At 36.7% G+C, this 72089-nt stretch overlaps 2 protein-coding genes and 1 pseudogene across 2 annotated transcripts; all 3 read left to right on the top strand.

Annotated features, from left to right (window-relative positions):
• The first annotated feature begins 13337 nt into the window (after window positions 1-13337).
• Window positions 13338-42336, top strand: LOC149012459 (Endosomal targeting BRO1-like domain-containing protein). The gene is made up of 6 exons (XM_089158080.1): window positions 13338-13504; window positions 15042-15209; window positions 15319-15580; window positions 15674-15840; window positions 15955-16104; window positions 41659-42336. The coding sequence occupies exons 1-6, from the start codon at window positions 13460-13462 to the stop codon at window positions 42004-42006; spliced, it is 1140 nt and encodes a 379-aa protein (XP_089014206.1). The 5' UTR covers window positions 13338-13459; the 3' UTR covers window positions 42007-42336.
• Window positions 42337-50551: 8215 nt separating this feature from the next.
• Window positions 50552-51181, top strand: LOC149012458 (polygalacturonase-1 non-catalytic subunit beta pseudogene; annotated as a pseudogene).
• A 7671-nt stretch (window positions 51182-58852) lies between these two features.
• Window positions 58853-64764, top strand: LOC149012457 (Metallo-hydrolase/oxidoreductase superfamily protein). Its single transcript, XM_089159498.1, has 8 exons — window positions 58853-59139; window positions 59216-59309; window positions 59415-59540; window positions 59653-59811; window positions 63485-63603; window positions 63716-63907; window positions 64001-64091; window positions 64394-64764. The coding sequence occupies exons 1-8, from the start codon at window positions 58994-58996 to the stop codon at window positions 64505-64507; spliced, it is 1041 nt and encodes a 346-aa protein (XP_089015624.1). The 5' UTR covers window positions 58853-58993; the 3' UTR covers window positions 64508-64764.
• Window positions 64765-72089: the final 7325 nt, after the last annotated feature.

Raw genomic sequence — 72089 nt, 5'->3', positions numbered from 1 at the left:
TCTTCATGTAGTTGTGCATTGATTCTCTTAGCTTTTGACAGACCGCAACTAAATTTTTTTGTAGTTTTATTACTTTTCATGCTACTTTGAAATCTTGAAACAAATACTTCAGTCAACTCTTTAAAATTCTAGATTGAGTTTGGTTTCAGACTAAAGAGCCAAGTTGTTTCAAGTCCTTTCAATGATGACGGGAATGATCTACACTTCAAAGCTTCTAACTCTCTTGCTAGCATCATCACAAAATTGAATTGACTGAGATGCTCCAATGGATTTGAACATCCATCATACATGGTGAATGCTAGAAGTTTAAAGTTATGTGGAAGCAGCTTGAGAAAGGATGTTGACTCATCGATTCAAAAATGTTTTCATCCTCTTCCTTCTTTGCCAGCCTTCGAATTTGTTGCCAAGGATTCAAAATCTTTGTTGATTTCTAATTCGTGTCGAACACTAGACTGGACACAATTTGACTTTTCTCTTTTCTCCCTTTGTTATTCCTACTTCTGGGAGTTTTAGCTCTTTTACTCTTCCTTTGAAGGATCCTTCCGTCTTTTCCAACCAAAATTTGATCTTTTATATTTATAGGCGAAGAAACATAATGCTGACTTGGATCAGAACTTTGTCCATGACCTTCACGATTTAGATCTTATTCACCATGGTGTCGTCTTGACTCTTGCCTCCAAGGAATTTGATTCAGGACCACTTCAACTCGAGAAAGAGGAGTTTGACATTCAACTGGTACCACCTGTGCAGCCGCTCCTACAAGTGGTAGCACTCCAACTGGACGAATATATGTTCTTACCAAATCTTGTCTGGAGGATTTGATGTTGCATATTTTCCATATGAAACAAAATTTGTAGCAGATCAAATGTTGTTTCTGATGTTCCTACTAGCATTTCCAGTGAATAGCCTTCCTGTTGAGTTCAAAGCTCTAAGATTCAAGGATGTTGTCTTTCAAGAGTTTTTATTTTTATTTTTGATGAGTTAGCAGTCCAACACTCTTTGCAACATGGTGCAATTTAGAGTCAAGAGTTTAAAACAAAATAAGCACGAATTAAACGATACAATTTTAGCATTATGGTCAAAATAATCACCTAGCAAAGTAATAACCTAAAGTAACTTACTCATATATGTTAACTTTGCATAATCATCATGGGATTAGTTTTATACATGGTGATTTTTTTGGGTCTGATTTATAGGTGGTTAAATTCTAGTTCTTAACCATTTGGAAGTAATTTTAAGAGATAGAGAAGTAATGTTAACAACCCTAAGGGGTGACTCCATTGATAAAAATCAATATCTCCCAATAAAGGGTTAGAGTTTGAATCCGGTCAGAACTAGGGGTGAAGCCTCAGCTATTATGTAATACCCTTACCAATATATAAAATCACTTGATCCAAGAAAATATATATATCCCTTTGCACTTTCACCGAGTATGTGAAAATTTTTTGTATTTCTATCACTCACTTTGATCCACCTTGGCTTTGCCTTTTGACACCACATCACCTTCTACCCTTGACTGCTCTCAGGTACACTATCTTTGAGTCTACTTCCTGATCAAACAAGACATCAAACATTTCTGAACTTTCAATGAATTCCTGAATCTTTTCCGGAGCTCCCTTCAATTTACCAACCACCTCATTTAAATTTGGAAAGTTTAATCGTGCTCAACCCTTAAGGGATTTTTTTACACATTTCAACTTCTGTGCAAGAATCTTTTTAGGGTCACTTGAAACCTTAGTATTCCAAGCATCTTCAACCACCTTGATAAACTCCTGTCTCTCCATCCAAAACTTAACAAATTCAAAAGGAATATTTTTTTTTTTTGGAGGTTCACCTTGCTCTATTTGTAGTAGAACTATAGAATTGATGTATGATCTAATGCTACCTCCGTACACACCGTGTGGACAAAATTACCAAGCAGTTCTATCCACCCTTCTTCAGTGATGAATTAAGTTCTATCTAGTACTGTCAACACATGACCTCTCCTACAATTGTTGGATCATCTAAATTTTTTTCCCTGATATGGTTTTGGAATGAGATGACAACAGTAAACCGCAGCTTGAAATTCGGATATAGAGCCCACATGAAACCTGTAGAGAAATGAAATAAAATGATCTCTAATAATTTATTATTGAAGCATACACTTTATAGTGTTTACAAGGCAAGACATACATGTGTCTATATCCTACACATGTGGTAAAACTATATATGCTTAACATCCCCCCCCCTCAAACTTGGTCATCCTCTAAGACCAAGTTTGTAACAAAGCCCAAAAAATTCCTACTTAGCGAGGGGTTTTGTGAACAAATCTACAAGCTGATGGCTTGAAGAAACATGTTTTGTAATGATGTGTCCCGAGCCCACTTTCTCCCGAACAAAGTGATAGTCCAACTCAATGTGTTTTGTTCGTGCATGAAACACCGGATTAATAGACATATGAAGAGCTCCAATATTGCCTCAATATAAAGTAGTAGGGGTATGTTGAGGAATACCAACATCTCTAAGAAGGAAAGCAAGCCATGTCAACTCAGCTGTAGTAGAAGCTAAAGCACGATATTATGCTTCCGTGCTAGAACAAGAAACAGTGGGCTGTTTCTTAGCACACCATGAGATACAATTAGAGCCCAAAAAAGTACAATACCCAGTGGTTGAACAGCGTGTAAGAGGACAACCACCCCAATCAACATCATAAAAGGCATAAAGTTGTAAGGAACCCTAACGATGAATTTGTATACCATGCTCAAATGTGCCCTTTATATAGTGAAGAATGCGTTTAACCAATGCAAAATGACCCATAGAAGGAGCATGCATAAACTGGCAAACATGAAGAACAACGTAGGAAATATCTGGTCGAGTCATGGTCAAGTATTGAAATCCACCAACTAGACTTCTATACAATGTAATATCTGTAAAGGGCTTAGAAGAATCCAAGGGAAGCCGAGAGACCATCAGAGTCATGGGCCACTAAACGAGCCTATATTCATATCAGCTGACTTTGGAATAAGTGTCCATGTTTTATTAGAATGTAAAGCAGCCACTTCTTCCTTCATAGCTGCAAACCATCCCGGATGATTTAAGGCGCTTTTCACAATCCTAGGCTCAGTTGGTATATCATCAAACACCATAAGAGCATACCTGGGACTTGGACAATGCAAACCAGCTTTCAAATGTGTCACCATAGGATGATGTGAGGGAGGAGAGGAAGAGGAAATGGAATCATGAATGGGCGATTCAACAACTGATATGGACTGAGAATGTAGAGAGCCCAAATCAGCATTATTTGGATTTGGAACACTAGAAACAACAGTTGGGCCAGCAGAAATAATAGAGGATTGGACTTTATCAAGTAATGGGCCTATTGAAGTTGGACTTGAAGTAGTAGAAACTGATATGAGATTAGAGCCCAAAACAGTAGAAATATTTGTTCCATGAGGCTGATTGGCATAAACCAAAGATGGACAACCACCTACAGCAATCGGAGCAGAACAAGTTGGAACCAACGGTGCCTGAGAAGATACCTCTTCAGAAAATAAAGGTTGTACTCTAGAGACTTTTGTAGCTTTAGATGAGTCACAACCATTACTAAGGGTGTCAGACAAACCTCTTACCCAACCATCAAACGTGCACACATCATCAACCAAACTAGATGACTTTTCCATAGCAGACATAGAACTTTTAAATGGGAAAATTGTTTCATCAAACACCACATCACGCGAGACATATAACCTTCCAGCAGCTATATGCAAACAACAATACCCACAATGCCGGTCACTATACCCCAAAAACACACATGCCAAAGACCGTGGTTGAAACTTGTTTGAAGTAGTATAACGAAGACAGGGAAAACATAATAAACCAAAAATCCTCAAAACAGAGTATACAGGCTGCTATGCAAATAAAATATTTAGAGGATTATCCATTTTCACAACCTATGAAGGAAGTTTATTAATCAAATAAACTGCTGTATTAAAAGCCTCAACCCAATATCGAAAGGGAACAGCTGCATTATACATCATAGCTAATCCAAGTTCCACTACATGTTGATGCTTTTGTTCAGCAATATCATTCTGTGCAGGAGTATCAGGACAAGAAACATGATGCACAATTTCACAAGTACACAAATGTTCACGAAAAGCAGTCAAAGAAAACTCCCCTCCCCCATCTGACTGAAACACTTGAATTTTAGTTGCAAATTGTCTTTCTACCATAGATTGAAATTTCAGAAAGCAAGAGAAGAAATCAGACTTTCTCCTCAGAGGATACAACCAAGAATATCTAGAAAAATCATCAACAAAAATAGCATAGTACCGAAAATGTTGAATACTACCCACTGGTGCTTTACCCCAAAGGTCATAGTGAACCCTGGCAAGAGGACTATCAGTTCTTGAAAAAGAACTTACAAAGGGCAGATGAGAGCTCTTGCTAAGAGCACAACTATTACATAAATGGTTACTTTTACATGTAACAGTAATCAATCCATTAGAATTCAAAAAATTGGTTATCCTAGAAAAAGGATGACCTAAACGTTGATGCCAGACTTCTTCAGTAGCAGCACTCAATCTTGAAGAGAACAAAGCAACCTGTGAAGATCCAGTGTAAAAAACATAGAGACCTTGCTGTTTACTCCCCGAGGCCAGAATCTTCTGAGACAAAGCATCCTTAACATAAAAAGCATCTTTAGTAAATTCAAAAATGCAATTCAAATCATAAGTGAGCTAGCGACACTGATAAGAGATTGCACTTGATGTCAGGAACCACAAGAACATTCCGAAGTGGTAAAATAGAATTACCAGTATTCAACTCGCAAGACCCAATATGAGAAATTGATAATCGGTCACCATTACCAACCATTAAATGTGAAGAACCATCAACAGAAATAAGGCCAGAAAGATTACCTGAGCCATCTGTAACATGAGAGGTCACCCCAGAATCTGGAAACCATGAAGAGGCAGAGGTCAACTCAGACTGAATAGCAGCTAAAGCTTTAGGAACATTGTCGCTTTGATAACTGTGATCAAACCTCCCCCAATATTTCAAAGTTCCATGGCCCAACTTTTGACAAATCTGACAGCGAATAATATTCTTTGAAACACCACGGGATGTATTTGAATTAGTAACATAACGATTTTCTTTATCAGCAACAGTAGACTTAGAATTGGGCAAGAAACCCCAACCCTGTGAAGAAAATGGAGATGAACGACCACCACGATAGCCTGAACTGCGTCCACCACTACGACCACCCCTTCTTGAATTATAAGCACTGTAAAAGGCAAAATTGGAACTTGGCAAAGAAGGGGTATTGTGTTTCTGTCGCAACTCATGACTTTGAAGCAAAGGAATGAGCTCATCATATGTAGGGACTGGAGGTTTCAACATAGTGGTTGCAAAAGACTCAAATTCTGGACCAAGATTGGTGAGCAAGATGAAGACCTTACGCTAATTAGGAACAGACTTACCAATGCTCACTAATTGATCACATACGGAGTTAAACTGTAGCAAGAACTCAGAAAGAGAAGCACCATCCTTTCTCTTGAGAAAATGAAGCCTAGAGAAGAGCTCAAACTCACGAGCCTCTGACTTCGGAAAGAAAGCTTCACTCAAGGTGTGCCACAAATCGGCAGCAGTTTTAGCCCCAATTGCTAACCCAAGAACACCATCTGAAAGTGTCCTTGTAATCCAGGCTTTAACAAGCCTATCAGTTTGAACCCAAACAGAATAATCAGGGTTCACAAACTCCTCACCCATAGCAAATGGAACAGGATGTTCAGGAGTGAGTTATAAATTCAAGCAAGTCCTGACTCTCAACCAGAGAGAGGAATTGCGTTTCCCAAAGAAGAAAATTCTCTGAGGTCAATCGAAGAGAAATGAAATTGGAAACATTAAGGGTGGAGGGATACGGATAAAGGGAAGAAGACGCCATGAGAAATCCTCCAAGAAACACTCAAGAACAGAAATCCAATTTAAAAACACCTAAGAACAGAGTTGCAAAAACAAAGGTGTAGAAATCCGTCAGGAAAAACTCAAGAGCAGAGTCACAGAGAAACAAAAAACTGCAGAAATCCTCTCAAGAAACCTCAAGAAAAGAGTTACAGACGAAAGCAAAACCAGGAACAGAGACCGATTTGTAGAAATCCTGAAAGAAACCTAAAAAACAGAGTTGCAAATGGAAGCAAACCCAGGAACATATACCGATTTGCAGAGATCCTTAAAGAAACCTCAAGAACAAAGTTGCAAACGGAAGCAAACCCAAGAACAAAAGCCGATCAGCAGAGAAATCTGATTTGTAGAGCTACTCATCGTTGGATGGGAGAAATCAGATATGGGAATGTGGATACCATGTAGAGAAATGAAATAAAATGATCTCTAATGATTTATTATTGAAGCATACACTTTATAGTGTTCCAAGGCAAGACATACACGTGTCTATATCCTACACGTGGTAAAACCATGGTACAAAATGTCGGCGACATATCGCCGACACAGGGCGATATGTCGCTGGGGGGCGATACGACACCCCCCAGCGACACCGACATCGCGAGAAGTCGGTCGATAAATCGCCGACTTCTCGCGATAAAAGGGCGAAATTCGCCCGAATTTCGTTCGAATTTTTTTTAATTTCTCTCTCTTCTCCAGAGCTTCTCTCTCTCGTTTTTCGCACTTTTCACTATATTTTCGTCCGATCTTCGACATCTGTGGGTACATCTTGCTTCCTTGTTGCCGGATATCACGTTGTTTCTGTCGATCAGTAGCCGTTTTGCACAGATCTGAGAGTTTTTCGTCACAAACAGGTAACCATTCTTATCCAAGTAATTTTTCACAAAATGCATGCTATATGATGTTGGATGATTTTGAAATTAATATATGTTGAATACCATGTGACGATCTACGATTTCACGGAGTCGGAATTTTTTTCCGCAAAGTATTTAATTTTTTTTATTTTTGTGGGTAAAAAATGATATTTTGATTATCTTGTATGATTACTTTTTAAGTGATACAGTGGTTGTATGATGATAGAAAAAACATATGTGGAACTCCGTGAGCCGATCTACGGACTCACGGAGTCGAAATATTTTTTGACCCAAAAATAAGTTATTTTATTTTTCAAAAAATATCCTGATATTAATAAAAATATCAATAATTATGAAAAATGCAAAAAATAGGGGAAAATGGGGGGAAATGTTTTGAAAATTATGGAATAATTATATAAGTATTTTTCAACTGTTGGTTGTGTTGCCCATGTGGCTTCATTGCCGGTTTTGATATGGGCAGCTATTTTTATAATTATATCATACATGCAATATTCATAATTTCGTATATGATTGTTTATATGTGTATAAACAATTATAATGATGTTATTTGTTAATGTTATTTGAATGCAACAGTCATCATGTCTGCTGGTGGGAGTCAGAGGGGAACTGGGTCTTCCCAGGGTGGACGAGGACAGGGACAGGGACAAGGTCAAGGACAGGGTCAGGGACAACCTGAGAGATCAGCAGTAGGAGGGAGGACTGACCCAGCATGGCAATATTGTACGGCTATTGATGGAGACAAAAATAAAACTGAGTGTAATTTTTGTCACAAAAGAATATACTCAGGTGGCATCGGAGGTTCAAGGGTCACATCACTGGGAGTTCAAAGGATGTGACTAAATGCACAGAGGCCCATCCAGATGTAATCAAGTTACTTAGGGATTTACAAAAACAAAAGGGGAAGAAGAAAGATGATCGGAGGAAAGTCAACAGAGCACTAGATGATGCAGTGCGGGGGCCGTCATCATATGTGGATGATTCAGATGATGATAGGGATGTTGATCCTGTTGATGTGGACAGAGATCAGGAGGAGAGGGATATGCGGCGGGCCATGGCAGAGAGCAGACTATTGCACCATCAGGAGCAGGATATGGCCAGAGCTAGAGCTACAGGAGCTGGTCCATCTAGGCCTACAAGGGCTAGACCTTCTGATTCTGGGGGGAGGGGTGGTGTATTTGGCATGTTTGGCAGATCACAGAGTCAGCAGGCCCCTCATACATCGTGTTCGGACCGTTCAGTGCCACTACCACAAAGCAACCATCCGATTATCCACGCCGTCCGCACCCGACCATGGAGCAAGATCCTGATACATTCAGGAGAAAAGGGGCCAAGCAGCCCAAGATATCTGGTGCATGGAAAGGTATGGCAAAGAAGGTAAAGAAGGCAATGTCAAAGTGGATTTATTACAATCACATCCCAACAGAACACAAAGACAGGTCCATACTATACGAATATGATTGATACTATTGCAGCGGCAGGCCACTGGATATAGTGGTCCCAACCCTACAGAGTTGATGACCACCCTCCTTCAAGAGGAGAAGCAAGAGTCGCATGAGTATATTGATAGTATGAAACCCTTTTGGGATACTTATGGATGCACCATCATGTTTGATGGATGGACCGGCCCGACGAGAAAGTCCATCATCAACTTCATGGTATACTCGTGATTGGAGAACCTGTCTTCTTGAAATCGTGGATGCTACTGGTCATACGAAAGACCACAGATATATCATGGGTCTCCTGCAGGATGTGATCGACCAGTGTTGGTAGGAAAAATGTGGTGCAAATTGTCACCGACAATGGCTCCAACTATAAGAAGGCCGGTGAAGTGTTGATGGCTTCACCGATTATAACCTTATGTGGACATCTTGTGCCGCACATTCAATTGACCTAATGTCGAAGGACATTGGAAAAATCAGCATTGTCCACAACACCGTTGAGAGTGCAAGACAGGTAACCAACTTCATCTACAATCATAACGTTGCTTTGGCAATGATGCGGAGATCATGTGGAGGTGAGTTGGTGCGACTGGTCCGACAAGATTTGCGACAAATTTCATCGCCTTGAGCAAAGATGCAAGATAAGAAGTCGGGCCTCAGATCCATGTTTGCATCGCATGAATGGTTTGATTGGGCTGGATCCAAGTAAGATAACTATCTACTATTCCATCTTATAAATTATTATATTTATATTATGAGTTTATGATTATCTTGTATGATATTTATTGTCTATTGACTTAATGAGTTTGTGATAATTCAAAGCATGACCAATGGGCGCGCCGCACAAGACACAATATCATCTCGATGATTTCCGGAGATGTGTTATCGGAGTGTTGTTGCAGACCATAGATCCTATAGTAAAGGTCTTGCGTATGGTGGACTCTTCCTTGAGGGGACCCACTATGCCCCACTTGTATGCATCCCTTGAGCGTATGAAGGATGCTATAAAGGCAAGAAAACCCTAGAGGACATCGGGCTTTCTTAGATATTGTCGATGCACGATGGACAGACTCATCTGATGCATCCTCTTCATAGGGCCGGTAAGTAAATATTCTGGGTTGTTGATTTGTAGTTGTAGACTTGTAGTCTTGTAGACTTGTGGGCTTGTAGCATTGTAGGTATTGGTACTTTGGTAGTTGGTACTAATTTTAAGCTTTTTTAATTATGCAGCATATTTTCTAAACCCTAAGTATCAATATAGTCAACATTTAGGGTTGGACACAAACCTATTGGATGCCCTGATACAGGTGATAACGAAGTTGGAGCCAAATGAGATGGTCCAATCATTTTGCCACAATGAGGTGAGACATTGGGAATTTCAAACGATTAGTGAGTTGTATTAATTGTTTAAATAATTTAGATAACCAATCAATACTAATGATTGTATTATTGCAGATCAAATTGTTTAGAGATGCATCTGGGTCTTTTAGTGGAGCTGGTGTTGTACGGGGCAGAGAAACCATGGATCTAGGTTAGATACTTATATAGTTAGATCCTTAGGGCTTAGATGCATAAATGTTTTGAGTCTTTTGACTTTTGAGTTTCTAACTTAATGTTTTTGTGATAATGCAGCTGAATGGTGGTATCTCTATGGCAATAGTTCATCAAACTTGCGAAGATTGGCAATCAGGATCCTGTCTCAGACTTGCTCTGCCTCTGGATGTGAGAGGAATTGGAGTACATTCAAGATGATCCACTCCCAGAGGAGGAACCGGTTGGGAAGCCAGCATCTAAATGACCTCGTATTTATTCACAATAATATGAGGTTGAAGCTGCAATATGCCAGGGAGCAGGCTCAGAATGAAAGACAATACATCAATCTCGATGATATATTTGATGTTGCCGAAGATGACCAAGATCCCCTCACTCAGTGGATGTTGGACAGGGGTGAGCCGGTATTGGACCAACTCGGGAGGGAGGCCTCCACCCGTAACTAGCTCAAGCCGCAAGGGTTAATGTGGGTGAGTATATGGCCACTGAAGAGGGTCAGGCACATGCAGAGGCAGCTGCCACTGCTGATGAGGATTGGATGATGGCACCAGGCACGGAGAAGCCGCAGGACAACAATCCCGATGACACACTCTCGCCTAGTCAAACTGGTGGAGATGATGATGGTGGTGGTGGTGGTGGTGGTGGTGGTGGTGGTGGTGGAGGAATTGGAGAGCGTATACATGTTCCACTACCAGAGACACAGGAGCCCCCACCCAGATACACTGGGGAGAGTCATTTTGATCATGCCACTCAGGATTATGATCATGGTGGTGATTATCAGCGTGGTCGTCAATATCCTGATACGAGGCCGAGCCACCATCAGAGGGGAGCTGGCCATGACTATGTTAATCCTTGGGATGCGGCGATTGCGTCAATGGGATCCATGAGCTTGGATGAGTCTGTAGGCTCCACACCAGGTTATTGGCCTACGGGTAATTATGGTGTCCCTCTCCCTCCTTCAGATGGACAGTATGATATGGGAATTAGTAACCCCTCTAGTTCTTCGTATCATGGGAGCTATGATGTCCCCTCTAGTTCTTCGTATCATGGGAGCTATGGTGTCCCTCACCCTCTTTCACAATCAGAGTCATTCGTACCAACAAGGGCATCTGATGGCATGCAATACGTTCCTTGGCCCTATTCTCATTTCCCTCAAATTGGAGTTCTCACGGCAGCGGAAGATGACCGCTATAGAACTGCAGTGAATGATTACTTAGACAATTTTCAATATCGTATGAGATGGGATGAGTATGTGAATTTGTTGGGGGGGGGGCATCAATGGAGACAGTCAGAGTCAAAGGAATTCGATCCACCTAGGCACAGTACTTGGTACTGAGACTGAGAGTTTCAGATTTTATATGGTTGGATGACTTTATGTATTATAGTATTTGTACAATGAATTGTAGACTTTATATGATTTGGTTTTATGAGTTTTTAGGTTTTTAGTTTCGGGGCTTTCGTCCGCGTATAGTAGGACATGGGTCGATTAAGAACATTAGTTTAGGTAATGTTTTAGATCAAAATAACACTACTAATGTGTTTATTAGCCTCAAATTAGGCTACACATCAAATTTCAGGTCAAAATGACCAAAAAAACCCATCGAAACAGGGGTTCGATTTTTCATCGAAACCCTACCAAAAGTCGCCCGACTTTTGGCGAAATTTCGGCCGTGTCGCCGTGTCGCCAAGGAGCGACAGGGCGACACGGTTCGAAATTTCGAACTATCCGTAAAACTATATATGATTAACAAAACCTACCACGACCTCTTCTTTCTGATGCTAGCATGAAAGAATCACTTCATTAATGAAATCACCAATTATTGCCCACGGGTAATTTTCCATAGGGAGAACCCTCATTTCATCCCACAGCACCCACCGTGCCACATTGAAATTGGGTTAATGAACTTCAATCGGATGGTCCTGCATACATCGCCTAACAAGGCTTCCTTCATGTTGCATTTGGTCCACATCTTTTACATTAGATGACACTCTTGTAGGCTTAACAATGAGGAAGACGATGACCTATTTTTCTCAAAGGAGAAAGATGTCCATAAAGAGTTGGGGTTTGATTCAGTTTTTTGAGAGTTTCCCATAAAATTAAACCAAGTATTTTTTGTTAGCCGTTGGATTAGTATATTCCACGTGACAAATTCTCAAAGTTCATTGGGTACTCATTGAAAGATTTCCTCCCAAGAGTGGAGCTAAACTCCCGAGATAGAGTTTTAGTTTGTGCATTTAATGAGCAGTACTAAGTTGCTTACTGTGAGGATGGAATGAGTGGTCAAAGTTGAAATCTCGACCATTCATTTCGAGTTTTTTTTTTAATAACCTTTTCAACTTTTTCAACCATACTTACTTATGGCAAAAAAAAAAAAAAAAAAAAAAAAAGAAGAAGAAAGAAAAAAAGAAAAAAAGAAAAAAAAAAAAGAAAAAGAAGAAAGAAAGAAAGAAAGAAAGAAAGAAGCAAAATGAGTGGTCGAGATTTCGACCCCAATCACTCCGTCGATTGTGGCCATACGCAGCTTAGTACTACACATTTAATGCGTAACACTGAAGTTGAACCCAAACTCTTGAGCTCTTTATCCCTTCTTTGTACCATGTAAGAGATAAAATATTCATTATGTATTAATATTGACAATGTGCAAAGACAATTTGTATAGTTGATATAATCTTGATGCTCAAACCATGTTTTTTGTGGGAGAGGGTGACCTCTCTTCATGCATGTGTTTTTCTTGGTGGATGAGGGTGCTTAGACTGACATTATATGAATGAGATTTTAAGTCCGAATTCTCTAAGGGGATTATGTTCTTTTCACGTCTCTTCACCACATATTTAGGAGAGACTCATTTTTGAATATTGGCAAGATAAATTAGAGTGTGTCTCACTTTCTAAATATGTGATGAAAGGACGTGAGGAAAGCACATCAAAGGTAGAGGATACCAAGTTCCCAACCTTCCATGAGATGGTGTGGTATGGTCATTTCATTTTCACTTCTCATGGCTGACACTGACAGCCTTAACCTTTCTTTGGTTGGTTTCGTTGAAACTTCTACAGTTCTACTTGAGCCTTTGTTTTTATTTTAAAATTTTTTTTTATGGGGTAAGAAAGCTCACTATAGAGTAGATTGACGATGTCAACTAGAAGTCTGTAGTTCACCGAGCCAACCCTCCTCTAGCGTCCACAAATCCTTAATAGAGAAGGAATCAAAGAATTTGAAGGGCTTGACAGCGACAATGGTGGGATCACGTAGAGCTGGAAATATAAGGATTATGATCGGCACCATTATTGGAGGCATCGCAGGCTTCTATGTAATGCACAGCATTGAAACTAGCTACAAGGTTCTTCCGATTCCACTTCTGGTTTTGATTTCGTCCTCCATCTTCTTCTTATCATTTCGATGACTGAGTGAAACTTATTCCGATACAATTAGTAATTTCTTTTGATAATTCATACAGGAGAAGATGAAACAAAAGCTGATTGAATACCAAAACCAACTGCAGCAGAAAGAGAAGCTGGAGGAGGGGTTGGAAGATCACTCGTAGTCCAGAAGAACTGTCGTCGTCTTTTTTGCTTTTTTTTGTTCTTTTAATTCTTTTGTTTTTGGTTTTCTCGTGTCTAGTTAGAATTGGGGCAAGTTGATAGGTTTTAGATTTGTCAAGGATGATGCTGCATTTTGGAGACCCAGCGAAACTAAAAACTAAGAGGGTAAGCATCGAAATCCAGTTTTATGTTAAATTGGAACCATCTATTGGTAATCTCTTTGTGTGCTGCAACGCTTGAACAATTCTATGGTATAAATTAGATAATTTTGTTGGTGATAGATGAACAATTGCACTTTTCTGATTTTGGGTTGGATCGCTTTGTGCTAAATTTTGGATGGAGTTGTGGGACCATGTTTTCATGTGCGTTCTTCACTTATTATGAATGAATTTGGGTATGAACTTAATTTTCCTTAACTGGTTAAGACCGGGAAACTGTGTTTGTTCCCAGTTCGTTCTGTCAAGTTCTTCACCCCTTCTAACTCAGGATTCAGTTAGCTGAAGACTTGGAGGTTACAGCAGACAAGGGGAAGAGAAATGGTCACAGTGTGGAAGTTGGATCCTTGGTAATTGATGTTGCAAATAATTCTAGAACACATGAAAAGAGAAAGGTTTCCCGCCAATAATCATCCCTTATTTCTCACATACCATGATATCTACATATTGATTAAATAAGGAAACACTGAAAAACCATTATAGGTTTGTTTATAAATGACAGTTGCATTAGTATATAAGACAATTACTAATAACTTTCTAGTTGCTTGGCAGAATTGTTATTTTGTTTCAAGTATTTTGGTTCAATAATGTTTTAGTGGTAGAGGGCTTTGTTTGGTTGATATCAGTTCGAAGAATCTTGACATTTTGATCAGATCAGGTTTCCATTTGGAAAACATATTCATGTGCAGAAAAGGTGGAATGTACTTCAATATCTACATTGAATGATTGCAAGAACAACTAGGAGCCATACCTTATATCAGCTCTATGTAAACTGGGTGGAACGTGGGGCACCTGGATGCTCAAACTTGGTTCTTGTGGCATCTTTTGGAGAATGTTCACAAATTATGTATTTATTTCTTGACATTTTTTGTAAGGGGGAAAATCAACAAATTTATAGGGAAATATGTGGCACTGCCAAAGATAGTTATGGACATTTGGTCCTATCTATTCAACTGGGCTTCTGCAGCTAGTGAGTTTTGAGTTATTGATAAAGCATCTTTCAGACCAGATTGGAATCCAGAGTATCATTAATAAGTAAACTGTTGTATTTTGATATGCTGCTGCAATATATAATGGATTAGTTGGAGAGTCCATGAATACTTTTGAAAAATGAGTAGTTTGTCAAGATTGTCACATCATGCCAAGAGCAGCCATCTGATAAAGACGTTGCCCACTCCACCTGGTCAAACACATGGTTCTTTTTGGTGGAACATCATTAAAGTAAAACATTTTCTTTCAACTGATAGTTCTAGACCGGAAAGAGATTTCTTCTGAACCATATTTCACATTGGCTTCTGTTTCTTTCTATTCTTACATCAGATGATTTCCTAAGGCTAATTTGAACAAACCTTCCATTTTTTAATTTTTAAATGAGTGATAGTGGTAGTAGCACAGTTGCCTGTATTTCTTTTACTGGGGGAGCTCTGAGGGAATAGGAAGTCTGTCTTAGTCTCACCACTTTGGTAATGAATGATCAACTGTAATAGGTCGTGTTTGAAGAAGTCTTCATTGCACGTGATTCTGGCACATTAGAGCAGCTGAAAGAATTAAGTTCCAAGCGAAGAGCTGTTGAAGAATCAATTAATGAAAGCGGCTTCTTGACAGAGGTTATTGCGAGGGAAATGGCAGGAGGATTGACTTCTCGTCATGAGCAGGTAGTTCTGTTTTATTATATTAAGACATGTTTAGCATGTAACAAGTTGTACGCATGTAACAAGTTGTACGCATGTAACAAGTTGTACTTACATTTGCAAATTGTATCAGGACCTGCAAAAGGTGGAGCAGTATTTGCCAATTTTGGAGAATTTGATAATTCATGTTCAGTCACTTAGCAACAACCGGATAATTGTTCATTGGGTGTCAGGCCTTAAGATACGATGGACTAGTGCTCTTAGTGCTTCTTCAATTTTCAATCTTATGGGATCAAAGTTTTATAACATTGATAGTTTGCAATTAGAGCTTGGGATGAACCTTTTCCTTTATGGTGCGATTTTGCGTGAACGGGCTTTGGAAGTTCTAACAGAAGGTACTGTGCATAATTCCTCCTCCAATTTTTATGTTTCGTTTTCCTGTACTTTTTCCTGTACTAAATTATAGTCATGTTACCTCCAATGTCCAGATCTAGTGCAATCTGCTACTCTGTACAGGAAAGCTGCTGGAGTTTATCAATATCTGGGTAATGAACTACTTCAATATGCAAAACCTCAATTCACTCAGGAAATACCACCAGAATGTATGTCACCTGTATGTTCCATTATGAGCTTAATCTGCCTTGCTGAAGCACAGGTTGGTCTTTTTTTCCTTCTCTTTTGGTCATGAATAAATTTGAATTGTGAAATTTCTCATCCTGAAGACTTCAGCATGGTTTTTTCTCTCATTGCTACCGTAATTATGTGTTAGGCTGTGGCTACAAGAAAAGCTGAAGAAAAAGGAACTACCCAAGGTCTTCTAGCTAAGCTACACTATGGAATTACACAGTTGCTTGATGAAGCTAGCAGTATTCTACATTCAGTGAAGAAAGACTACAAAGATATTTCGGCTCGCTTTGTGGTATGTGTCTTCCATATACAATTCTGAGCAAAGTTTTTTTTTTGGGTCCTGGTTTAATTCAACTTTCATCTATTCAACTGCAGTTGTCAGTTCTTAATGTTAGACTAGAGCCAGATTGGTCTGGTCCCAGGCAGGTTCAAGTAAAAAAGCTCCACTGAACAAGAAAGAGATGGTAGGATCCCAAAGAGAACACTAGGATCTCAAAATAGATAACTGAGAGACAAATTGGTTTGACGAAAATGAGACGATCTCAAATTGATAGCCACAAGTGACGAGGACTCAAGAGAGATAAAATAATCGAATTCTTCAAAGCTGTCTCTTTAGGGTTTAGAAACTGATAGAACCCCCTTTCTTCACTCAGCTGAATCAATCGAGCTCACACACAGATATAAACATGCATGGTAAATATAACAGAGGAACTGATTCATTCATCCATCTATTCACTCATCAATTCATTGATTCAAAGAGAACAATGCAGCATCACTACTCTTTATTCAATTCATTGGATTCATATCTCAGTACATCGACTCAACTAGGAAATAACCAGATTTCATCTACCTTCCACAACTTACCCAAGAGTAGAACTCTCATCAGCAGCACCCCTGCTCTTACTTACTGGATTCTTCCTTACTTCTTGCCTTCCATCATCCTCCATATATCCTGCGTAGCAGTGTAACACCCTAATGATTTCCCTTTCCACGTCGGCTACAATCTCTGAAAAGTACCAACTCTGCTGTACTTTGCAAGGTTGAGGTTGCTCACCAATGCTAGACAGCCACATTTCCTCTCACTTGCCTGCTGGATTTGATCCCTACTGCCCTTCCACTTGTTGCAGGTGTACACCTTAGTTACTAGTGGCATATCAGAAACCTTAACGTCTCTCTTGAAAACTGATAGTAGGGTTGTTTCTGCTGAGTCAGTTGATAGACATGTATTCTGGAAGATATGATCTTTAACCATTTAGGTTTTCTCTGTAATGAAAAAGAAAAAAAACTTGGTCAACATGATTCATATCCCCCGTGATTTGTTTTTCTGCAGAGGTTTATACAGGACCATTCATTAGCCATTGGAATTGACAGAAAAAAAATTATTTAGACGGTTCTTCTGTAGAGGTTTATGCAGGAGTCCATTTATTAGAATAAGTAGGGTAGACCTAAGATGACCTTAAGAAAAGTGGTAAGAAAGGACATGCATAGCTTAGGCGTTGTATTTGGTATGGCCTCAAATACAGCTGATTCGATGGCTAGATCCATGTAATTGACCCCATTTAGTTGGAAAATGCTTCTTCTTGTTGTACTGTTGATCATAAATGCTCATATAATTCAACTCAAAGCAGTCAAGTAACTCCTAGACAGGCCCACGTGGGCCCATATGTGGGTTTTATTCTCAACTCTATATTCTACCCGTGTGGTTACTGACCAGATGTTGTTTGGTGACTGTGGTCCTTTTACAGCTATTGCTAGGTGTTTATGGAATTATTAAAGGTGGTTGGTCTAGTATTTAGGGGTTGGTTGATTTGTCAAAATGGTTTTGTGCTGCTACAAAGGTTTGGGCCTAGTGGGGTAGGCATGGGGCTCATGAACCCTTTATCTATTCATCATTGGGGCCCTGGTCTGCCACTTTTTAGCGCTGGGATTGAGAACTGGAAGTCATAAAAAAGAGATGTTTCTTTACATACCTCAGATCAAAAGGTTAGATTTTCATACACATGGTTCAAGAACTTGAACTTCAGGCCCAACTTGCTACTGCAGAAAGCCGAGTTAGGGTGAGATTTTGGCAAATTGACACATTTTTTAACCAACTCGAATGGCCAGCTCAGGGGTTTTGATAGGGGGTGAGTTATGAAACTTGGTGTTTGGCCTATTTAAGGCCTTTTCAAACAAAGTAACATGTTTAGTGCTCTTCGCTACTTTGGTGAAAGTTGAATGATTCTTATACACCCCTGGTATGACCTAGTCCATGTGGCTGTGGGGCTAATGTGGACAAGCAGGAATAGTCAAGTCAAAATACTTGGACACTTGCGCTAGCCACCAATAAAGGGTGCTGGGGGGGGGGGGGGGGAACGCAATGACACTATCAGATTTATGATAACATGAGTCTAAATTGGAGTTTGATTTCACACCGTAGGTTGTAATAGCTACAATGAGCTAAAAGTCTAAAATTTACACTATTTTGCACATGATTTAGTCATAAAAAGTCCAATCATACATTTCATAACTTCAAAACATTAGGAACGTCCATTCTCTTGGATGTGCTTGAAAGTAGGCTAGATTGGTTGTTAATGTAAACTAGATGTAGTTAGACCTGTAAACGGATCGGATTCGGCTTGGATACACCACTATCCAAATCCGGTAAGAAAATCCGCTATCTGAATCCGATTTGATATCCGGTGGATATTTTTAAAAGGTATTTGAATTCCAATCCAAAACTCTTATCGGATTCGATAAACTATCCAATTACTGGTTGCCTATTGTCATTATTTGATTTCTGATTTTCGGTTTCCAAATCCGATTATCAGCCTGTTTGGAGAAAAAATGTTTATTCTAATGGTTTTTTTCATAGAATGAGCTAGGTATATTCTAACAAATTATATTTTTTCCATAGTTAAAAAATTTTCAAATCAGTACATCCACTGACCACCACCAATAATCCTATTACAAAACCATCATAGTTTAACAAATTCAAAGTAATTTAACACTATATCATCTATAAGCATCATAAAAACCTATTAAAAATCAGCCTTAGATTGATATATCTTATCTAATCACATTATCATCCATAAAAACCCTAGCCTATTAGGCTATTACAAAAATCACTCATAATAATTCAAAAAAATTCAAACCAATGAACTGCATCATCCATAATTTGCCACAAAACCACCCATAACCGTTTAAGTCCAATCCATTACAATTAAAATATTATCCATAAATGCCTTAACTTGTTACAACATCACCTATTATACTTTTTCAAATTATGATAGGTGATTTTTCTCTCTCCTGATGATAGAAACAAAAGGTACAAGCAACTATCCAATGCTATTTTAAGCTAATACTAAACATGTAGAATTCGATTATAACATGTCCTAAAGTAAACATTAAGTTAGATCCAATCTAAAAGAGACTAGGGATCAAGTGAAATGGCTATGGCCTTTCCCATTCTGTACAAGCCAAAAAGCCCACCTACCTAGTAATTCTCCATGTTTTGGAATACCTGCAACAATCAGTGAAGAGTTAGGTAAGCTGTCCAAAATTATAAATATCTTATCTAATGTAACGTTATTAGAGAAAACCCATTTAGTCCTAGTATGTTTAGGTTCGTTGGTTGTACAAATCAGAAGTTGACTAAACCAAAATGATATTGTTGGATCAACTTAACATGACCAGTAGTTTCAACTTTCAAGCATTGTGTTCAATGGTGCAATCAAATCCAAAAATCCATAACAAAAGTATATGATAAAACAAGACTTCCAAAGACAATAAACAACATAAATTCAGTGTTAGACATGTTTATATGTAACCAATTAAGTAACATACAAATCTGAATCAGGCAGTTTTGAAGGTGTTATATAAGAAGATCCTACAAAGGGAAGGAGGGGAAGGGGAATGAAAGTCAAGAAGAAGAGGGAGAACCCTTGAGTAAGATAAGGTTGCATCAAGTCTATTAAAGAAAAATCAACATAATCCATTCTTTTCTTTATGTAACAGGGATAGGAATTAAAAGAACAAAAGTGGGAAACACAATAGAAGAACCTGGATTTCCTAATAGTTCCAAGTTCCAACTGGAAGAGAAAAAAATATGGTTCCTCATCTAGTGAAATTGGATAACATTAATCCACTTCATCTCCCTGCATATTGTCTATCACTGTTTGGGTTGGGTACCACTTTAATCCTAAAGTCGTGTCCAACTGCAACTAGAGAGAAACCAAACAACCAGAAAGCCTTTTTTGACTGGAAAAGGAAATAATAATAAAGAGGAAATGCTATGTTGATTTGAGAAAATAAATTGTGAAACAAGAAGAAAGCCCATGAAAGAAAAGCTATAAATAAAAACTAGGTAGAGAAATCACAAACTTCAAGTAGATAAACTATTTTACACCTATCAAGAAGAAGCCCCAGTGAGAACAATAAACAAATTTTTGCACAACAAAGACAGTCTTATAAAGCTAGAGTCAAGAGTATTAAAATGCACAAATCAATGGCCCAACTAAAGAAGACTGAAAGGAAGAAAACAAAGCATGTAAAGAGAGGGACGGGTTAGAGGTGAACAGAGAAAAAACAAAGAAAAGAAAACCCTTATGAAGGTATCAGATACCTCACTATTGAGAATAAATTCAACATGAGAGAAAAATCCAAGCCAATAGAAGGCTAATTTTGTGCTCTATTCAGAGTATTCAAAGTTCTCACTGGCGCTGTAAGAAGCATGAGAGCCCAACGAAATGGAAGAACTGTAACCTAAGAAACAGGGTAAATCCCATAAATGGACCTGATTGCAAGTGTTGAATCTAGAAACAAATAGATAGAAGATAACAAGAAGACTAACTGTTGGTTGCCGTTACTTGCCGCTGGTTTAGGGAAAATACTGAAATAGTAGTTAGTATTCCGGTTCATCCCAAGCATGAAGGAGACGGTTTTGTGGTAAACCCAATGTTCGACTTGATTACGTAAACAAGAAGAAAGATCGATTGAGGGATATTTTTTGGTAAAGGATGCATTAAGGGATTAATTACCAAAAAAAGAAAACAAAATTCAGATTTTGAAATGTAAAGTTCTAAATGAATTTAATCCTAACTTTTTACCACATATGGTGTTTAAACCTATTAATCAGGGTTAATATATTATGTTTTAAAAAATGTATATTTTATTCTAACTTGATAAAATATTATCAAGATATTATCCGATCCCTTTAGCAAATATCCGAATCCGTCTGGTTATCGGACGAATACAAATATTTTCCGGTAAGAAAAATTCGGATTCAGACACTCTTAAACGATTATGAATGCAAATTCAAAGGCGGATTTTGGCTATCCATTTACATGTCTAGATGTAGTAGCGATCATTTGCAGGGCTACTTCGTGAATTTCCATTGAAAAATCAAAATCTTGAAGAACTGAGCTACCAAAAAAAAAACCGAAAATATCCGTATCCGTTTGATAACCAACGGATTTGGATTCAGATATTTGCTAAACGGATTGGATAATATCTGGATAATATTTTATCTGGTTAGAATAAAATATATATTTTTTAGAATATAATATATTAACTTTGGTTAATAGGTTTAAGTGTTTAACCACCACATATTTTTTTAGAATATAATATATTAACCTTGGTTAATAGGTTTAACCACCATATGTGGTAAAAAGTTAAGGTTAAATTTATTTAAAACTTTAAATTTCAAAATCTGAATTTTCTTTTCTTTTTAGGTAATTAATCCCTCAATGGATTGTTTACCCAAAAATATCCCTCAATTGATCTTTCTTCTTGTTTAGGTAATTGAGTCGAGCATTGGGTTTGCCATAAAACCTTCTCCTTCTTCATGCTTAGGAAGAACCGAAACCTTAATTACTGTTTCAGTATTTTTCCTCAACCAGCGGCAAGTAGTGGCAACCAACGATTAGTCTTCTTGTTATCGTTTATGTATTTGTTTCTAGATTCAACACTAGCAATCAGGTCAATTTCTGGGGATTACCCTGTTTTTTGGGTTCTTGTTCTCTGTTTCATTGGGCTCTTGTGCTTTTTACAGCGCCAATAAGAACTTTGAATACTCTGCATGGAGCACAAAATTAGCCTTTTGTTGGCTTGGATTTCTCCCTCAAGTTGAATTTTCTCTCAATAGTGAGGTATTTGCTACCCTCATGAGGATTTTCTTTTCTTTGTTTTTTCTCTGTTCACCTCTAACCCGTCCCTCTCTTTACATGCTTTGTTTTCTTCCTTTCGGTCTTCTTTAGGTGTGTTATTGATTTGTGCATTTTAATATTCTTGACTCCGGCTTTATAAGATTGTCTTTATTGTGCAGAAATTTGTTTATTGTTCTAACTGGGGCTTTTTATTGTGCAAAAATTTATTTATTGTTCTAACTGGGGCTTCTTCTTGATAGGTGTAAAATAGTTTATCTACTTGAAGTTTGTGATTTCTCTGCCTAGTTTTTTCTTTGTTGCTTCTCTTGCATGGACTTTCTTCCTGTTTCACAGTTTATTTTCTCAAATCAACACAATATTTCCTTTTTGCTTTCCTGCATTTTTTCTCTCTTTTATTTCTTGGTCATCTTTCTCTTTCTTCTACCCCAATCCCACCAACCCTTTCTTTATTTCAAGCTTCCATCAATTATTATTATACTACCAAGATTCCCAAGGTAACACCTTGCTTAGATTCCATAACTATCTAGAAACCCAACAGAGAATGTCTACAGATAGAAGGGATGAAGATAATAATAGCATAAGATCAGAATTTGAGTAGATTTTGATGGACAAAGAAAACGGAAACTCTCTTGAAATCAGAGAAAGAGCTTTAAAAAGAGGAGATGAAAGAATGAGATTGATGGCAGAAGAAGTTCTCAAAAGACGTGGCATTGTCTTTGAAAACGATACTAGAAGATACTCCTTTGAAGATGAGATAACTGAAAGGGATGAGACAGAATCAATTCCTGAATCATCCAATGCTAGTATAAGAGTTAGAATGGATAAACAAGATGAAGATACTAATCAGATTCCTTCTGATTTAGAAGATATTGGTGAAGAATTAGATAACCATATAGGTATGAATATGCAAGGAGCCCCGTATGATCCTAACCAGCCATACGGACCAACCAATTCAGATATGAGATTTGGAGACAGACCCAGATTGAAGATAGAAAAACTAGATTATGACCTTGAAAAGATTGGACCAGGAGATATAATCAGGCCTCGAGGAAGAGAGATGCCTGTAGAATCACCAGTAAGATTAGGATTAGATTCCATCACAGGAAGAGACAGATTATTAAACCTAGGATACCATGACCCTAAAAAATGGGATAGTGTCTTAGATGTTTGGAAGCAGAATGCTGTTAACGAATTCTTTAAAGAAACTCATACTTGGACAGCGGAAGAGATGTATAGATATTTGGAAACCTTTTTAGGTGAATCCATGAAAGCTAATTGGGAAAGATTCAAAACAGAATACCCACAAGAATATACGGAACTTGTAAATTTAGGGGTAAACCCTTATAATTTTACAAGTTGTATCCATATGTTGTGTACTGGACAAGATCCCAATAGTGCACAAACTAAAGTTCAAGCTATGGCTCTAACTAACCTAGAACAGTTAAGCCTCCAAAGTTATAGATATATAAAGCCATTCCTTAAGTTGTATTACTACTATACGAGTATAAGTGGTAATATTTTTACTAAGGAAATAATGGATAAGTTATTCAAGAAGTTACCAGGACCTCTTGGAACAAAGATAAAGGATAGTTGGACCCCTGTAGAATGAAATCCAGCAAGAGATAACGTGTGTATAAGGATTACACATTATTACAAAGCTAGTTGAAGAATGTACCTTTATACAGATTCAGAGACAATTCCAAAGTACAGATTTTGGATTTTGTAAAGATATTTTCACCACACAAGCATTTGGTGAAAGAAGCCAAGATAAAAGACCAAAAAGAAAACCCAGATATACACAGATCCCTAGAAGATCCCAGATAGGTTACTATGAAAAACCTAGACAAAAGTATTACCAAGAAAAGAAAAATTGGTATTTAAGGAGATCCACTAGGAGAAAGCCTTTCCTAGATCCTCAGAAACATGCTAGAAGATATAATCCTAATAGGAATTATAAGACTAGATTGGCATGTTACAATTGTGGAGATACCAGTCATCTGGTAAAAGAATGCCCAAGGTTGATCAATACAGATAGCAAAAGGGCAATGGTGGTACAAAACACCAATGAATGCTTGATTGCGGTTGACCAAGAGATGTTAGACCAAGAATCAATTTATAGTGTTATACCAGATACCCAAGAAGAAGATACTGAACCATACCCAGATTTTATTAACCAGTTGGTTAACCCTACAGATTTGTATATTAGAATGGTTAAAACCCAGTGCGAGAAAGATAAGCATCTTTGGAAACACAAAGGTGGAAGATACCATATAGCTTGTTCAGGTTGTAGAAAATACCCTGGATTAGATTTAAGATACCAATGCAGAAATTGCCTTGATGAAAGATGTGCATTTTGTCTAGATAAATCAGTAATTCTTGTTGAAGAAAGGGAAAGTAAAATTACTATCCCAGAATTACAAGAAAAAAGAGATTCTACTAAGATAGAATTATTACAAGATGAACTGGCACTTCTCAATGCTAAGATAGATAGTGATCCAGACCCAGATATTAAATGGTTTTCAGAGGTAGCTTTGCATCCTCGAAAATCCACAAAATATAGCTTAGGATATGACATATTTATCCCATATGATTGTATCCTAGAACCTCAGAAGTTAACTATCATAGATACACTTGTTACTTATACCATTAGTAATAAGTTCGGAATGATAATCAAAGATAGATTTTGTTATGCTTCACAAGGCGTACAAATCCTTGGAGGAGTATTAGATGCTGATTATACAGATCCCATAAAGATTTGTATCATGAATCATAATGAAAAAGAGATAGTAATCTCTGAAGGAGAAAAGATTGCCCAGATCATAATTATCCCAAATTATGGTATTGGCTCTGAGATCATAAGAAAAGGAGGTTTTGGTTCCACAAACCAACCAAGCACCTCAACCCAGATTCCAAATGAGATCCAGATTCCCCTTTGCCAAACAAAAGATGATTTGAAATCCATAGAAGTGGAATGTCAAGTCAAAGTTGGCGATAAGATCGTTTCTTTAATTGGAATTATAGATACGGGTTGTACAATTAGTACAATGAACCCCAAATGGTTCAATGACCCAAAGTTTTTAATAGACATACCCCCTACTATTAGTAGAGAAATAGATGGAATACCCCACACCATAGATAAGATGCTGAAAAATCCTCTAATTAGTTTTAAAACTAATTGTGGACAAAGTCAGTGGTTTCAGATGGGTAAAGTATGTCCAAGACCCACCCCATGGGATAATTTACTCATTGGACTTAACTTTATCTTAAGTTTTAATGGTGCTTTACAAATCAATAAGCACTATGTTCAGATTAATAGGCAGAATATTATGATCCCAACTCTTCCTTATTCAGATCATCAGAGTAGCAAGCGAACCGTGGTGGATAAGTACCCTTACCCTTACCCTTACCCTTACCCTTACACCCCAGATTGCAAATGCAAAATTCCAGGATCTTGCAAAATTGCTTTAGATATTAAAGAAGATGACAACTTTGAGTTCAGAATAGAACAAGAATTATTAGAAGAAGAATATGAGTTTAGTTCTTGTTATGAGATAGAACAGGATTATTTAGATTTTAGAAGATTTGAACATAACTTCCATGACCTCACTATACGGAAAGTCTTGGAAAAGTTAGAAAAGTCAAAGATCATACAAGATAAGAATCCCCTAGAATTTTGGCATATAAATAAGCCAATAATTGAGCTGAAGATAAAAAACCAAGATATGAGGATTATTACAGGAAACCCGAAGTATAATCCCAAAGATGACGAAGAGTTTGATATGCATCTTAAAGAGCTCAAAGAACTTAGATTAATACAGGATTCAAATAGTCCCCACAGATCAGCTGCTTTTATAGTAGTCAAAGAATCAGAAAAGAAGAGAGGAAAAAGTAGAATGGTGATAAACTACAAAAGATTAAATGATAATACTGAGGATGATGCATATAACATCCCCAGTAGAGATTTCTTTGTCACACTAATTGACAAAGCAAAGATATTTAGTAAGTTTGACCTCAAGTCTGGATTTCACCAGATAAAGGTCCATAAAGATTCTATTCCATAGACTGCTTTCACAACAAGCAGAGGACATTACGAATGGAATGTAATGCCCTTTGGATTAAAGAATGCTCCTTCTGTGTTCCAACGCAGAATGGACCAGATATTTTTAGAATATAGAGATTTTATTGCAGTTTATATAGATGATATCTTAGTTTTCAGTAGAAATGAAAAAGAACATGTTGAGCATTTACTCATTGCTTTTAAACCATTTGCTAAGCATGGTTTAGTCATTTCCAAAAAGAAATTAAAGATAGCCAAAGAACAGATTAGTTTCTTAGGACTTGTGTTAGGAAAAGATTTGATCTCATTACAAGATCACATTTCAAGAAAAATTTTGGAATTCCCAGATATCCTTGAAGGACCTACACAGATTAAATCCTTTGTTGGTTTGGTCAACCAAGCCAGAAATTTCATAAAAGATTTAGGGAAAATCTTAGGCCCTCTTTATGCCAAGACTTCCCCTAAGGCTGAGAAAAGATTTAACCAACAAGATATTAAGCTAGTTCAAAGAATAAAACAATTGGTCTCTAAAGTTGAACCTGTAAGATATCCCAAAGATAGTTATTACCATATTGTTGAAACAGATGGTTCACAAGAAGGATGGGGAGCAATACTCAAAATAAGACCAAATGAGTATTCGTCTAAATCCAACTGAAGAAGTCTCAGAGATATGCTTCACGCTTACACCGAATAAAAATCTAGCAGCAATAGATTTTGAAGTAGAGTCTGTTATAAAAGGTTTAAAAGCCTTTGAACTTTTCCTTCAAAACAAAAAGATACTTGTTAGAACTGACTGTCAAGCCATAGTCAGATTCTATAAAAATTTAAATGAGAAAAAGATCTCTCAAAGAAGATGGTTGATTTTTAGAGATACCATTATAAACAAAGGTTTTAATATAACCTTTGAACATATTAATGGAAAAGATAATTTCCTTGCAGATGGATTATCCAGATCCTTATTTGGAAAATAATTTGCAGGAAATAGATATGGCTGATTCCCAGCCCAAAGATTCTGAAGATACGATCGGTCCCCAGTCAAAAGATACTTCTATCGAAGAGATTATAGCTTCTGTGGTTAATACCCGGAGCAGCAAAGATAAAGTTCCTCAGATGGGAAGTGCTATCTTGAAAATGAAGCATGTACCTAAGAAGATTATGTATGGGCAGAGATATCTCTACACCATAGATGAAAGATTTCAATTCAAGGTTTTACTTGAAGTTGAAGAAGAAGATAGAACAATTTTAGATAATCTTTGGATTTCTCACCATCAGAGTGTCCAAGAACCAACTAGATAAGAGCAAACATGACTACTTCAGTTCAGTCATGAATTGCTTAAATTATCAGATGAATATGGCTTACTCCAAGTCAAAATCCAGCTACAGATATTACGTTGTGTTTAAGGGAAAGCTTCCTGGAATTTACACACAATGGTCAGATGTCTCTGTTTGTATCAGAAACTTTGACAAGCCTCTATACAAAGGTTATGTTGATCTTTCTGAAGCTCTGAAAGATGCCAGGAAAACCCTTGGTATCAACTTCTACAAAGATCCCAAGATTGAGAAAGTTGACCAAAAAGATTTTAAAGGCGCACTCATAGCATGTGATGAGTGTTCCGTCACAAAGATGGAAATGAAAGATTTAACGAACAAAGGTGAGATATACAGGACGTGCTCGCTCCGTCTTGTTGAAGAAGTTAACGACTTAAGGCTTGCAAACCGCAAGCTTGAGTGAAAAGACAGAGTTAATAGCTCATTTACTTCGTGCCAAAGACCTCTTAGGCATGAATGAGTCAGAGATTATGACCTCATTTGTCAATAAACACAAGAAAAAGACAAATGAAGTTCCCAAAGATAATCTCACTACAGATAAACAGATTATAGAAGCTCTAAAGCCTCCCATCCAAAGAATATGTCGATCCATTGATGAAATGTCTGGTGGTGCGGTTAAAAGGCTACTATCAGCGGAAGATGGTGGACCCGATTCATCCAACTCCACAAGATCGATGGCTTTTAGAAGGCCTTCCGGAAGAAGTGAACACAACAAGAAGATACGGAAAGAATAATCATTGCCGAATTTGGAGATCGTCCGATTCCAAGATGGGTAAACAGATATGGACAGATACTTAGACGAAGATTTAAGAAAAAGAAATCTGCTTGTTTTCTGAAAAGATATGAAAAGAAGCATAATGAGAAAGTTACTACAAAGGCTAAAAGAAGATGCAGGTCCAAAATCATGGAGATGATGGACGAAGAACCCCTGAGATACAATGAGACTATTGCTGAAGTCATTAGCCTCACAAATGAAGATTTCGAAGTAGGAACAGTAATTGTCTGAAAATACTGCCTACACAGCTACTGATGCCATGCTGACGCCACAAAAGATGCCGTTACTATGCAAGATGCTGTTACTATGCAAAGATGCTGTTGACGTCATCAAACATTATGTAAACAGTAAAAGAAGATTCTTTTTATCTTTTGTCAAACTATGTTTAATAGTTTTTGAATTCCGTTCTATCTTTTATTAAGTTATGTTTTATAAACTTTGAAGTTCGGAGTCTATAAATAAGACTTCTTGTTATTAGAAATGTATAGAGAGAGAAGGAAAGAAGGAGAAAGAGAGAAGCTCTGTAATAGTAAGAGCTCTAGTTTGTAGTAGTTAGATATTAATGAAGTATTATTCTCCAATATTGCACTTGTCTTAAGAAGATCCAAGCGTAGGAAGACTGCTTCCTCCCAAGTAAGTTTTTTTCTTTAGTCGTTTCAAAGATATGGGCTTGTAGTAGTGGAGTAATTATGTATTTCATGTCATTTGCATGCATATTCGAGGTGGATAATCGTGGAATATGCCTACAGTAGTGCCTCTGTTCTTGGTGACGACCACCACTGCATTCATGTAGGATCATCTGCATCAATAATCCCAGATGAGTAGTTTCAGTGGATAACCGAAACTAGATGTATGCTCGATGAGTACAGGTTGAAAGAGACCCAACTCCAGCGCTGTCTAGAATTGGTGAAAAACTGTTACGAAAACTGATGTTAAATAATCCTGAGAATCACTCAGAAGTTCAGATTGCTGTTTACAACCCCGTGAAATAGTCGGTGAGGTGCCTGACGGTCTGAAAGTCTGTTTGAATTTCAAAGAATGAGTAGAGTTAAAGAACCCTATCCGATAAAGTCAGAGGAATAGGCTATGGCAGTCAAGGACTGGGTAAAGGCCTCGACAGAGCCGTGAAGGGCAAGGGAGTGTAAGTCCCGTTGTGCCGGCGAGGTTGCGGAGGTGCCGATGAGTCTGCTCATGGAAGCCTCTCTTGGACCTAAAGAAACAAGGACCATTAATTTGGTTGGGTTACTCCTCGAAAATTTGAAATTTTCACCTGACCTTGCATACCATTCTAGTTTGCATCCAAGCATTTAGAACTCAAAAAGAGTTGAAATCCGGTTGAGAGTAAACAGAAATGCATTCCTTGGCCCAAAAGGAAATGCAGAAAGCATCCCTGCTTCGCAGTGCAACTTCTAGAGCGGGCTTGGCCATAAGTCTCGGTTGGTATGATGTAAGTATGCAGGAGCCCCCGTAGGCCTTGTGTTCTTGCGTCTTGTTTATTTTAGATACACCTGGTTAAAATACTCGAGAGTATAGGTCATATTTGCATATAGGGTTGCATAGTTCGATCCAGCGAACTTGAAACTTTTTGGATTCCACACCCTTATATTGGTATCAGAGCAGTTACTTTCTCTGTGACTGTGTAAGTAGTAGTGCATTGTATAATTACGACATGAACCAAGCCCACAGTTTATTTGATGTATTTCATCTATCAGATGTTTTTCGTACTAATAGATAGATTAGCCCAATATGGAAAATTTGGCTTACAGACAAGTTTTATGAAAGATTATTATAAGACTTTTGTAAGATTTATAATTTACAGTAAAGAATCAGATTTGCATCGAGCTTCCTGATGAAGTAAAAGATATCATTTTTCAAAAATATTTAGATAATTATCAAAATGTTGATTTTGATCTAGCACCTTTTATTCAAAGATATATAGCTGCAGGGAGAACGTATAATTTACCAACTCCTGAAAGATGTTTAGGACAATTATTTGGAAGAAATGATTGAATATATTTCTTTCATAATTATTATTATAATTAAGCAATTTCTTTTCTTAAAGGTATTTGAAGAAATTGTTAATGAGATATGCTTCCAGCATACAATAGATCATGAAGATTTCAGTTTTTCTGAAGAAGATTCTGATTATTATCCTCTAGAATATGGAGATGATAATGAAATTTCAGATACAGAAAATTGGTACAATGATGACTGATTTGAAAAAATTAGGTTACTAGATCTTGAGATTCCTGATATAGTAGGACAAATGGTTACTACTATGAATAGATATGAGGTTAGATGTTATTTTGAGTCTTTAAAATGCAAACATAGTCTGCATACGGAAGATTCAGATAATACCCATGAGATGATTAACTCTCTCGTAGATTTAATTATTCGTATGAGTTTAAGTCTTGAAGATAATTGGAGTAAGATCCAAAAATCAATAGATAAAATAGCTGATATTATAGGAGATAAAAATAAGATATTGAGACAGATAAACCAGTCTCTTGAGATGAAAAAAGATAATACCCAGATTCTCCAAAATCTAGATTACATAAATCAAAAGGTTGAAGATTATAGAAAAATAATCCTTGCCTTAGATTTATCAAAGATTCCCTCTAAAGATGAAATCCGAGAATTAATCTACCAATTAAGATTAAGAGAACCCAAAGATATAGAAAGACAGACTTTAGCAAGTCTAGAAAAATTAGAAGCCGAAACCCAAAAGATGAGCCTTCAAAGGCAGCAAGATGCTGAAGAATTTAGGAAAAAGACATCCTTAATAGATATTAAGATAGATAATCTTGAGAACCTAACCAAAAGGTTGTTTGGATTATAAGTCTCTCTTGTAGTATAGATTATATGAAAATCAAAGAAAGATTGAAAGAATTGTATTGGGGAGATCTACCAGAAGAAAACGTAGGCATAACTAAATACATAGCACCAGGTGTACCAGATACGGTCATTATAGTTCAAAATAATATTGAACTAGAAATGCTAAAGGATATCATGGAAAAGCTTGATAAGATAGAATCCAAAATTAGTACAGTTTCAAAGAATGAAATTGAAAATCTCAATTCATCCTTAGACAGATTAAAGATTACTGAGAATAGTGTGAAACCTAAAGGAGATTTTATTAAGTATTCTCAAGATAAGACCTTTAGATTTGGTCCATATTTCTCAAAATGAGTATTAGATCATTTATTGGAAGATCCAATTCTGTAAAAAGATCAAGATATGAATCAAGTGGCTCAAACAGTTCTGAGACTACCATAGGAAGAATATTCAGAAGATTTAGACCTTCTAGCAGTCAAAGTCTTGCACTAGAAGAAGTCATAGATATTGACCAGAATATAGAAAGTTTTAGAAACAATAGATTGAGTTTATTAAAACCAGAAGAGTTGTATGCTCGGAATGGTTTTCTTAAAGATACTGGCTTAGTAAGATCTTACCAAGAACAACCCATGAATGTCACTGGAAGACAAACTGGAGTAATCCAGGTTCTATCAAATGAAACATTGGGAAAGTTAAGATTGAACAAGAAGATGAACTTGTTACATCTTGTTGTCATAGTAATTGGCATTAAAGGATTGACAAGAAAGAATTTAGGTACCAAAGTACTAGTAGCCCTGACAGATGATGGATGGCAAAACCCTGCAGAATCCATTATAGCAGTTACTGAAGTAGATATGAACAACAATATATGATTATTCTATATTGCCCCAGATTTTATAAAAGATATTAAAGATGCCCGATAGATAAGGTTAAAGATCATGACAAAGGGTTATGAAAGCTATGTTGGACATAACCTTTTAGTTTGTGTAGGATTTATGGGAAAAACCTCCAATAATTCTACAATTAAGTTTAACGTCCAGATAGATGATGTTATCCAAGGAATAGCATCAAAACATATAGCTTTGCAGAAACCAGCCATGATTGACCCAATCAAATTGGCAGGATTAGAATGGGATGTTACACAACTTATCCACCACGCAGGAAAGTCTTGGAAAAGTTAGAAAAGTCAAAGATCATACAAGATAAGAATCCCCTAGAATTTTGGCATATAAATAAGCCAATAATTGAGCTGAAGATAAAAAACCAAGATATGAGGATTATTACAGGAAACCCGAAGTATAATCCCAAAGATGACGAAGAGTTTGATATGCATCTTAAAGAGCTCAAAGAACTTAGATTAATACAGGATTCAAATAGTCCCCACAGATCAGCTGCTTTTATAGTAGTCAAAGAATCAGAAAAGAAGAGAGGAAAAAGTAGAATGGTGATAAACTACAAAAGATTAAATGATAATACTGAGGATGATGCATATAACATCCCCAGTAGAGATTTCCTTGTCACACTAATTGACAAAGCAAAGATATTTAGTAAGTTTGACCTCAAAGGAGTATCTTCTAGTATCGTTTTCAAAGACAATGCCACGTCTTTTGAGAACTTCTTCTGCCATCAATCTCATTCTTTCATCTCCTCTTTTTAAAGCTCTTTCTCTGATTTCAGAGAGTTTCCTGTTTTCTTTGTCCATCAAAATCTACTCAAATTCTGATCTTATGCTATTACTATCTTCATCCCTTTCATTCTTTGAAACTGTACTAATTTTGGATTCTATCTTATCAAGCTTTTCCATGATATCCTTTAGCATTTCTAGTTCAATATTATTTTGAACTATAATGACCGTATCTGGTACACCTGGTGCTATGTATTTGGTTATGCCTACGTTTTCTTCTGGTAGATCTCCCCAATACAATTCTTTCAATCTTTCTTTGATTTTCATATAATCTATACTACAAGAGAGACTCATAATCCAAACAACCTTTTGGTTAGGTTCTCAAGATTATCTATCTTAATATCTATTAAGGATGTCTTTTTCCTAAATTTTTCAGCATCTTGCTGCCTTTGAAGGCTCATCTTTTGGGTTTCGGCTTCTAATTTTTTTAGACTTGCTAAAGTCTGTCTTTCTATATCTTTGGGTTCTCTTAATCTTAATTGGTAGATTAATTCTCGGATTTCATCTTTAGAGGGAATCTTTGATAAATCTAAGGCAAGGATTATTTTTCTATAATCTTCAACCTTTTGATTTATGTAATCTAGATTTTGGAGAATCTGGGTATTATCTTTTTTTATCTCGAGAGACTGGTTTATCTGTCTCAATATCTTATTTTTATCTCCTATAATATCAGCTATTTTATCTATTGATTTTTGGATCTTACTCCAATTATCTTCAAGACTTAAACTCATACGAATAATTAAATCTACGAGAGAGTTAATCATCTCATGGGTATTATCTGAATCTTCCGTATGCAGACTATGTTTGCATTTTAAAGACTCAAAATAACATCTAACCTCATATCTATTCATAGTAACCATTTGTCCTACTATATCAGGAATCTCAAGATCTAGTAACCTAATTTTTTCAAATCAGTCATCATTGTACCAATTTTCTGTATCTGAAATTTCATTATCATCTCCATATTCTAGAGGATAATAATCAGAATCTTCTTCAGAAAAACTGAAATCTTCATGATCTATTGTATGCTGGAAGCATATCTCATTAACAATTTCTTCAAATACCTTTAAGAAAAGAAATTGCTTAATTATAATAATAATTATGAAAGAAATATATTCAATCATTTCTTCCAAATAATTGTCCTAAACATCTTTCAGGAGTTGGTAAATTATACGTTCTCCCTGCAGCTATATATCTTTGAATAAAAGGTGCTAGATCAAAATCAACATTTTGATAATTATCTAAATATTTTTGAAAAATGATATCTTTTACTTCATCAGGAAGCTGATGCAAATCTGATTCTTTACTGTAAATTATAAATCTTACAAAAGTCTTATAATAATCTTTCATAAAACTTGTCTGTAAGCCAAATTTTCCATATTGGGCTAATCTATCTATTAGTACGAAAAACATCTGATAGATGAAATACATCAAATAAACTGTGGGCTTGGTTCATGTCGTAATTATACAATGCACTACTACTTACACAGTCACAGAGAAAGTAACTGGCTCTGATACCAATATAAGGGTGTGGAATCCAGAAAGTTTCAAGTTCGCTGGATCGAACTATGCAACCCTATATGCAAATATGACCTATACTCTCAGAGTATTTTAACCAGTGTATCTAAAATAAACAGACGCAGAACACAAGGCCTACAGGGCTCCTGCATACTTACATCATACCAACCGAGACTTATGGCCAAACCCGCTCTAGAAGTTGCACTGCGAAGCAGGGATGCTTTCTGCATTTCCTTTTGGGCCAAGGAATGCATTTCTGTTTACTCTCAACCGGATTTCAACTCTTTTTGAGTTCTAAATGCTTGGATGCAAACTAGAATGGTATGCAAGGTCAGGTGAAAATTTCAAATTTTCAAGGAGTAACCCAACCAAATTAATGGTCCTTGTTTCTTTAGGTCAAGAGAGGCTTCCATGAACAGACTCATCTGGCACCTCTGCAACCTCGCCGGCACAACGGGACTTACACTCACTGCCCTTCACGGCTCTGCTGAGGCCTTTACCCAGTCCTTGACTGCCATAGCCTATTCCTCTGACTTTATCGGATAGGGTTCTTTAACTCTACTCATTCTTTGAAATTCAAACAGACTTTCAGACCGTCAGGCACCTCACCGACTATTTCACGGGGTTGTAAACAGCCATCTGAACTTCTGAGTGATTCTCAAGGTTATTTAACATCAGTTTTCGTAACAGTTTTTCACCAATTCTAGACAGCGCTGGAGTTGGGTCTCTTTCAACCTGTACTCATCGAGCATACATCTAGTTTCGGTTATCCACTGAAACTACTCATCTGGGATTATTGATGCAGATGATCCTACATGAATGCAGTGGTGGTCGTCACCAAGAACAGAGGCACTACTGTAGGCATGTTCCACGGTTATCCACCTCGAATATGCATGCAAATGACATGAAATACATAATTACTCCACTACTACAAGCCCATATCTTTGAAACGACTAAAGAAAAAAACTTACTTGGGAGGAAGCAGTCTTCCTACGCTTGGATCTTCTTAAGACAAGTGCAATATTGGAGAATAATACTTCATTAATATCTAACTATTACAAACTAGAGCTCTTACTATTATAGAGCTTCTCTCTTTCTCCTTCTTTCCTTCTCTCTCGATACATTTCTAATAACAAGAAGTCTTATTTATAGACTCCGGACTTCAAAGTTTATAAAACATAACTTAATAAAAGATAGAACGGAATTCAAAAACTATTAAACATAGTTTGACAAAAGATAAAAAGAATCTTCTTTTACTGTTTACATAGTGTTTGATGACGTCAGCAGCATCTTTGCATAGTAACAACATCTTGCATAGTAACGGCATCTTTTGTGGCGTTAGCATGACGTCAGCAGCTGTGTAGGCAGTATTTTCAGACAATTACTGTTCCTAATAACAGCTCTATGGTTGTTTGTTTGGTGGCTCTATGGTTGTTTGGTTTCTCTCTAGTTGTTGACTTGCTGTTAGACACGATTTTTAAGAATAAAGTGATACCCAACCCAAACAGTGATAGATGATATGGAGGGAGATGAGGTGGTTTAATGTTATCCAATTTCATTAAATGAGGAACCTAGATTTTTCTCTCTTCTAGTTGGAGCTATTAAGAAATCCAGGTTCTTCTATTGTGTTTTCTCACTTTCGTTCTTTTAATTCCTGTCTATTTGTGTATCTTCTTTCCCCTTTGGGGTGTTATTACACTTTTCTATTCAACCCCCCCTCCCCGCTAAAAAAGAAAAAAGAAAAAAAGAAAAAAAGAAAAAAAGAAAAAAGAAAAAAGAAAAAAAGAAAAAAAAGAAAAAAAAAGAAAAAAAAAAAAAGAAAAAAAAAAGGTATAAAAATAGCCACTGCAGCAAAATCTGACTGAAAAACCACTTTCTGGAGCTCAAACAGAGGTTTCGAGTTTGCTTGGAAAAATAGCATGTTTTGACTGAGTTCTTATCAAGTTTCAGTTCAGACATGCCATATCTTGGTTTCAGGGCTAACCGACAGCCCAGAAATCGGTTTTGAAACCAATATTTTGAACCTCGGTTGCTGCTGAATGTTCCTTGAAGACTATTCTACCAAGATACAACAGGAGCTCATGCAGTAAGTGCATCCCTTATCTTACTGCTGGACTGTAGTGGATATTTCTGCAGCAGACTTTGACCCTTTGTACTTACAATCAAGTGAAGAGATAAATCCATATTTTTATGGCCTAACAAATCCCTTGGACCCTCCTTTGATTGGAATTTAAGCCAGTCCAGAGGCTGGATGAGGTTTTGCTCTTGGAGATACTATTTTGTTGATTGAAGCTCTGTCCCATCTCTACATCTTGCCATCAATTCTAACTCAAGTTTGTGGAAACTATCCTTCCTTAATACTTATGCTTGACATGGAGATCAGAAAAGTCAAAGTTGCTATTATTATGACCTGTTGAGTTTCTGGTTATAAAGCGCTCTCCTGCCCTTCTATACGCCTGTTTCTGGTATAATTTCTTGTGCCCAGACTAAATGTTAAAGCTATTAGGTATTGTTGAGGGTTGTGATAATTGGAATACCTTGTTGTTTTGGGTGTTTCACTGGTTTGTTGCTGGAAACTGATGACATAATTTACTGATGTTAGAACTGGAAGATCCTTTTATAGGCTGGATTATTAGTTATTTGTCTAAAACCTAGCTCTGCATCAGTCTGTGGGGGATAATAGATCAACATACTGTGTTTGATTTAGTGGTGCATACTTGATTAATACTTTAAGCTATGATGACAAGTGTAGGTCTAGTTATCCATGAAATATTGTGGGTTTATTTGTCCCTGTTATGTCATTGCCTACCCTCTTGACCTCTTAATTGGAGGTTACTCTTCGTTATTGTGATGGGTTTCCTAATCACTGGCACAAGTGACAAGAAAAACTAAAATAAAGCAGGAACCCTGGGCTAAACATAATCCAGAAGATTTGATAGTTTCCATGGTTCATACCAGGTCAATCAGATGATGACAGTATGATAAGACCCTGTAATTCTCTGGCAACACCCAATGGATCCCGGGTCTCTCCGGTAGCAATTTACCTCTCAACGAATCAATCACTCTCTTCAAATGAATCAATTAACAGAGCATGAAACAAATAACAAGAAATTAATGAAAATGGACTCTGATTGGTATTAACAATAAGAGATGAGACTCCAACTGCACTCAACACCTTCCCCATGGCCAAAGCCATTACAAGACCTTCCCACAACTGAGGGCCTTCCCCTCACCTACGAGCTATGCCACCCCCTCCCCTCAACGCTTCCCTTTAACAAATCTCTCTGCTCCCCCTTCCCTCCTACACCTTAATATAACCCCATGAATTGCTGCTCCTCAATAGGACCTGGCCGCCTGTCATCGTCCTTTTGTAGCTGATTTTGTCCCCCACATGGTTATTTGGGTTTTGATACCCTACAGCTCCTCTATCCCTATGGTATACCCCTGAACATCAGTGGCTTGACACAGTATCTTGGTTGAATGTGAGGTCAAATCCTCAAAATTAGATCAAGATGTGTAATAATGGGCCACAACAGTAATAGTAGGTAAACCAAACCTGATTCTGAAAGTCAGGAGACAGCAAATAAACAGAGTTAATTTAGCTCAGTCAACAGTAGTTCCAGAAATCTCAGTAGATAGCCTGAACAATTGGATTAGAAAACTAGAAAATATAAGTTACTGAATTGGGAATGTGGCTGGAAACAGCACCCTGTAGCCTCTAGTCTGTAGCACCTTGGGCAGGTCAATTGGGATGAGGACTTGAATCAAATCAGTTCAGGAAAGGTCAAAATGTCAGATGCAGTTTGGCAGCAACAAGAATGAAGGCTCAACTCTGACAATTACAAACACCAATAAAAATCAAAGGTGAAATTACTTATCCACCTGGGTTGCAGGAGAGTGTATGATGGCTAGAAAATAGAAAAAGGAAGTGATATGGTTGAGCCACCCACAGGAACCTAGCTAAGGGTGTGAAATGCTAAACCCACCGGTCAAACCAGCCTATGTCTCTTGAGCCCAATCAGAACTGAACTCATCCTTGGCTATTTGGCTTTCGGTTTAGGTTTCGAGTGCTGTTCAGTTGTCTTGTTTTGGGCTAAACCTACCACCATAGTGTGAAATTTCGGCGATCAAGCGAAATGACCAATTCACTGAAATTTTGGCTAAATGTCACCGAAATTTTGAATTTTCGGTGAAATTCCGCCCCCCAGTTTCGGAGGATATTTGGGGTCATTTTGGGCTGTTATTTGGTCTCTAGCCTAATTTGAGGCCAGTAGACACATTGGATGTGTTATTTTTGCCTAAAGCCTAACCTAAAGGGGTGTTCTTGATTGGCACATGCCCGGCTATATGCGGGCGAAACTGGAAGTCTGGAACATGAATTTAAATAATGCAAGAGAATACAGAGATCTTCATTAAATTGCTAGAAAAAAAAAAATTAAAATTCATTATACAAGTACCTTACAAACAGTCAAGTATACATTAAGTACAACAAGTAGTCAATAAATAAATAAATTACTTTGGGGATTTTTTTTTTTGACACCATGGGTTTGTAGATCGTCGTTCAACATATATGAAATCCATACCCATCGGACAACATTCTATTGTACATTTTATAAAAATCAAGTTTGGAGAAGTGAGGTTACCTCTGAAGTGGAAATCTGCAAGATTCGAGCAAAATGCTGATTGACCGATGAGATGCATGTGTTTACCGGCAAGAATCACGTAAGAATTACCTCCAGATGTCGAAGATCGACTCAAAAGGTGCAAGACAACCTTGAAGAAGAGAGAGAAGCTTTGGTGTGTAGAGACGAAATTTCACCCAAATGTGGCAAAATGAAAAACCACGATATTTCGCCGGACAATTGAAATTTGGGCGAAATTTCGCCCTTGTATCACCAAAACTTCGGTGATAATTTCATGCTTTTTGGTCTCACTGAAGTTTTTTTTTTTTTTTGGGTACAAAGGCGCTTTTTACATATAGGGATAGGGATAGGGATATTACATATGCCGCCGGTAGGAGTTGAACCCATGACCTCTCCACTGAGAGGCAAGTTCCTAACCATCCTACTACTCCTCCATTGGCTGATGTTAGGTGGGTTTTGCCAAAATTTTGGAGAAAAATCGTACTATGCCTACAACCATGTTTGACTGAATCAAAAGTGAAACCAAACTCTGAAAGCTATCTAATCTCCAAAAAAGCCCGCACTCTTTGTTTCAAACTGAACCAAACTAAATTCTTGCTGTAACACAGCTTGACCCCCTAGCCAAATCCTAGAGTGGGCCCCAAGGTCCCTCCAAGCTAGCTGGTGGAATCCTTATGGAGGGTATTTTGGGCATTTTCAGCCCTATTTAGTTGTTGGAATTAATTCCAGAAATTCAGTTTTAATTTAGAGTCCAATTTTGTCAAGAAGTCTTAATTTGAGTTAGTAGTTGAGCAAGAGTCCTTAGTCCAGCACATGTCCATTAGAGTTTTAATTAAAAAAATTTAGCATGTGCTAATTAGAGTTCTAAGTTATTTCTCTAAGGCTTCATTTGTTTTCTAGATAAAAAAGGGTTGGGAAAATAAACATGTAGGACCTACATGTAATGGGGTGGGGGAGTAGAAAATGAAAGGAAAGGATTTTATGGAAAAGGCTGCAAATGTGGGTTCCACTTTTAATCTATCCCTCACTTTCCCACAAAGTCCCAGAAAATATGTGGTACTTTTAAAAGTGGTGGGGTGGAGAAAGTTCAAGGAAGATTGTTTGCTGACATGGAACCCCATTGAACCAAACAAACCATACTTCAAAATTTTGTGGAAAAATTTAATTTTTTCCCACTGCCACCCCACTTCAAAGTCTTTCAAACAAACAATTCCTAAAGGAGTCCCACTTAGTGTTAAGTTTTTTAGTATGCTATAAATTAAGGCCTACTCTTTCTTTGTAAGTTAAGTTTGATTATGTGAATAAGAAAATTAAGTCTAGAGAACGGTGGTTCCTATTTGAGGGGGCCACGGTGGATTTTGAGAAAAGCATTCTTCTTCCATGATCAGCAACCTATCGATTCTTCAACAAATTCCAGCAGCCATTGATAGCAACAACAGTCTAATCAAGTAAGTACTGCAGCCCTACCCCCTTCCCTCACCTCCCAACTCCATTGCAAAGCCTTCCACTCCATCACAGCCTTTCCCTTCCCCTTCCCCTAACCCCTCCCTACCCCTACCCTGTTCTGCACTCCCTTTTGTCCCCTCCCCCTTGTGCCGTAACACAGAAGCACCCTCCCCAGCCCCTGCAACACCCCCAAGCCCCTGCCCCAAACCCTATGGGCCTCCCCAGCCCATCCCCGACCCTTCCCAGTCCTTGCGATAGGCCCCTCACCCTCCCCTCTCTCTTTGACTCTACTTCCCTTCCTTATCTGACTTGTGGCAAAAGTAGAACAGAAAAGAAAAAAGAAAAGAAAACACAAGAAAAGAAGAAAGAAAAAGAAAAGAAGAAAGAACAAAAGAAAAGAAAGAAGAAAGAAGAAAAGAGAGGAAAGAAAGTATCAAGATTGCCCAGGATCTTTAGAGATCCACCCATAGCCTTCCCAGGAGTCATTCCAAACCCATCCAAACCCCAACCGCAGGCTTCCTTTACCCTTCCCATCTTCCCTAGTATTATTTTGGCTATCCTACTACCTAGTAAACTATCCCATCTTGGGTTTTGACAAAACCCTAATTTTTCCCTTTTCACCAAAAAGCTTTCCCACGTAAATTTGGATTAAACCTTGTCACTCCATATCCCTCCTAAGAGATTCCAAAAACTTTCTTGGTTACCCATGGGTATTCCATAATATCTTTAATGTATTTGTTGGAAGATTCTGGGCGAATCCTGAATTCTAGGGAGATTCTCCTAGAAACCGTAGCCCTAGAATTGGATTCACTTCAACCTGATCCCAACATCAACTGAAGCCAAGACATCCATAGTGGTTTGGTTTTGGTTTATGTAGAACTCACACAAAAGTTGAAATACTGAACCAAGCCATTGAGACCCTTAGACTTAGGTTAAAATCTCATTAAACTGCCTAGTCTTCTAGGGTTTCTGCATCTCAGTCATGACCTACTTCTCACAGATTAACAGAAAAGGCTGATCTTTTTCTTTTGTTGGAAGAGAAAAGTTCTGCAGTATACAAAAAGCATTGAGGCCTATTGAACTAAAAGCTAAAGATATGAAACTTTAATGAATGTTGACAGCATCTCTCATCGATGTCAGCTGTCTAGAAGGGCCTGCAAAAGATCATATGCCACATGAACATTGTCCCATGATCAGTGTTCTTTTCGCTGTTCTTTTTAGGTCCTGTACTTTTTCATGCTTTGATGTACATCAGATTACATACAGCTATAATATTTACAGCATTCTTGTTTAACTTGCTTGATTGAATTCAAGCAGAATTGAGATGCTCATGTTTTCTTTGTCCTCTTCGTTAGGCATTTCTTTTGTTTTGGGATGCTTAGATACTTTGTGTGATGCTTGTGGCTTATTCAGGGTTTCTTATCATCGTGCGGAGCACTACATGAGTTAAGAAGCCAGAAACATCTTGCGGAAGAATTGAAGGAAGCTGGCCAACTTGGAGTTGCAATTGGGGTTCTCCACCATGGTTTAGCAAATGCGAAGGCCAAAATTCCGGGGGAAGAATCATGGTCCTTGGTTTTCAGGCAGGAGATGGATGCTGTTCTTGAGAAGCTCAGGAAGTTTGAGCATGAGAATGAATTTGTATGGCGCAACAAGATTGCCACTAGTGATGAATTGCCATTTCTCCAAGGTACAAGAGTTGTTACTGTCATCCCATATAGCATACAGAGATGGGAGAGGGAACTAGCTTTCAGGCTATAAATATGTTGCAGCGCCTACGTAAAGATATATCATCATTTTGGGGTTGATATGTGAGGTGGAGCAAAAGATAAATGGATTTTGGTTCTCACTTGTCCAAGCTTTAGAATCAAAGGGTTGCTGGTGTAATGTAGGGTGGCTTTGAATCTTCCAGTAAACATTTTGAGCATTGGTTTTCATTGGAAATGTCATAGGACTTTGGTATATATTTCTAGCGTGAGATCATGTATACATTTTCTTGTTTAGTTTTGAACTGGAAAATTCTCTTAATCTGTGTAGGAATATTTATGGTCGTGTAATGACAAAATAATACAAAGTGAATGTTCTTGCGTATGCCTCTTACACCCCCCCCCCCCCCCACCCCCCAAAAAAGAAAAGAAAAGAAAAGAAAAAGGACTTCTTTAAGTATGCCTACGTTTGATGGTACGTGCAGTGGATCCAGTCAGTCTTGTTAGTTTCACCTTCTTAAGTTGATTTCATTAAGTGTCCTGGAAATTCTGTTCAAGTGAAACAACCTGCGTGATAAAATTATTGAAGAAAAAAAACTTGCTGAAACAGATAAAATTCATGAACCGAAATTACATTTCACTCTCCTATATTTCTGGATTCAGGGTCACCCTCCTCAACATATTTCTAAGGGCAAAAAAAAAAAAAAGAAGAAAAATAACAAACTGAACGACACTTGACCATGCAAACAAATAGAAAAAAATAAGAACTGGAATTCCAGAAAAATTATACCCTAACATAGTTGTTAAATACTAAGGGCGGAAACACTAAATGAAAAACCAATTAAAGAACAGAGAACTCAATTAACAAAGTGTACTTTCAGTTAGTAGAAATTTTGATGCTCGTCGATCCTCAATAACGGCGCCAAGACCTTGTTGTGTTCATACTTGCAAATGCAAGAGTCACCCAAGTAATATAGAAGTAAGAGGGATGTGGTCGCATAAGAATCGAAAAAAGTCAAATTATGTATTAACGTAAAAAACACTTATAATTATCTAGTGATTAAATCTGAGAATCAGCTATTGATTATACTAAAATCACGAAGAAATATACTATGCAAATCAATTGATGAAAATACGAGAGTTTCGATTTTACCAAACTTTTCATAAATTATCAATCCCTTCCTTTCACACAATCAATTTACTGTCTACTCTTGTTGACAAGATTACTAAATTAGATTACCCCACCTGTTACGCTTGAGGACCCCTAACACACCAAATCCCTTCTACCCTTCACAAATAGAAAATCAATTAAATGCATTGCATGAAAAACATAATCCCTAAGCAATGTTGAACAAACTGTCTAAATTGTTACGTAGATGTAATTTATCATTCTTCAACCCTAGGTCGAGCATTCATTCTCTAGTGTCACATGTGTAACAACATATCACGAAATTCAGACATTAAGAACAAAATTTAAGAAAGCGAAGAGTAGAGGATTGTATTGTATGAAAGAGAGAAATTAATAAACTAATTCACATAAAGATCCATCTAAACTCTAGCAATGGAAGTTTAGAACATCATGAGAGAAGAAGAAGTTAAGGGAAACATCACCCTAGAGGAAGAATAACTCAAACCTGGGCAGCAGCTCGCCTAATACTCCTTTAATTCTCATCTAAACATGTCTAGAAGCTCCTCCTCTATGAAATTCATCTCCACCCTTCTAGAAACGTCCCTTATGGCTGGAGTTTGCTCCCCTTTTATAAAGTGATTTATCAAATTACATGGGATATGATTCATTGACTTAATTTAACACAGTTTGAAACACACTTTGAGTTCCTAATCTGACTCAACCAAGAAATTTGCTTGTCTAGGTGGTGTATAAATCAAACTCATATAGAGAGCTCACATTCACAATCCCACCATTGGATTTGAAGATCAAGAAGCCATAAGCTCCTGTCAAAAAATTAGTTCAATCGAATGCTAGATGACCATCCAATGAAGGATTTGATTAAAATTGGATAGAGCACACTCAAAAAAGGGATTTTTCCCCCTTTTCCTTCTCTGAATAGAATTCTTTTTCCTCTTTTTCCTTCTTTGATCAACCTTCAAACTCTACTAATTGCTCCAAGCAAATCCTTGTTGTTGAAGAAGTTTAAATACTTAGATGATTCACTACAAATACAGATAATATGTCACACCCCACCCACCGATCTTGGTTACCCTCCCGACAACTCGTGGGTGTGATCCGTCACAGGATCCACGATCTTACCCATCAATAATAATAAATGTGAGTAATAGATAATCAAGAGCAAGAGCAAGTTCATATAATTAATCAAAGGGATTACAGGGGTCCAAATACTCCAATAATATAATCAAAGAACAAATCAAATAAAAAGTCAATGTTCAAAAGGAATATCAAGTTTAGCAGAAGCATTCAAATAAGCTAAATAAGTTTCTTTCCAGTTTCTTTCTCTAAAGCTAAATAATGCGCTTCATGGATAGCAAAAAAGGGGGTTCTCCAATTTTTCTCCATACGATCCTCAAAATGTTTGGCAATTTGCCTCCTTCGGCCATCAATGGGTGCTATAAATGCACTCCAAGCATCCACAGGAGGTTTCATGCAAGCTATCTCTATCTCCCACTGACGGTGCCACATCATCTTCATACAAGAGGGTTCGATCATACAAATTCTCTCCAACTTCTAAGGTCGTGTAACCATCAGAACAATTTAATATAACATATAAAAAAAGGAATGAGTTCTGACGAACTCAGTAAGGATAACACATTTCTCATCCATATGTCAACACAATCAGCAATGCATATATGATAAGAATGCTATGCAATAGTATGAATGCTACTAAGATCTAACTATGCAAGTCTCTAGATAGTTGACATGCTTTAAGATATAACACCAGCCCTCTTCTGGGTAGGTCTAGTCACTCTGATCCCTCCCAGGCTGATTACCTCTATTGTGATCCTGCATAAAGGGGTAAAGTCCTCATCAGGCATCCATGGTTAGGGATTAAGTCAACACTCTCTTACCACGACCATTGGCAATGAGTACTGGCGCATGTCGGGGTTTCTAATCTAATGCAAGGTCATACTGGTAACACATTATATGGAGTTTGGATACTTCCCCTGTGGCACCAACCAACTCATTTTAGTATCCTTCGCAACCTAGGAATGAGAACCCTCACGGACTAGCTATTGCTGTTGGACTCCACTCCCTAACCCTATGGTCATCCACATATTATTGGGGGCGGAAAACTCTCATGACTCCTCACAACACCCGAGCCGCTCCTTGGACGTCCATGAGTCCAGCCCTAACATATGCAACCCTACCATCGCATGAACAATAGTGGATCACTAAGTCTCAGCATGGACTGGTTACCGCTGTAGGATGAAACAGAGTCACGCCACCATTGTCACGAGTCATCGGCTTCAATTCCCGTACCAAAAGGGTATTAGCATGTAGGGTACCTAGCCATGCAATTCTTGACTCCCTAGGTATGTCATCCAGTAGTCATGATAGTGCTGGAGGCATCAGTGAGCATGTGTCCCATACCATAGCCCTCTGATATTTCAAGCAAAGATACCCAATTGGATACCCTTTCCATCACAACTACACTACATCAATCAAGATCATATCATAACCATTCATTCAATATCATGAAGTGATACAATATATAAATATAACATAAACATCAAGTATATAACAATATTAAAGTGAATTAAACAACTACAACAATGTACATGATTAATGAATAATATAGGAAACAACTGATTCATTATATACATGTCATTGCATATAAACAAGATAATGTGTCCTTATTTGTAATTAAGTAAAAACTCAATAGAATGCAATCAAACCACAATTACAAGACCTTCAGTAGACTTAGAAGACACCTAAACATAGGGTTACTAGAATACACAAGAGTCATGAGTCAAATCAAAGCAAACACAAATCACACAGAGATCACGTGACTCAGCCGGTCGCTTGGGTCAAGCGACTGCCTTAAGCAACCGCCCCTATTATATACAATTTTCCAATTCCAAAATTCAGACTTTTGATCATCCAATTTCAATCAGTTTTGGGATGATCTTAATCCGAATTCCAACCTTAACAAGTATATAACAAAGGAGCAAATCAGAAACCCAAAATTGACAGAGATCTAACACCCAAATCTCCTTCCTTGATTAGATCCATCCTTTATTCGAATGCAGGGATTTGTTTTCGGACAGGATCTCCTCAAGAACACATTGATTAGGGTATATAGTCAATCACAAATATGTCAACTCAACATGAAGGAGATCGGATCTACACCATTCCAAAGTTGAAAGAAGAGAATTGAGTGAAGGGGATTCACTTACCTCAACCATATTTGCAAACCGACGAGGGAAACAAATCCAGATCGCAAACCATGCTTTCCTCACCTTCCAGCACATGACTTGTGCCTCTTAACAGTCCAAAACAGCAATCCCGAATATAATAATGTGTTAATAGGGCGGGTTTGCTCAATATTCATAGTTTAAGTTTTGCATAAAAATTTAGTTTAAATTTAGTTTTGTTAAATAACAGGGGGCAAATTAGGGTTTGTTTCCCCCTTGGTCCCCCCCCTTCCTTCCTTCCTGGTTTGTTTGGATTTTATTTTTGATTGGTTAGCGACACGATCGAACCGCCCCCTAGTACTTTGTAATACAAGGGTACTTTGCTCAAGGGGTTGACTCCCAACCTCAACCTAACCCTAAACAACACATGGGTGAGGTCTTACCTTCAATCCGGACACTTTCAACCATCTCTTGACTTCCACTGGGGATCCAACTTCCCAGCAATGCAGGTTCTTCATCAAGAGAATCTAGATCCATGGGTTCTGGTTATGGATCATGGACTTCAATCGGGATACTCCACAACTTAATCCGACTTGACCTTCGGGTTATCGGACCTACAATACAGATCTCGGGTTAGAAATACAGGGGTTGTTACATAATAAATTTGAATAAGGATTTGTCAAGATAAATATAAACTACCAAAATTACTTGAATTTGGGGAGAGTTCATCTAATGCTCATTTTCATGCAATACTAGGGTAAAATGATACAAAATGATTGCAAACATGTGAAAATGCATCTACTTAATTACTCAAAATAGTGTGCATAAAATAAATTTATCGAGCATATTAAGCACTTTGTGAGATAAACTATAGAAAAAGGTGTATGGATAGAAAGTTTACCAGTGTGAGTGATTGGCAGGCCTGCACCATTACCCTCTTGAACTTGATCTAAATTGGAGTAGGGTTTAACCATGTGAAGATTGTCTAGGGCATTGGCAATGTGATTTGTAGCACAAGAGTTAGGATACCAATTCTCATCTACAAAAGAACCAACAAAAAATTCATAAATATTCACAGAGGGGGGAGCACTAGCCATACCTTGAGCATGATTATACCTCTAATGGCAGTCACGAGCCTTATGTCTAGGATGATCACAAATTTGACTTATAAGAGGACTTTGTTGTTGTTGTTTGTAACCACCAAGAGGGGAAGAAGGTGGGGGTGGGAAGTAAGGAAGGATGATTGCCATTAGGCCTCCCATGATAGGACAGTCCTTTTTTGTTTGGGAAACTTCTAAATGGAGGCTGAGAAGTACAAGCATAATCAGCAGTATCAGTCTAAGTTAGATTGGCTGAAGGTGGAGAAGATTCATAGGCCAATTCATTCTTAATATGAATTTCTTAGGTGAGCAACATTCCTTCCAAATGAGCAAAATTAACAGGAAATCCACAAGTACTTACAAAAGTAACAAATGCCAAATAATCAGGGCCCAAAGCATTAAGAACATGCAAACATAAATCATCATCCGAAATGGCCTTACCAATGGCTACAAATTGATCATTGATAGATTTAATGCAAAGAAGGTAATCGTGAATGCTAGTGTTACCTCATTTCATCTGATGCAAGGCAAAGTTGCATATTCTTGCAGTGGAGGGTGTGGCAAGTTGATTCAAGTGGTCGCCAAACTTTGTGAGCAGTGGAAAACCCAATGATTTGAGCATGTACAAGCTCCGACAAAGAGGCAATAATCCAGCATATGAGAAGTTGGTCTTGACAAATCCATTTGTTGTAGTTAGAATTCGGTTTTCACATAGGGGTAGAATTTTATTTAGCAGTAATAGTGATGGGTGGACATGGGGATGTGCCATCTGCAATGTGAAAAACCTCATACATTCTCAAAAGCGGCACAAGATAGGACCTCCATAGCAAGTAGTTGCTCTCAATGAGCTTGATGGCAAGGAGATTGCTTAAGGAGGGAAGTAAAGAAGGGGGGATGAAGAACCTGGTGCTCTGATGCCATGCGAGCATTGGTTGAGAGAGAGAGAGAGAGAGAGAGAGAGAGAGAGAGAGAGAGAGAGAGAGAGAGAGACTAGTGTTTACGTGGTTCGATTGAATGCAACCTACGTCCACGGGAGAGTTTGAGATGTTTTCCACTATGTTTCAATGAGTTATGTACATGGCTTTTAATAGAGAGTCAAAGTCTTTGTTCATCAATTATCTAGGACTCTGATAGTTGTCAACAAGTAGAGTCCCGATGTTATAGTGTTTGTAGAGTTTGGATTTGCATGAGGATAAGAGTTTGAGATTACATAAAATATCAATTAGGGTTTTGTAGAAGTTGTAGTACTTAAAACTCTTCTATGGATCGATTAGAGTCCTTATTATTCTTATCTACAGAGTCCTCCTTGAATGTAGCAGTAGAAGTTCGTTCCAAACTCGTTTGAGAGGCAACCCTAGCCATGTAAGCTTGAGAGGGGGTGGCGGCTAGGGTTTTAGGTGTTTTCCAAGAAATATCCCTATTACTAATAGACCATATCTATGGTGAAATATCAGTGATATGTTATCTTTCCTTTCCCAAAATTATTCTTAGAAATTCTCCCTATGACAAAATTTCCAAGCTTCCTCTCCTCAAAGTTTTCCTTCCTTTGACCATACATTTCAAACTATAAATCACATAATGGGTTCCTAACGTATCAATTTTAGTTATTCTTATGGCAAATCATGTGGGAGGTTATTTGACCTCAAAAAACATATGGCTGGGGTTTTTTCAAAAGAAAAAAAAATTTGTTAACTAAATTTCACTTTATAACATCGACTTATGATTAAAGTGTTATCTTCTTTATCCCAAAATGAAGATTGTAAAAGGAACTAAATGATATAGATATAAATTTTCGAAGGGGAAGATATGGATCCCCTTCCTTGTAATTGCCTTTGAAGTAGTTGGTGGATGATTTACAAGGGGTACTGACTCATTGGCTAATTCCACCTTAACAAATACAAATATTTTGGGATCATTCTCTCTTCTTGTAATTTATACTACCTTTCCTTGTAATTTCACCCGTATCTTTGTATTTTGAGTCATTCTCTCCCCCCACAAGCAATTAATTAGATCAATTTTTCCCCCTCTCCCTGAAGAGAATGACCCAAATTGAGAGATAAATTTGTTTTGGAGTAGAGAAATAGACATAGAAAAGGTAGCATACCCTAATGACCCATAAAACTCTTTCTTTTGTCCTTTTTATCTAACAGGACAATTATATTAGGCTCTCCAAGCTAATAACATTGTAGGCACAGAAGGACCTGTCTAACATAAACATAGGGGCTTGAGGCCCATGCCACATGTAGGGCAAATGGGAGCGTGTGCAATGACATGCATGGGGTAGGATTTTCATCTTTAATGGGGGTAGGGCAGTCATTTTGTTCCATCTATCTCTAAATGCAGACAATGCATTTCCCTTAGGGAGAAAACTCTTCTCCTTTCAATTTTGAGGGTTGGAGAACAACTAGAAGCTTGAACTAATCATAAACATTAAGGATTACAAGCTAGTTTACTTGATAAGGAAAATTGAAAAATAAAAAATATATTGAGCCACTTTGGAGGACTAACAAGTAACTCTCCCCTTTTCTCCCCCTGCTCTTATTTGTTGGTATTAAAATTTCCTATATATAAATTCGAATAATCCCTGTCTATCCTACAAATCCCAACTCATTTCTACCAAGTCACAGACCCAAATCATTCCATTGTTTGTTCAGTTCCTCCATGATGCATTCCATTATATTGTTTGGCCTTGTGATATTAGCATACTTTAGTGTAAACTAATAACACTTCTCCATCCATTCATTTTCAACATGCTTGATGCTTAATTATCACTGTTTTATGTATCTTTCTTTCTTGATTTTTAATTTTTTTCCCTCATTCAATTGCAGGGCTTTCAAGCTGAAGAAACCTTCTCACAGTATTGGAGAGAGCGAATTGGTCTTCCACACCCACCAAATTGGCTAGCTTCAAAGATTTCTCCATTGAGCCCCCATCAAGTAGCATTGTTTATGAAACTAATGAAGGAAAACAAATTGGCTTCTCACCTTCCTTCATTTTGTAAACAAGCTAATAGTGTTTGTTCTACAAATGCATTACTAAAAAAGACAACGCAAACCAAAATCCGATAGACCAAAATCCAAGTGGAACGATAACAAATTGAAATATGAGCTTCCAAATGAATTGCCCTTGTCGGTTGCTAGCCAAGGGGGATTGCCATATTTTAGGGAGTCGATGGTTAAGGAAGGGAATTTCATGTCTATCCCTGATTTAAGGGACCCAATGTCATATAAATCGTTCTTGCCACAAACTTTGGCATCAAAAATTCCATTTTCCTTTGCTCAAATTGAAGATTTGAAGGAGCTTCTTGGTGTCAAGGGTAATACTGAGATGGACAAATATATGCAGAAGAGCCTGAAGCTATGTGAGAAAAGTCCCATTCAGGGTGAGCAATGCACTTGTGCAATTTCTGTTGAAGGTCTTATTGATTTTGTTGTTGAAAAATTAGGACATCATGTAAGTCTATGGAGTACTCAGAGTGTTGAAGGATCTTATGAGAATGTCACAATTAAATCTATGAAGCTTGTCTATGGAAACTTCACTAAACCACCAGCTTTGTGCCATAGTTTACCATTCCCGTTTCAAGTCTATTACTGCCATGTTCTTTGGAAAGTGAAGATCTATGCAGTTGATATACAAGCTCAGAAGAAAATGAATCATGTGATCATGGCATGCCACTATGACACATCAAATTGGAACCCAAATCATCTTGCTTTTATGCTTTTGGGTTTCAGTCCAGGACTAATTGAAGTTTGCCATTGGATAAATGAGAATGGAATGGTTTGGACAAAGAATCTAGGTTGAGCAGCATTTTAAGATTTGATTGTCTCACAGTTCTCTTGTTAATTTGTCTTACATGTTATGATCCAATTTAGTTTTCTTATTATCCATGAATTTAAAGCTTAATAATGTTGTAATATGATTCTTTGAGCATGTGTGAATGAGAATTATTCATTAAGGAGATCTTGTGGAAATAAATGCATGAAATAATTATTGATGATTGGGTGTTTCAAATCCCAAGGAATGTTCATGTATGAAATATTAATGAACGTTTGGGCTTTTCATTTTCCAAGCATTGTTCATGAATGGAGTGTTATTGGACTTTTATTTTCCAAGTAACTTCTCATTTCCCTAGCTTAGTTAATTAATGACTGAAGCTTTTCATTTCCCAAACTTGATTTTTAATAAGCAAAGCTCTTCATTTTCCAAGTATGGTTGTAAAGACAAAAACTTTTCATTTTCCTAAGCTTATTAATGAGACATTGAGGGAAATATGGTATGTTCATTGTACCTACCAAAGATCTTCACTATAAATTGGATTCCCCCTTGATGAAGATAAGTTTTTTGGGTTTTTTTTTTCTCTTTTGTTTTAGGGGATGTGCTAAGAGTGCTTTGAGAGTCTTCTTAATATTTTGTGAGCTTTTTCAATGTTTTGAGAATTTTGTTGATTTGGAATTTACGGTGATAGAAGGAAGGCACATATCAAGTTCGTCGTAGCGGTCTACTTTGTGCTAAGTATACATTGTTCGTTGTTGTATCCTGGGAGATAGACGTCCATTAGATCCTCAAGCACACACTGGAGGGGACAAATCTATTTTAAGGCAAGTGTTTGATGTGCCTCGACGATTCTTCTTCTTTATTATGTTGCTTCTAGGTCAGGTTCCATTTGGGTGTATTTCAATTTATGTTAAATAGCATTGATATATTCTTTTTTATTTGTTATCATCTAATTTCTCCTGATTTACCATCATTTTGGCCAACAATCTTAAAATATATTTGTATTTTAGATTTTTTCAGGTTGAAATATGGGTGATGACATGAATGCGAAGGCTCCTACGGCCTCGACTCAGTCATTGGCGGTCTCAATTTTGTAAATAACCATGAGAAACCTGAAAAGTTTGGAGGACTAAATTTTAAAACTTGGCAACAAAAGATGCTATTTTGTTTAACAACTTTGAATCTTGCGAGATTCTTAAAAGAGGATCCTCCCACTATTGGAAAGGATGGGTCAAATGCACAAATTGTTGATTCATGGAAACAATCTGATTTCCTATGCTGGAACTATGTTCTGAACGGCTTGATTGATGCACTCTATAGTGTATATAGCACAAAGAGTTCTGCCAAGGAACTTTGGGAGTCCTTAGACCATAAATACAAATCTAAGGATGCTGGTACTAAAAAGTTCCTTGCGAGTCAATTCTTAAATTTCAAGATGATAGACTCAAAAACTGTGATGAGTCAAGTTCAAGAACTCCAAACGATCATCCATGAAATTCATGTTGAGGGAATGAATATGAGTGAGTCTTTCCAAGTAGCTGCAATCATTGAGAAACTATCCCTTGCATCGAAAGACTTCAAACACTATTTAAAGCACAAAAGAAAAGAGATGAAGGTTGAAGATCTAATTGTTAGACTTCGTATAAAAGAAGACAATAAAGGCTCAGAGAGGAAGTTCTTCAACCTTGTTGTTGCCAAGGCCAATGTGGTGGAGCATGGTGAAAGCTTCAAGAACAAGAAAGGCAAACATAAGTTGGGCATCAACATGAGACCTAAAGGTGGAATCTCTAAGAACCAATGTTCCAAGGAAATTTTTTTAATTGTGACAAGATGGGTGCCAAATTGGCAAATTTAGATTGCCAAAGAGGAACAAGAAGAAAGAGGCCAACATTGTTGACAATGCTACAAATGAGTTGTCTGATATGAGTCTCTCTACGGTGGTATCTGAGGTAAACTTGGTAGACTCAAATCCTAAGGAATGGTGGCTGAACACTCGAGCCACATGCCATATTTGCTGTAATAGATCTGCTTTCTCCAATTTCACACCAGTGGATAATGAAGATAAGTTGTTTATGGGCAACTCTGCAACTTCGAAAATCAATGGTCAAGGCACTATATTCCTAAGGATGATATTAGGCAAGGACAGGGTAAAACATTTCGGCAAATTTCGCCTGGTTCGGTGAGTAGCGAACTGAAATACTCACTGAAACCCGAGACTACTCAATCTCGCCGAAAATCGTTGAAAAATGATCGAACTAGCGAAAGATCAGCGATAATTGCCGTCAAACTAAAAAATGCTTATCTTCTAATCATATTTGCTCGCCGTCGCACCTCTTTGTGTTGAGCTTGTTGGCGAGATTCAAATTTGAGATGAGTGCCAGCAACCTTCTGATCTAAAACTAAACTTTCCGCCTTTCCGGTGATGGCTGAACTTGTCAAGTGAAGAATAGAAGAATATGAGTTATTAAATTTATTTTGATATTTTCTAACTGAGTTACGTTTTTGGCATTTGAACCACATATAACCATGAAATTGTTAAAATAAATAAATAAATAAATAAATAAAATAAAAAGCTAAATGTAAACATGAGTATATGATTTGACTAATTGACTTATTAAATATTGTTTTATTATTTCTTTTAATTTTATACTTAACATTTTGCAAGAAAATGCCAAACATTTATATTTTTTTAACTTTAGACTTCTTTGCGGGAAATCGGGGTTATTTTATTTTTTAAGACTTTACTTTAACTTGACTAACATGGTGACGTTTTGCACGAACGATATATATATATATATATATATATATATATATATATATATATATATATATATATATATATTGAGATTTCGCCGAACCTGGCAAACTTGGGCGAGATTTCGTACCTTGGCAAGGAAGTGAAGTTGCAAAATGTCCTTTATGTCCCTGACATCCGGAAGAATTTGATCTCTGGATCAATTTTGAGTCAACATGGATTCAAAATGGTATTTGAATCTGAAAAGTTAATTTTGATCAAACAAGGTGTCTATGTTGGGAAAGGGTATGTAAAAGAAGGGATGCTGAAAATGAATGTAATGACTATCAAGCCAAGACCCATCAATGATAAAGGAAAGTCTTCCTCATATGCTTGAGTCTTCTAACTTGTGGCATGGTAGACTAGGTCATGTTAATTTTGATACTCTACATAGATTAATTAACATGAACCACATACCTGCTTCATTTAATATTGATCCCAATCATAAATGTGAAACTTGTATAGAGGAAAAACTAACAAGATCATTGATCCAAACGATTAAAAGGAATATTGAACCACTTGATTTAATTCATAGTGATATTTGTAATTCGAAATTTGTTCAAACACGAGGTGGTAGCAAATATTTTATCACCTTTATCGATGATAACACTAAATATTGCTATATGTATTTGCTTAAGAGAAAAGATGAGGCTATACAAAAGTTTGAAGTTGAAAACCAACTTAATAAGAAGATTAAGATGGTGAAAAGTGATTGTGGTGGTGAATATATACAACCATTTAGTGAATTTTGTGTACTACATGATATTATTCATGAAGTCATACCTCCCTATACTCAATCGAATGGAGTGGCTGAACACAAAAATTGTACATTGAAATAAATGATGAATACAATGTTGATAAGTTCTAGATTGCCACATAACTTGTGGGGGGAAGCCATTTTAATAGCTAACTATCTTTTGAATAAGGTTCCTCGAAAAAAAGAGGATAAACGCTTTATGAATTGTGGAAAGGAAGAAAGCCTTCCTACAACTACTTGAGAGTGTGGGGGTGTCTTGCCAAGGTATTGGCTCCAACACTTAAAATAATGAAAATAGGTCCTAAAACAGTTGACTGCATTTTCATTGGCTAAACTCAAATTAGCAGTACTTATCGATTTCTTGTGTATGAGTCTAAAAACCCTGAGATTCACAAGAATATGATAATAGAATCAAGAAATGCTTCGTTATTTGAACATGTATTTCCTTGTAACATCAAGGAAGATGGTCCAAATTTGTCTAAACAAACAACTGGGGCTGATGATAGTAATGATCCGGTTCAAGATCTTTACTATGAATTACAAGAGGTAGAGGTAGAGCCCAGGAGAAATTAACAAAAGGGCAAGAATAGAAAAATCATTTGGGCCAGATTTTCTGATTTATATGTTAGAAGTTGAACCTCAAACATATAAAGAAACTATGAGCTCAACTGAGGTTCTTTTATGGAAAAAGCCATAAAGAGTGAGATCAATTCCACTATGCACAATCATACTTAGGAGCTAGTGGACCTTCCTCTAGGAAGTAAACCACTAGGCTCTAAGTGGATCTTCAAACAGAAGATGAAGACAGGTGGAACAATTGATAAGTATAAGATTAGACTTGCAATAAAAGGTTACACGAGACGAGAAGGTCATGACAACTTTGATACTTATTCTTGTATTACGAGAATCACATCTATAAGGATGATATTAGCAATTGCTGCTTTGCAAGGTCTACAAGTCCATCAAATGGACATGAAGACTATTTTTCTCAATGGAGATCTTGAGGAAGAAATATACATGGAACAACCCAAGGGTTGTATTGCTCCCAGACAAGAAAAGAAAGTATGGACTTAAACAGGCACCAAAACATTGGCACGAAAAATTTGACAATGTTATGATGTCAAATGGTTTCAAAATCAATGAGTGTGACAAATGTGTCTATGTTAAGAGCATGGATAATGGATTTGTCATTCTTTGTCTATATGTAAATGACATATTAATTGTTGGTAGCAATGAACAAATGATCAAATCTACCAAAAACATGTTGAATTCAAGATTTGACATGAAAGATATGGGATTGGATGATGTGATTTGGGAATTAAGATTCATCAATTCGTTGATGATCCCATATTAAGTTAGTCACAATATGTGGACAATATGCTTGAAAATTTAACAAGTGTGATTTTGGTGTGTCCAGAACTCCAATTGATTTGAATTAATATCTATCCAAGAATTGAGGAGACATTGTATCTCAAATAGAATATGCTAGGATTATAGGCAGCCTAATGTACTTAATGAGTTGTTCATGGCTTGATATTGCCTATGTTGTGAGTAGTCTAAGTAGATTCATGAGTAAACCCCAAACTTATCATTTAAAAGCTATTGTTAGGGTACTTAGATACTTAAGGTACACTCGTAATTATGGACTGCACTACATTAGAAAACCAACAATTTTAGAAGGATACTCAGATGCAAGCTGGATATCTGATATACAAGATTCTAAAGCTACTAGTAGGTATGTATTTACTTTAAGAGGTGTAACAATCTCATGGAAATCCTCCTAACAAACATTAATAACTAGATCCACAATGGAATCTGAGTTTGTAGCCCTGGATAAATGTGGCAAAGAGGCTGAATGGCTATGGAACTTCTTGAAGGATATTCCAGAATGGCCAAATCCTATGTCTGCTATATGTATACATTGTGATAGCCAAGCAACTATTGAGATGGCACATAATGTGATGTATAACACTAAATCAAGACACATATGTCGTCGACAAAGTACCATTAGACACTTGATCTCGATTGGAGTCATAACAATTGATTATGTAAGGTCGAAAGAAAATTTTGCCGATCTGCTAACCAAAGGGTTGAATAAAGATCAAGTTGAACAATCATCGAGGGGAATGGGATTCAAGCCCACAAATGTATAGGTTGTCTATAGTGGAAACCTAACTTAGTTTACTAGAGAAGATCTAGGTCCAATAAGACAACTAAACTATAATGACCAAGTGAAATCACCGTGGAGGTTATGCTCTACCCATTCCTATGGTGAAAACAGTGATACCTGCAAGGAATAGGTTAAGCTTATGCTTTTAATGATTCTTATGCATTGGACAAAAGTTGGGTCCAAGAGGAGTAATGTCGGTTACGCTTCTAATGAGATTTTGATGGCTTAATTCTCTAGAAACTTTCGCAAAACTAGGATGATGTCCATGACCAAAACAAATAATAACCATGAGAACTAAAATTATGTTAGGGGAATGTCTGTGGGGTATATCATTATTTATACAAACGACAAAACAAATCAAGGACATCACGTCTACTGATTAGCCAGTATAGTAAATATATTTTCACAAGGAAAGGTTCAAAGGCAAAACCTACCTATCTTTGCAGACATTAACCGTAGAATTCTATCACCATGTCAGGTCTTTATTTTATTTATTTGTAGTCAATTTTCATTTATGCGAGGGATTGTTGGAATATGGCTATTTGAGCATGTGTGAATGAAAATTATTCATTAAGGAAATTTTGTGGAAATAAGTGCATGAAATAATTATAGCCAATTGGGCATTTCAAATCCCAAGGATTGTTCATGCATAAAATGTTAATGAATGTTTGGGCTTTTCATTTTCCAAGCATTATTCATGAATGGAGTGTTATGGGACTTTCATTTCCCAAGGGACTTCTCATTCCCTAGCTTGATTAATTAATGACCACAACTTTTTGTTTCCCAAACCAGATTTATTAATAATTGAAGCTCTTTGTTTTCCAAGTTTGGTTGTAACAACAAAAACTTTTCATTTTCATAAGTTTGTTAATGAGACATTGATGGTAATATGATATATTCATTGTACCTACTAAACATCTCTACTATAAATTGGGATCCCCTTTGATGAAGATAAGTCTTCTGTTTTTATTTTTTTTTATTTTTTAAGAGCTATGCTAAGAGTGCTTTGAGAGTCTTGTTAATATTTTGTGAGTCTTGTCAATGTTTTGAGAATTTTGTTAATTTGAATTTTACGGTGATAGAAGGAATGCACATATCAAGTTCTCCATAACGTTCTACTTTGTGCTAAGTATACCGTTATTCGTCATTGTATCCTAGGAGACAAACATCCCTTGGATCCTCAAGTGCACATCGTTGGGGACAAATCTGTTTTAAGGAAAGCGTCTAACGTGCCTCGACGATTCTTCTTCTTTATTCTATTGCTTCCGATTCAGGTTCCATTTTGGTGTATTTTAATTTCCATGTTAAATAGCATTGATACATTCTTTTTATTGTTAACATCTAATTTCTCTTGATTTACCATCATTTTGGCCAAAAAATTACACTTTTGTTCATCTATTATCAAGCAAAAGTTAACCTTAAATCCTGAAATCATTCTGGAACACCTACAGAAACTAAGGGCCTGTTTGGTTACATGAGTCTAGAGATACGTAAATCCTGAAATCATTCAGTCCATTGAATGTCTTTTTTCGATCTTGCTTTTTATTCAAAGACAAATGGAACCCCACAACATAACTTTTGGGAGTTCACCTCTCTACTCAGCATGTCTATCACTCTAACACTCACATAAAGTACAAAAAAGCTTTGATCCTGTGCATTAAATGCGCAAGATCATCAAGTCGAAATTTCGATCTCGACCGTTGAATTTCGACGGTCAAGATTTCGAACTCGACCGTTGAATTTCGACGGTCGAGATCAAAATTTTGACCGAAATTCCGATCCCACCGCTCAAAGTGAATGGCTTGATGGTTATTTATTGCACAAGACCCAAGCAAGGTCCCATAAAGTAGTGGGACCTACACTCATAGGGTCTCTCATATCAGACAGGATTTAGCTCAGGTGAGTGTGAGAAGATGATTGGATGGAGAGAATCTCCACTAAACTTTTATTTAGACTTTTAATGAGACCGGACAGGGATCTTGAGAACCAAAACGAGTGAACGGCTTTACTTCGCGGGAAGAGTTAGCACTTAGCAGAACCTGCAATCAGATAATTGGCGATATTGATTTCTATACATTTGGACAGAGCCCTCCTCAGCTGCTAATCTTTGATACCTTGATGGCTCTTCAGTTCAACTCTCTCCTATATTCGTACACAATCAGTAGACACACACCTTCTGTTCCATTCTTGTCTGCCCGTTTGTTTCCCACTTGTTACAATCCAATCTCTCTTCCTTCCTACAAATTGAAGCAGCCAAAACGCAGGTCTCTCTCTATCACATCTAATTGTTCTTTACAAGCTCATGTCGCGCAATTTATCACCGCTCACACTCGTTCACAGGTGCAATCGGGTAGTTTCCTCTGTAATTTCCGATAAGAACGCGGTCGATTCGAGTTTATCTGGCACTGATTTATTCAAACTCACTTACTTGGAGGTGGGTCGTTGCTTTCATTGGACTACCCTTTCTCCAGATCTCCTTAATTCTTCGTTATGTTGCATTTCTTTTTGGGGGTTTTAATTATTTTTGCTGTTTGTTTAGGGGAATAGCTGGTTGTGGGATGTTGGTGGGTCGAAGATTTTGGTCGATCCAATATTGGTTGGTAACTTGGATTTTGGAATTCCTTGGCTCTACGATGCATCCAAGAAGTTTTTGAAGAATTTCCAGGTTGGCTATTGATATTTGTGATTCTAGTTTCATCAAAAGCTTTTGCAATTTTTTTTTGGATTGTACTGGAGCTAATGAAGTTCATTATAATTCAATTGTGGTTCTAGCGCAGCTTAGAGACCTTCCAGAAATCAGTTGTTTACTGATTACACAAAGCCTTGATGATCACTGTCATATGAAGACCTTGAAGCCGCTGTCTGAACTGTTCCCAAATATTCCAGTCGTAGCAACTCCGAATGCAGAAACAATGTTGAGCCCCCTTTTCAGAAATGTAAGTGACTACACTCAATAACTGTGTTACCTCACTCAATTCTGTTGCCCAATACTCAACCTATTTTGGATAGAAAATAGGAAACCCTGGCTAGCTTCATGGGGGAGCTACTGAGATCCATGGTTAGGTTGTGGAAGTCATGTCCTTGAGACCTGTATGTATCTGATAAGCTATTGGGCCCTTCAATTAGTTCTGATGTGTCCTTAATTTATATTACTTGTTCAAGAAACTCAATATCCGGGGGCCTAATTATATATTGGAGCTGACTTGGTAGTAACACCAACAATAGACAAGCTCAAAGAGAGTCTTTTGTGGTGATATGGTCATGTTCAATGAGGTCTAGGGACACCTAAATAAGGAGGAGTGATATGATTCCAATTGAAGGAACTAAAAGAAGGGCGGGCAATGCCTAGATGACCATTAGGGGAAGTTGTGAGGAAGGACATGCATAATCTAGGTCATATGCAGTATTTCTTCAGATATAGCCTATTAGAAGGTAAGGATCCATGTAGTGAGTCCTCTTTATCTGAGAATTCTATGACTTGCTGGACTGTGCCTCTTTCCTCATACTTTCATCTTATCATTTCTCATCTCAATTCCCATCTCTTCATTCCCTTTTCTTGTTTAGACATGAGTTTTACCTACTTTCTTTTGTTTGGATCCTTCACATTAAGTTGGGATGAGGCTGAGTTTCTTGTTTTTCAACAAACTCCATGAAGCAAACTGTTACTTTGCGATCTCCTTGTTGTTTGAACTCAACATCTCAAATGATTATGTAAATCACATTTTTCTTGTTATGTTTAGTCCATGTCTTTCCAAATTTTCACAATACAAGTTATATGCTGCTATTTTTGTTCTGCTTGTTTCTGCTGCATAAGCTGCTTACAAAATAAAATACTTACATGAGAAATAACAATAAAGAATTATTTGGAGGAGGGATTGAAATCATAGCATGAAGGAAGCTATGTATAGTGACATGGAAAAAGAAATGTGAATGAAGCCCCTATAATCCTACAATTTGCTTCCCAGCTGAGTCTCAAGTTGGGGGGAATTTTTCCTTTTTGGTAGATTTACAATTTTTTGGGATAACTGTGGAAATAGAATCATGCTACTTATTTTTAAAAGAGCAGTCTTGATTTCTACTTGATGAATATGGAATCTAAGAAGTTTAAACATGCCCTTTTTCCTGGAGAAAGACAATGAGACTTGTTGGCTTGTTGCTTATAGGCGTGGGGCGGGGGGGTGTGGAGGGGGGATATGTACTTTTCTGATCACGTTACCTAAGGCTTCTTGATCTTTGGAAACTATGGAGTTTAAATGTCAAATAAATTTTCAAGTGATTCTGATATAAAACTTTAGACAAATCTGTAGACTATCAATATGACGTACACCGGAAGCTGGGTGCTTCCAACCATCAGAATCACGCTAGAGAGAATCCAAGTCCTATCATTAGTCCAAGCCTGTGGAGCGTAGATCTTTTTCCAATAACCAATCCAGAGATTCTTCAAAGATACCACCAATCTTCCATGGATGATTAGTGATGGATGTAAATCCTCATCTCCAAACTCCAAGCATCACATGAATACCACGATAAATGGATCTCTGTTCATGTGATATACACTTAAATTGGACCTACAAAACACCCAATTTCAAATCATTCAACTAAAACTTCAGCATTACTGAGAGGATCCTCTTGATTAGGGTTGCATTGTCCTACTTCCTCTTACCTATTTTCCAATTTTATTGTGATATCCAACTTGGTTTTCAAGGTATATAAACCTTGATGTATGTGGTTGGTGTGCTAGCAATGATCTCTTCTTATTGTGATGGTGAGCCGGAGAAACAACTGATGAGTGACAAATGGGAAATTCAAATGGGGGTTTAAAGATGACAATGACAATGATTACCTTATTCCAATTAAATAGGGTCAGCTACTAAGACCCGAAAGAGGCTGAGATAATACAAAAAAAGGAACAGTAGCAAGAAAGTAAAATGGAACACAGAAAAAGTTAAAAGGGACAATAAGTAAGGAGGATAAATCAAGGTTGTAGTCAAAGAAGCATCCTAGGGATCCCCCCTACAAGGGGCCAAGGAAAAATTTTCTATCGAAACCAGGATTTCGACCCGCGAAAAAGCCGAATTTTTCAGATTTCGACCGAATTTTTTAGGTTTCGACCAAAATTTTGGTCAAAACATGTGATTTTTTTTAAAAAAATTTTGACCCTAGGTTTCGGGCCTTATATGACGTCCATTTCATCTAATTTCTTGCCTCCTACCTATTTAAAATATAATAAACACAATAGAACTAGTATTTTGCCCAAAAATACCATTGAAAATTTATCATTCAAGTATACTAACAAATGACTGGTTCCGACAAGTACAAACTGTATTGTATATAGGCATAGAATCATCAACATACATGAATTGTTCGATAGAATGATTACATATACAGCAAGTCAACAAAATAAAATGACCAACTAGATCAAGTGATGTTGTCTCACATATATAAAGTTGAAGCCCATGTATCATAAATACATAAAATAAAAATACATAATTTAGAAAATAATTATTAAAATCAGAAAATAAAAAATAGTAGGAAACAAAAAAAAAAAGTTTAACAAAACACAATCATAGATTATAGTCCTAGGCTAAACATATATTAATTTCAAGGCAATACAAAATCATTTAAGGCATGAACAAAACAAAAATAAATAAAGGGGAAGTTTGGAATTGTTGGGTATGGCTTATGCTTCACATTCTATTACTACCAGAGTTTCCTTTGTAGCTATTGTGGCTTTGATGGTGTTTGGAGGCAAAAGATGAGCAAAAGAGGTGTTTGAAGGCAAAGGAGTCGTGAAAATTAGGTGAAAATGGGATAGGAATCAACAAAAATTGAGGAAAAACAAGTTTGCATGTTGAAATGGCTGAAATTTCAGTCAAGATGGTAGAAATTTTGGTCGAGACCTCCGAAATGGTCGAAATCTCCAAAATTTCAGTCAAAACCTGTGTTTCACAAACACAAGAAGAAAAAGAGTGTTGCCAGGTAAAAATTGGTGACTGAAGGAGAGGAATTCAGTTACCATGTGAAAATGAAGGGTGGTTTGGCATAGAAAAGGTGAAGGAGAGGTTTGAGATCACTTTTCTGGGGGGAATCAGAGGTGAAACTTCTAATTGGGGAGTTTAACTAAATACAGGATAAGATCAAGGGAGCAAGAGAAATTTTCCCTTGGTAGATCCATACTACATGGTTGTAACAATGGCATTTTGCACTTCTTAACTGACTTAAACTGACGAGCAACACTCAGTTCCTTATTCCCAAACCATTTGACACATGGCCACAGCCTTAACAGTGCTTCACCGCTTACGATCCTCAAAAACTCAGTCAGCTTCTGAAACAGCCAAGAACATCTGTATACGTACATGCATGCAGTCATATCAAGAGTTCAGAGGTATAAAGCAATACCAAATATGTTATAGAGGAATTTCAGACACCCACCTCAAATATTTTTCACGACGTAAATCTGATGCTTATGTTGTTGTTCATTGTTCTGAAATCAACAACTCCATTCCTCGATGCAGATATTTTAATTGTCCTGACATCTTTTTCCTTTTTCTCATTAACTATCTGTGGTTTTTAAGTATTTTTGCTCTGGAACTTCTTAAAAAATTATAGGTAACATATTTGGAACCTGGTCAAAGTTCTGAAATTGAAGGAGTGAATAATTCTAAAATCACAATCAAGGCCACCACAGGACCTATCCTGGGTCCTCCATGGCAGAGACCAGAAAATGGGTGAGACCCCCTGCACTTGTCAATTCGGAGTTTTTACATTGATTCTTCTTTGCGAATTTGACATCCGAATGTAATGCTTCATATTTCTTCCATCTCTGTTATTCTACACCAGGTATCTCATCATTTCTCCACAAGCCCAGTTAACTCTCTACTATGAACCTCACTGTGTCTACAACCAAGCATTTCTGAAAAAGGAGCAGGCTGACATAGTAATTACTCCAGTGATAAAGCAATTGCTGCCTTATCTCACCTTGGTTTCTGGACAAGAAGATGCAGTTCAGCTTGCAAAACTGCTCAATGCCAAGTATACACCATTGGCCTCACGTTAACTGTTATTGTAACATGATTTTATTTCCTACATATTTAATGCAATCTCTTGCCTGCTGGTCTTTCACAGATTCATTGTGCCTATGAAAAATGGGGACCTTGATGGCAAAGGATTTCTTGCAAGCATAATCCAGTCTGAAGGAACAATAGAATCATTCAAGGTCAGGATTTGTCACTTGTTGGAAGACCCAAACCCAACTTTTGAAGCTTTTAAGCCTTCCAAAAAGAAGAAAAGAAAAAAGCCATGATTAGTTATCATACAATAGTACTTGTACTACCATATTAGTAATGGAATGTGATGAACACTATATGATCTTGCAACGATCTTTGATCTGACTGCTGAATGGTTGATACTTGATATTACCTTTGCAGAATATTTTAGGAACTGCACAGTGCTTTACCATCATATTTAGCTCCTGAAAGATGTTTTATTTAAACAATAAAGTTAATGACTGATATGCAGGAGTTATTGTCAAAAGAGCTACCAGATGCACAGGTACTGGAGCCCACCCCTGGTATACCGCTAGAAGTCTGTGCTACATCTACCAACAGTGTACCTTCCCTTCTCGATGCTTGAAGGTTTGGCAATGTCCTGCAGAACTGCATATATTTATTGGGGTCAACAATGTGCTTTTTATTAATTATTAGATTATTAGATAAATCTTCATTTTAAACATTACCTGTAACTACCTGATCGTTATTAGGTTGTTAAAAAAAATCTTCAATTTTCTTGTATGTAATATTGACAGGTTACTTAATTTTTATGTCACTGAATTTTCTCTGTATTGGATACATGGATTCATCTCTCAATCTTAGAGATCTTGTTAAATGTATTTTATGGATAACTCAAGCAAGCACAAAGTAAGCACTATCTTAGAACTCTTGTTCAAGACATGGTCATTCCGTTAAAAAGGAAAGTTTCACTTATTTATTCTACTTGGCTGCATTTTGCAGTTGGCTTATTTTCAGAAGCTGTAGGGAAACCAAAGTAACTTCAAAAGTTTTGAGAAGATCAAGAGGAAATGAGGAATTATTTATTACTTTGGATTACTTTGTTCCACTGCAGGAGAACTTTTCTTCAAATATAAAAGACCATTTCCAGTTGCAGGCTTCAGTTTGGCCAAGGGATGACATGGCCAATGCACTTGTGTGCCGGGGCGCTGTTACATTCTAGTCTTAATGTAAATCTCTTGTTGATATGTCTCCAGTGGTTACTCGCAATGGATTTCTTGAAGCCTTAGAGATCAGGTTTCAGAATGTCAATTTAAGCCAGAATGACAGTTCTTGATGTTTGTTGTTTCTTAAAGTGTTAGTTATACTAACATAACAAGTTCAGATGTATAGTAATCTGGTTGAGGTCTGTTACTACCAAGTGAGAAACAATCCCTTAATTAGGTTAGAACTCTTGATTAGGGAATCCATATCAAGCGATTGATCTCAGGTTCTTAGGGAAGATAAAACAGTATCGAAGGATGATTAAATAACAATATAGCTAAGCAATGCAGATGGATCAGAGGGCAAATTCAGGATTGAAGTTATATATATATGTTTTATTCTGTGAATCTGTAACATTGTTAAACAGCACTTGTGAGCAATTACAAGTTCAGGGATTTTGGCGTACTGATTGATTAAGGTTTACTTGACCTGATACAAAGGTAGTTCTTTGAAGCCAAGAATAAACTTTGGCATAATGTCTATATGAAATCCTTAACAATATCAAGCAAGATAAAGGGGGATGCTCAATTTTTACAGTATGAGCAGACGATTAAGGTTAAGAACTGATCTAGTACTGGAGTTAAACAAATGAGAATAATAACTTGAGCTTTCCCTTAATCAGCATATCTAGCCAATCAACTTACTGTCACATTGATCATCAATCACATTTAAGAGGTAGGTACCCTTGTGCGGTGGAGGGATGTGAGGAGAGGATAATCTTCTACCCTGGCAGGAAAAGGATCCAGACTCGGCATTAGAGGGGGTTAGAATTCAGATGTAAGGTTACCAAGTCGACTAAGACACTTACACGATCAAGGCTACCCATGTTGTCAAGGCATTTTGATGCGAAGAAATTCACCTAAGTTGCACCTTGACGACTATGAACAATAGGAAACAATGGTAAAATAGTAGGAAACATTCTCCAAGGGCCAAGGCTGCGTTTGCTGGAATAAAAGTGGGGTGGAAAAAAACAGATGGTAAAAATCTTGAAAAAGCAAATTTTTTCTTTAAATCCTAAAAATGTAGTTTGTCTAGTTGCTTAGGATAGAAAAGTTAGAGATAAGTTTCATTAATTTAAGGAAGCTTATCTGGTGAAGTGGCAAGCCAATTTTTACACCCCAACCCTCTTCAAAACCCCACAAAATGTGTGGGACTTTATGAAAAAATATGAAAAAGTGAAAAGTGGGACTCACAATTAACAATCTTTTTACAAAATCCATGTTCTTTATAAAACTATTATGCTCTTTACTTCTAATGGTGTCAATTTACTGTTATAGTTGGATGTTTAATGTTTATTTTTCCCTTGTAGAATTAAGTAGCTAAGTAACAAAATTATCCTCATTTAGAGAAAAGAAAAAAAAAAAAAATACCGCATGAAGTACCAATTTTATCTCATGTATTCTGTCATTTTGGATTCCACAAAGTCAGATCCTTTCTTTTGGTTGAAAAGTTGGATGACAAAAATAAAATTGGTTGTAACAAGCAAAGAGAAGAAGATGATGGGGAGACTGTCATGAGAGATGTAACACACTTAGGAGTCTCTTCCCCTCACAATAGTGCAAGGAATTATAACCTATCGGAGGCAAGAACTTCCTAAAATTGATAACATCAAATTAGAAAATAAAATAAATAAATAAATAGGATAATTACTGTTGTCCTCTTGTGCTCTAATTTTATTACTACTTTGTCTCTTGTGCTTTTTAAAATTACTAATCCAAGCTTTAACTTTGTCTACAATTACTAATACCCCTACCATTAAGTTATTGTCCGAATTGCACAAATTCAATCCCGAAATTAACCGTACCCGCGGCCGCATGCCGGTATCGCCTTTCGCGTTCTTGCGCGCGTATCCGGGTTCTCGCCGCTTGCCTCTTCGTTTTCTCTCTCGTTCCGGGGCCGTCTTCCTCCTTGGTGTTGGTGGTGGTGTTGTCTTTCGCGCCCGGCCCGGGCGGCGCGGGAGGATGGGCGCCCGTGCGGCTCGCTTCATCCGGCGTCGGCGGGCGCCCCTGGTGGTGGGATGGGTGAGTGGTGTTCAATATGCTGCTTTCGTATATGGTATTAAACATTTGGATCTCCCTTTTTTTGGCTTTGGCCTCGTCCGTGGCTCTTTGCGTTGTTTACAAAAACAACCCTTACGCATAATCCGATTTGACTCTGCTTTCAAATATTATTATTTTATGTAAAAACACGCATCGTGGGTTTGTTTTATCATTTGGGGCGATTCGCTCTCGCGTTTCGCCCGGGGTTGTGCTATCGTCCTGAATACCCCCTACCATTAACTCTATTAGTTTACCGATAATGTGGCATCTATATATTTTTTCAAAATCCCAAAATTAACCTTAGAGTTATTTATTTACTTATTTACCCTTTTGTCAAGTTATAATACTACCTTCAATTAACTATGAATTTTTTTTTTACCTTAAATCTATTTTCCTCTCTAAAAAAACCCACCAAATAAAGAAAAGATGTGATTAAATAAAACTCAAAAAAGAAACTAAATATGAAGAAATATCAAACTTTAATCCAAATTTAAAAATTAAAAATCACCTAGCATATGCTAGCCATTGTGCATGTTACCAAATTTCCTATCAATTAGCATATTATATGTTAATTTGTTTCTAAGACTTTCATCATTGTGATTGTGAAAAATTTAAGTGAAGCATAAGAGTTTTAAACAACCATAAGCATGTGGTTCCACCAATTCCCAATTAAATTCTGAGAAAAAAATAAAAAGAAAAATAATTTCAAGACAACACTTCCATTAAAGATGAACCTTACCTGAAAATATATATGATTTCTATTTTCTAATACAATGGTAAGACCCTCATTAGCAAGTATCACATTGCAACAGAGATCATTGTTGTTTTGCTTCTTTTGTGTAAATTTCAAGAATTACAACACCCACTTAGATATTCATATCTTTTCTCCCAGATCATTGTTCCTGCTGTTAGAAGTTAAACTTATACCATGAAACAGTTCATCTTTACCATGATGCACATTTTGACGGAGTTAGGGACAAAGAAGTAAGATATCAAGAGGTAATTCATTCACAAACTTTCTTGATCTGGGTCTTCATGACATTTTAAATGGAGACAACTATTACTCTTTCAAATCCAAAATTGATTCTAAAATATAATATTTGTAAGGATATAATTGGCATTCAATATGGCTTTTATAAATTGGGGTAATGTCATATTTTTTATTTCTTAATTTTAATAAATAGAAAAATATACATTACATATTCAATATTAACTAACACTTAACAACATAAGAAGTGAAAGGGCAATAGTAATTTCATAAAAAATGAAGTTTGATTAGTAATAAAATCAAAGTATAGGGGGCACTAGTAATTACCCCTAAATAAAATAAAAGTAATGCTTAAGAATTTCTTCACGACAATAATACTAGGAATTACAACTTATTGGAAGTAAGAACTTCTTGAAATTGATAACATAAAATTGGAAAGTAGATAACAAAAACTAAAAGACAAGGCCAAATTGGATCTCAGTTTTGGGTTTTATCTAGGGAGATGAAAGAGTTGGGTTCAGGTAATTGAGAGAAAGATGAAGACCTCCCCCCTTCTCAAATGAGGTAAGAGAATAAGACGAGTTTTTATTTTTTTATTTTGGTAAGAAAATAATAAGATAGTTTGGCACTTTAAGTTTAGTGTTAATTTTTCTTAATTATTAAAAGTAAGAATTTATTTTAATATAAAGTGTAAATCAGTAAAGTCTTTGGGTTATTTTGGGGTTTTTTAATAAATCAAAGATATTACACCATCACTTAACTAACCGAGCTTAACAAGGCAGCAATAGTAATTATGTAAAGTCTAAGGTTGGATTTTTAAATTTAAAAAGTATAAGGAATAATATAGTAATTACACTATAGTAAAAGAGGACAATAGTAATTATTTATTTATTTATTTCTACCATGGCAATACTAAAGGTAATAGTTTATGTTTGTTGTTTGTTTTATATTCTATATTTTATTGTATTTAGGGATGCTCGGATATAATATAATCTTTTATTATTTTTTAGCAAAAAAAATAAAAATAAATAACACGTTTAATTAAAAATATTATATATTATTCAACCCAAGTTATTGGAATTCGACCTAGCTAGCATGAGGGAATTGACCATTTTTAAAGGAGGAAAAACCAACATCCCCTTGCCCAAAATGTGAAATGTTAAAATTGATTTGTTTTGTTGCTAAATGCACAAATTAGTGCTTTGAGATTGACCCCAGAGATGCATTTTTTTAATAAAAAATTATTACCTAAATCAAATAAATTTTCTCATATATTAATTTAAGGTTTATTTAAGGGAGAGTTTTTGAACTGCTGGAACAATTAATTTCCAAAGTTAGAAGCCATTGAGATCATTTGGAGATCTATTTATGGAATGGAATGACCCTGCACCAGTTAGAGTTGACAATATAAGTCAGCAGTGTAAGGCATCAATATAGATGGGATTTTTTATTTATGTTATTTTATAAGAAAACTTGCTATCACTAGGTAATGATGCATTTAATTAGACAATTTTCTTTTTCTGCATTGGGATACTATCAGATGGTTTACTGCTAATGGCAATGTTGAAGGTGGTCTTTTAGTCAAATCTTCACCAAGAAGGCAAGAACCATGCTGAAGATATAAGTCCAAATTGTTTTCCATAATCTATATTTTGTTTCATTAAGAAATGTCAAATCTAAATTATGTACATTTTCCGTAATCAAGTACTTATTCTTGATATAATGTTTTGTTGACTTTAAACCAAAAGAAAGGAGGAAAAAAAAAAGAAGTTAATTAAACAATTATTATTATGTCTATCTAAAAGATTGGATTTTGACATGAAACGAATAGGAGTAAATTATTTAAAACACCGATAAAACAACCTTCTTAGTTTGCCTTGCTATCAAGTTTACAAGTTTTTTTTTTTTTTTTTTTTTATAATTGTTGGATTGGCAAATTGATGTTTTAAGATTGACCTTAATGATGCAATTTTTATTAATAGAAAATATTTTAAAAAATAGTATTGTATAAAGAAAGTAAATTTTTCTTTCTCGAATTTCTTTGAGCAAGTGATGTAGAAAAGCAAATCAATGAGGTGTGACAATGATTTTCGAATGAATAAATTATATATAGACCCTCAAAATCTACAATCAATTACATCTACGATTCTTGAAAAGAAATCAATTACAAATATAGTTGGTCATATGAAAATCATCATTTAGCTTTAAGACTTAACAATAACAGAGTATATGTAATTGATTTATTTTTAGAGCTAGTATATGTATTTGATTACAAATCTAAGAGGTCTATATGTAATTTTTTTTTATATATTTATTTGAAATAAAGTTCTCTCAACAAGTAATGTAAAGGAGTACATCAATGAGGTGTGCAAACTAACTTAGCCAGAGAGAATTGCATGACCCTACACCAGTTCCAATGATCTACTTGTATAAACTTGCCCAAATTAAGAGATAATAAAAACATCTGTACGGCATCAAGACAGATGTTATTCTTTGAAAAGACAATAACTTTACGTACTACTCCTACATCTAAATGTGAATCCACTCTTCATACAATGTTCTTAATTAATACTCTCTTTGTTATTGATGTTCTAGTGCTAAATGGGGTTGTGTTCATCTTCATGGAAAAGCATATACTCTAAGATATCCGATCAGTCAAACTGAGTTTAATTTTGTAAAATGCATGTTGAAAACTAGTTTGAAAAATAGCATTTGGAATATCCGAATGAGAAGAATGGCACTGAAAAATTGAGAAATTCATCCAATGCTTACATGTTGTGGTTGACCTAATCGATTAAATTGCAATAATTGCCATGTGGTAGTCTATTTGATTCCATATTTATTCCATAATCTTTGTAGCTTGAAAGTGATAGATTCTTGGTATAAGCTTGAAATTGATAGTTTAGGCTTAAACATGTTTATTTCAATTAAAAACCACTTTATTTAAGAATTTTTTAATAAAATTATTTTGTTTTATTTGTTGGCCTGCATTGGTGAAGTGTGTACGATATGACTTAAAAGCTAGACTAGTACTGTCGTCCAATTCTCACTTCTCAGTTCCATGCATGAAGTTATCTCTGATTCCGACTTCCTGCTTATACACCAATTACAAACCAAATTTCTTGGTTTCTCTTATTTATTGTCCTTCAATTAGTTCTGATGTGTCCTTAATTTATATTACTTGTTCAAGAAACTCAATATCCGGGGGCCTGGTTATATGTTGGAGCTGACTTGGTAGAAACACCAGCAATAGACAAGCTCAAAGAGAGCCTTTTGTGGTGATATGGTCATGTTCAATGAGGTCTAGGGACACCTAAATAAGGAGAGGAGTGATATGATTCCAATTGAAGGAACTAAAAGAAGGGGCGGACAATGCCTAGACGACCATTAAGGGAAGTTGTGAGGAAGGACATGCATAATCTAGGTCATATGCAGTATTTCTTCAGATATAGCCTATTAGAGAGTAAGGATCCATGTAGCGAGTCCTCTTTATCTGATAATTTTATGACTTGCTGGACTGTGCCTCTTTCCTCATACTTTCATCTTATCATTTCTCATCTCAATTCCCATCTCTTCGTTCCCTTTTCTTTTTTAGACATGAGTTCTACCTACTTTCTTTTGTTTGGATCCTTCACATTAAGTTGGGATGAGGCTGAGTTTCTTGTTTTTCAAAAAACCCCATGAAGCAAACTATTACTTTGCGATCTCCTTGTTTGAACTCAACATCTCAAATGATTAAGTAAATCACATTTTTCTTGTTATGTATAGTCCATGTCTTTCCAAATTTTCACAATACAAGTTATATGCTGCTATTTTTGTTTTCTGCTGTATAAGCAGCTTACAAAATAAAATGGGTGAGACCCTTGCACTTGTCAATTCGGAGTTTTTACATTGCATTCTTCTTTGCGAATTTGACA

This window comes from Hakea prostrata, chromosome 6 (assembly GCF_041222555.1).
Source record: "Hakea prostrata isolate BN-2017 chromosome 6, UWA_Hpros_2, whole genome shotgun sequence".
Lineage (NCBI taxonomy): Eukaryota > Viridiplantae > Streptophyta > Magnoliopsida > Proteales > Proteaceae > Hakea > Hakea prostrata.
Note: the sequence above shows the minus strand (reverse complement) of the source record. Positions and strands in the feature narration are given on the sequence as shown.

Bases quoted from the DNA above. Each gene is read 5' to 3' on its own strand.
- LOC149012459 (XM_089158080.1), top strand. From the start codon at position 13,460: ATGATGCTGCATTTTGGAGACCCAGCGAAACTAAAAACTAAGAGG. The intron at 13,505-15,041 runs GTAAGCATCGAA...CAACTGTAATAG, and splicing joins CGAAACTAAAAACTAAGAGG to GTCGTGTTTGAAGAAGTCTT. The intron at 15,581-15,673 runs GTACTGTGCATA...TCCAATGTCCAG, and splicing joins TTTGGAAGTTCTAACAGAAG to ATCTAGTGCAATCTGCTACT.
- LOC149012457 (XM_089159498.1), top strand. From the start codon at position 58,994: ATGGCTCTTCAGTTCAACTCTCTCCTATATTCGTACACAATCAGTAGA. The intron at 59,310-59,414 runs GTGGGTCGTTGC...CTGTTTGTTTAG, and splicing joins TCAAACTCACTTACTTGGAG to GGGAATAGCTGGTTGTGGGA. The intron at 59,541-59,652 runs GTTGGCTATTGA...GTTCTAGCGCAG, and splicing joins AGTTTTTGAAGAATTTCCAG to CTTAGAGACCTTCCAGAAAT.